This window comes from Callospermophilus lateralis, unplaced genomic scaffold (genome assembly GCF_048772815.1).
Source record: "Callospermophilus lateralis isolate mCalLat2 unplaced genomic scaffold, mCalLat2.hap1 Scaffold_91, whole genome shotgun sequence".
NCBI lineage: Eukaryota > Metazoa > Chordata > Mammalia > Rodentia > Sciuridae > Callospermophilus > Callospermophilus lateralis.
The window spans coordinates 4,192,516-4,264,604 of NW_027517238.1; the positions used below are offsets into that span (position 1 = coordinate 4,192,516).

A 72,089-nucleotide genomic window follows, 5' to 3' on the forward strand; every position below is an offset into this window, starting at 1 on the left:
TATGTATAGAGTCTTCTGTGTGGGAGACTCATTTAACTGCCACATAATAAAATCAGTTTACTAGATTTTTTATGTATTTACCAAAGCAACATTTATCTGTTACTTAAGTAGCACATTGGGCATTAGAGATATGAAATACTAAAATGAAATATATTTATCAAAGCTAAAATAACTTCAAATGCTTGCCTCTTAGACAGTTGTCCATTACTAAAAATAAAATCTAAAATATAAGTTTTCATTCTTTAAACATCAATATAGATTCCCAGCATTATTTAATTCATGTTTCTGATGCATAATATCCTAACCATGTACTCTGTCAAACAGTTGACAAAAAGGCTTTCACAAATGAAAGTCACTACTTTTACAGCTGTCTTTCTAATAAGATTCTGCTTATTAAGCATTTGAGGGTCATCTGTGTCAACAGCGGCACTCAGAAAACTCACCATGCCATTATCTCCTGATAATAATACAGTGCAACACTATTTTTAGTTAATGATTTTTTCATTCCGATCTAATAGACATCATCATCAAGAGAACTGATGAAGGTAAATAGGAAGAGGGACTGTGCAGATTGAGGCATATTCAAATGTGTGATGGTATCTTATATAATTATTAGCAAAATAACCTATTCTTTAATATTTGGTGCATGTTCTAATATGAATAACCACTATTTTTGAAAAGCCTATTCACTTCTTAATTAAAAAGCACTCTTAGAGATGAAAACTATAATTTCTTAATAAATCTCTGATAGTACTGGAATTCTAGTGCTTTCTATTAATAAACTTTATCCATGAGTGTTTTCCAGAAACTTGTCAGAAGTATGGATTTTGGACATATTCACAATTCAGTTTTATAGCATAATAAGATAATCAATATACTCTATTATGGGTAGGGTAAAAAATGAACATGAGAGAGATTATCATTCAATAAAAAGATGTTACCATTACAGAATTTCATAATATGAACACAATTGAGATTTCTGTAAAATGTTTCCTTACCTTATACATTATATTCTGCCCTCAATTCAGAAGGTAAGCCCATTTTGCCATTGTACTTAAAAATCTCTTATTTTATTCATGACATAAGAAGATACAGTTAATGTTTGGGTGCTGAAGTCCTGCATTAAAAAATCTGAGGATTTGGTTCTATTCATTTATGGAGAAATTTCATCATGGATGGTACATAATTTTCTCCTACAATCGTAGCTTTAAATAAAAAATAATATGAAAATATTGTAGATATTATTACATAAAATTACCTTCAACAAGTAGAAATGCTATTAAGAGTCAAAAACATTTAATATGTTTTTTTTATTAATGTGATTTTTTTGAGACTGATAAAAATTAAAGAAGCAGACAAAAAGTTTCAAAGAATATTGTTTTTTGTTTGAAAGCAAGGAAAGGTATTTTTTTTCTCTTCATTTCGTATTAATCTTTGGCAGTTTTCTAAATGATTTCATTAATATCAAGGGAAATTATGGAAGCCAGTGTTATCAAATTCTGTTTTTGTGGATTTTTTAACATCCTTTGTAAGTTAGGTTTTCATCATTGTGACCAAAATACCTGGCAAAAACAACTTAGAGAAGGAAAAGTTATTTTGACTTATCAAAATTCCATTTACCTCATTGTTTCAGGGGTTCACTTCAGGGTGGGCTGACTACAATGCTCTGGGTCCAAGGGGTGACAGACCATGAGAGCAGAAGGATATGGAGGAGGAAAGGTGCTCTCTTCATGAATTCCAGGAAGCAGAAAGAGGGTGGGGAAGAGTCTGAAAGGAAGATATACCCTTCCAGGGCATATCTCCCAGGCCCCACCTCTAGCCACATCCCATCTGCTTACAGTTACTACTCAATCATTCATATTATTAATCCAATAAATGAATTAATTAGATGATTAGGTTAAGTCTCTTTGAACATTCCTGCATTAGTGTAGGAGCTTTCAGGGAACACCTCATATCCAAACCATAATACTATTCTTCTCCTACAGTATGAACATTAACTTTAGTAACAATAGGAACTCCTCACCTCAAAACTCTTCATGTCATCTTTCTAGTTTTACTCAGTCTCACTTTTGTCAGTTTCTGTCATGCAAATGTCAAAGTACTTTTTCAAAAATACTATTTCTGTCCTGTATTTCCATTTTCATAGGAAATACATGCTTCTCATGTACATTTCATTAAGGATGGCAGATGAACATCATCTATAAGGAAAACTATTATGAGTCCTTTGTACAGGGAAAAAAGAATTGAGACTCAGAAAGATCAACTTGGTCTTCCAAATTCTGGCCCACTAAATCCTAGTACATATCTTCATTCCAGTGAGAGAGAGAATAAATGAGAGGAGAGAGAGAAAGAGAGAGAGAGAGAGAGAGAGAGAGAGAGAGAGAGAGAGAAAGAGAGAGAGAGAGAGAATGTGTATATGTGTATATGAAAGACACAGATGCAGAGAGAATTTAGATAATTGAGACTCGTTGTCATTATTTCTGGCATTATTGTTTTCCTAACACCAAAGTTACTCTTGTGTTTTCCATTCATATTTACATCAGAAAGTCACCCAGGTTGTCTTTGAGAAATTTGCTCAAAGTGAATCTTTCTCTATTTTGGTTTACAAAATTTTGAGGGCAGGGATCAGGGATGCCAAGTACTCTGCATGGTTCAGGGAAACTCCAAACATTGAAGCATTTTCTTGTGTCCCATATTCATGCAGGTGAAATGTCTGTAGATATCTTTTACTTTTTGATTCTAGGACCTAACTCGGTATTCATTATTTCACTTAAATTTTTAACACTCTATTAGATCTATTTTGTAACAATTTTAGAATAGAATACGTAAATTTCCAACTACATTGTAAGTCAAAGAAAGATTGACATTCATTTTGCTTAGAAATTCATTAATAGCAAAGCATTTTAGAAAGACACATTTAAAAGGCAAAACCAGTGAGGGGTAATTAAACCCCAATCCAGCACTCCTGATAATATCTGCACTGATGTCTGTCTGATTCATATACAGGAGCTTTAATGTATGTTCTATTGTAGTTGTGCATGTGTTTTGTATTCTTTCTCTTTTCATTGATATTACAATTTGGGAAGCACATTGGTAATTTTTATGAAATTTATGTATGTGAAGGTAATCTTACCTTTCAGAATAGTAAAAATAGGCATTGTTACTGATAAGACTGAAAGATACAAATAATATTATTTATTATTTTCTATAAGCAACTTGTTTCTCACATATTATGTATAGAATATTCCTCAGATATATACACATATGTGTGTGTATATATACATACATACATATGTGTGTGTGTGTATATATATATATATATATATATATATATATATATATACTCACATGTATGTTTAGTCCTGATTTAACAACAAAATATTTATAAATTAAACATACTTATAATTAATAATAAATATTAACAATAATAGTATTTGTTTTAATAGCTAAACTGCTCATGTTACATTTTATAATAGAGAAATCCAAATGTTCATGTATCATACCAAGATATAAAGAATTCTGTTAAACAGTGTATTTTTTTTAATGCTGGCATCTCTGGACTAATAGAATTACAGTGTATTATTTTATGTTTAAAAATCATTTTCTACAATCTGAGGATTAAGGCTTCTGGACTTTCAAATTAAAATTCCTGCCACATAATACTTGTTCGGAGAGATATAGCCCAGCTACTTGCAGCCAAGTCCGGAATCCATGCCAGAAATTATAATTGAGATTTAGCAATGATGTTTTGGATTTTAGTATTCTCTTTCCTGGGAACCTGTGTCCTCTACATAATCTTTATCTGTCACCCCACCTTTAAATTGTAATACTTAAGTATGTATATACATATACACTTAAATATGTTCATATATATGTATATAAATTTACTAGTAGATCTTAGTAATACTGAGGGAAAGAATAAGGGCTAATTGGGTTTGAGTATCAAAATCAACTATGAAGGTTTGTCAGTAATCCTAACTGGAAACAGGTGAAATATAGAGTTTTAGAAGCACTCTTATTTTAAGGACATAAATTCTGGGATTGACTCACTTTTCTAGGTGGAATTAGGATTAGGTATTTGGTTAAGAAAGAAAAAGACAATTATAGGAGATTGGAAAGCTTAGGTATATACATTCTGTTACATGTGGCAAAAAAGACTGGAAGATGCAGATATTGGTAATAATGGAGCATCAGACATCTGTGATACAAATGCTTTTAGTCTGACCCTAAGTAATTAAATGTTTGATTTTTAAAATTTTGGATTTTTCCAAAATATTGGACTCATCTTCTAATTTTTATATGACATAGAAATATATGATTTTTTTTGTGGTCCTGGAGATTGAATCTAGGACCTCACATATTAAGCCTTATTACTAGATACCCAAATAATATTTAACACATTTTTATAACCTAAAATTAATCCCAGTATTCTATTATATTTTATTTTGCCATTTTTCTTTCATGAGACAACATTAGCAAATGCCATAATTATATATTTTTATGATATGATGTTATTTTGTGAAGTTTATTGCAATGTAATAGCCATATTATCATTTGCATATGGTAAAATGAAGCTTATGGTAAAACTTTTGTATATCTGTACATTCATTTCTTCTTCCACAGAACACATAAGGCAGAAAAATTGGTATGAAGAGGGAGAAAACAACTTAGATTCAATTGAGAAAAAAATAACCAATTAATAATGGGTAAATAGTGTGTAAATAAAAACAATTGAGATCAATTTTATAAATCCTTTGAAATAATATTATATTTAAAAGAGAGAGAAGATAAAACCAAATAAGATAATTATTTCCTGTATGAAAATATTACTAGTATTAATCTACTGCTTATAGAATGGAAATTTATTTTATATTTTCAAATTCTTAAAACATGTTTAAAATCTAAATTATTGTAAAATTTAAAACTCAAGGAGAGGTATTATAATATTGGAAGGCTGGGTTTATGATGTGAACATCTGGGGAATGTATAAAATAAAATTGTATTTCATTTGGTTATTGGGTGATTGATAGTTTCATTATAATTATTTTATATACTTGATAATAACATGTGCACTTCAAAATATAAGTGTAAAATATTTTGAGAAATGGAAAGACAATTGTCTGAATTTCATGTGGAAATTTAATTGTCTTAATTGTTTACTTACATTACTTTAAATATACTAATGACAATCACAACTTAAACATCATTTAGTAATTTTAAGTTGTTGTTTTTTCCAAAATAATGACTAAGCAAAGAAATTTCAATTGGAAGTAAATAAAAATAAACATACACCATGCATTTATACAGTTAGATAATTAAAATAACAGCTTAGGGCTGGGGCTGTAGCTCAGTACTTGCCTTGTATGTGTGAGGCACTGGATTTGATCCTCAGCACCACTTCAAAATAAACAAAAATAAAATAAAGGCATTCTATCCATTTGCAACAACAATAAATAAATAAATATGTAAATAAATAAAATAACAGTCTTTCTCTTTTCTGGAATGCAACTATTCCATCAATTACTGTATTTTAAAGTGCAAATTATGTTTGTTGTTATTAAATTTTAAAAAGAAAGTAATATATATAGTTCACTCAAAAAATTAAAAGCTTAAAACCAAATGTGATATTTGATTTTTATCAATTTGTATTGCTTTACTTTCAGCACTAAATTATGTCATGATGCTATAATAGAAAAAGAAATATATTTAGGACTTTGTTATATGTGTGTGTACATATGTATATATATTGCATGAAGTTCCTGTTTTACACATATTGATATATTGTTTTGTGTGCCATTATTGAAATGATTGAGGAAAATAGTAAAAATATTTAAAATAATAATTTGTGAAATATGTAACATCTGGGAACATCTCAAAGTCTTTCTTGGTGTTTGAATTGTTTTATGGAAAATTGCTACTTAATTTATGGGTTATCTGAGCTCAAATATATTATTTGGAGTAACATTTTTTCTAAGTCCTTACAAAACTGAGTATCTATTAATTCATTTCAAATAGCATTTTTTAAAACACTTCCATCAAAAATTTATTATTTAAAATAGCATTAAAATAAAATGCTCAATGAGCATTCAACTTGTAAAATTACTTAAAGATATAAATTTGGCTATGTGAATACTGATGAAAATGATGACAGAGTTTAATAATGAAGTAAATATTGCATCATATATTATTCCATGTCTGTGGAAATGTGCTAGGGCATTTTCACCTATTTGCATATTGTAATCTGGGCCATCCAAAAGAGGGAGCTAAAGCATTGTGCTAAGTAGCATAGTTTTATGAATGTAAGATTTTCAAGCTGTTTCAAATATGAATTGAACAATGTTTTAGATGCAAATTTAACTGGGTCAGATGCCCACTTATTTTATTGACATATTAATGGACAGTAATTAACTTATGTTCTAAAATTTTGTATTCTACCAAAAGAAAACATTTTCAGTCATAAAAAATAAAAGCAAATTATGAAAGTTTGATGGAATATTAAGTAAAAATTTCTTTATAAAATTAAGTCTTACAAAGGAAGGAGTGGAATCATACAGGCCTCCGGGAACTTGAAATACATGATTTTCTCTAAACTTATATATAAGAACAACAATACTGAAGCTGCATCCATGTATATAAACACCCTTTATAGTAGAATAAAATATGATGCATATATAAAATACAACCCAGGAATATATATATGATTTTATATGACTTCAGCAAAATCATTGGCAAAGAGATTATATGAACTGATATTATGTGTGAATATCCAATGTAGGTACAAACATTTTCCCTATAGACCTTAGCAAGATATCATTATTGAATAAGCTTTCTTTGCCAAAGTAAAATAAAATTGAAAGTACTTTCCTGCAAAAATGATATTATATAATGCAATTAATTTAATAAATGAATAGATTTTTTTCCCTTTGGAACATCAAACAGAAATCTTTCACTCCAGTAGGAAATCACAAGAGATAATTTACCTATAAATAATTTATTTTCATGTAAATAGGCTGTGAAAGTGAAATGCTTAGTTGACTATCAGATACTCCTATTGTTATGTTTCCCAAGAAACCACATTAAAGCAGAGGACATTGCTCTTTTATGATTTAGGGGAGCTTCTCTTCCACAGTTAAGTTGTTGCTATTTCCAGAATGCCACTGATGAACTGGTTAAGAATAGCAATTTCTTCTAGGTTTGCTTGGTGGTTCTATTATCTGACCACTCTAAAAGAGGCTTTTTGTCAAGACATAAACTGATGAAATAATAACCAAGAATACAGATTTATGTAAAGATGACAATAAATGACCTCTCAAATAATTAAATGATCTTTTAGTTCTTTTTTTAAAAAAATCTAGTATTCCCAAATTGAGTACAGATTTATTAGAAATTAGAATTATTTACTTTTCAAATGATCTCAATATTTATCATTAAAATAGTCAAACTGACTTACCTATTTTTATTAGAAATGATTGGTCAGTTGTATTAACTAAATTATCTATATTATGTAATTTCTCAATACAGTGAAATATTAGTTTGTATAAGCAGCGTAAAAAATATAGCATGATTTTATAGTAGCAGAAACACATATATTGAGTTTAAACAAATGGGTTTATTATACAATGTGAAGTAACTGGTGCACACACACAAAATGATTTAAAGACTACTATCTATTATAAGTACTTTGATGAATGTTTTAACACAATTATTGACAAACCTGAGAATTAGAATTATCTACATTTCTACGTGAGAAAACTGAGATTTAGGAAGATAAAATGCTTTGAAACCACAGAAAAAGAAAGAAATAAAGCAAACATTTCTGACTCAGAACCTGAGCTCTTACCCACTATAGTTAATACTTAAGTAAACTTGAGATGTTGCCTACTGTGTAGCTCAAAACAAGGGTGAAAGTGTGTGGGGTATAAAAAGAGAAATAGAAAGTTAGAGGTGTAGTTTGCCTCAGACCAAAGTCATAAATACCCTATCATTTCCAAAAGGGCATATGAATCATTTTGACAACTTAGCAATGATGAACTTTCCTAAGGATTAACTTAGAACTACACAATTCACACCCCCAACACAACATTGTATTCCCTCTTGGAAAATAGCTATTGAACTTTTATTAAAAATTTAAATTGGGCCTTATTTTCATTTCATAACATTTTAGTCAAAATGTGTAGCTTATCAGCTATGAGAAAAAACATGTTTATCTCCACGTCAGTTTCAGAAAGAACAGTGTCATTATAATTGCTTCTTTTGCACAAGTGGTATAAACCTTTCAATATGTGCCCTGGACTATCATTAAAGAATTTCTAGCTAGTTCCTTCAAGAGCTTAAAAAGTTGGACTGAGACCTTTAAAACTGTGAGTTCAAATACACGTTTCCTCCTAGAAGTTGTTCTTATTGGGTGATTTGGTCACAGCAAGGAAAAAGCTCACCAAAACATAAATTCATAATAAGTAATACATAACATTGTGGTTAAATTAATTAAAACTATTTATAAAATAAGCAAATTCTGTTAACATACTTCTACACTTACACCCAATATTTCTGCCACCTAAAATGTTGTTCTCCATTCTTTGCTCCTCTCCATTTAATGTTACTTTGTCAAAGAAAACTCCTCCAGCACCTCCAGGAAGTTCCACCAAATCCAACAGTACCTTTCCATCACTCCATCTATTTCCACAAGTCATTAATACCTATAATTGTCTTATTTAATTTTGCACAGAAAAGTTTGAGCTTGTGGATATTAAATATTTATATAATTGTCTGGAAAGTACCTCAGAATACCTTAAAAACTCCTTATATAACATTCATTTCTATAACTTCAGTACCCAGAAAAATATTTATCTATAGTGAAGGTTGAGTAAAATTATTTGTAACTAATATATGATTATAGGGCAAATATATTCAATAATATAATTTAAGATTTTATATATTTTATAAATAGCAATAGCTGATTTATAGAGCATAAAGGCAACTATCAAATTATTACTATTAACCACAAATATAACAGTTAAGCTACTTTTAGTAAACATTGCTCACACATATGCAATTATTACCTGTTTTGTTTAAACCACAGTAAAATTCTTCCACACATAAACCATCTTTATATGCACTGTTCATTTTAAGGTAAAAATGTCATTTACTTTGCAGTCATTATTAATATAATTCAAAAGAATAAAAATGATAGAAAAGGAAAGTTAAATATCTGGCATTAAAATATGTGATGATATGAAATAGTATAAAATTTTATTACCATTGGTCTAAAAGACTGCAATAATTCATTCACATTTCTAAGATCTGTGAATAATATGATCATTTAAACTTTAAGCAGTAAAGTTGGTAATATTCTGTGATAGTAAATATTCTATATTAATTTCAATATGGTATAAACTTGAAGGACAAAATTATTCAAAATTTGAATACTTCCACTGTATGATACATACATTTAAGGAACCATATTTTGTCAGAATATTTGTATTCATAATATAAAACTTACTTCTAAATTCTCCTAATTTCAATTTTCTCCTACTATCAAAACAATCAATTTTATTCATTAAATAAAACAAAGTGTCATTCCAACTTATACAAATAGAGGATTCCAATAACCTTTCCATGGTCAGGTTCAGATATCATGAACCCAAGGAACACATTCTAAGATAATAATAACAGTAGAATCCATTTTGTATCTCTTCATCTTGTCCTGAATTATAAATACCACCAGTACCTGAATTTTGCACAGAAAAGTTTGAGCTTGTGGATATTAAATTTATTTTCTTGAATTTACATTTGAGGCCTGTAGGAGAATGGAGTTTTACAAGTAAGATATTTTACCACAGGAAGCTGTCTTTTCTAACCACAAAACATTGTTTATCTAAAGTTTGTGCTTATTATAATTTGCACCCAGAAGTGAAGATAACCTACAAATAAAACAGAATAAGTAACTGTGGAAATCTGAAAGAGATCATGGGTCTATTCACTTCATAAACCTTGTGTACTTTCTTTTATATTCCAATAAAATTGTGTCTTAAGTGAAAATGAAGTTTGATATGTTAATTGTAAGTAATTCATACCTTTTTTGAGTATGAAAGCTATGGACTTTCTCCCAAGTAACTTGTATTTAATCATAGACATTATATTTTTAAAAGTTCTACAACCAGTTCTGACCATTTGAGACCTACATTTTAAGGCAATGACTCTCAGATAAATTGTGAACAAGCTTTCTAGTATTCTTTGGTAAAAATAAGATTTCAGAGTCTACTTCCTAAATTTAGAATATATTGATAGGGACTAATATACTATATAATAACTGGTAGCCACTGTTACAATGGAATGGTAGAGGAAATGATATTTGAATAACAGAATAATGTGAAAAAAAGAATCTGAGACAGGGTGGGTAAGTTGCCCCCCACCCATAAAGTATAATGTGTATAATATTTATACCAATGAAGCATAATATCTGGTTTGACTGAAGTGATTTTTACTAGATTTTGATTAGAGCAATTTTGAAGTCATGCATGGACATTATTCAATTCTTCAAATATTTCTTGACAAAATTTGGTGTTTCAAGTATATATCTGTGTGCCAACATATAGATATAATTTGAGACATTATGTTTTTAAGACTTAGAAATGGCAGGAAAAACCACAAATATAAGATAAAGTAAATTGCAGGAATCTTGAATTCAAAGTTGATGTATCAGTGGAAGGGATGTGGGGGTGGTAAGTGTAAGGAGAGAAAAAATTGCTTGGACTGATCCCTAATTTACAAAATTACACAATAAAAAATGTCTCAGTAGTTAAAAGAATTGTACATAATTAAAAGTCTGTTCAAATAATATAACAAGGTGTTAGGCAATTTAGCCAAAGCCTGTAATGCCAGGGACATAGGAGGCTGAGGCAAGAGGACTATGTTTGAGATCAGCCTCAGCAACTTTGCAAGACCCTGTCACAAAATAAGCAAACAAACAAACAAACAAACAAACAAATAAAAGGACTGGGGATGTGTTTCAATGGAAGCGTGCCCCAGAATTGAATCCCCAGTACTGCATACACACACATATGCACACGTGCATACACACACACACACACACACACACACACACACACACAAACACACATTCCCAAGATGCTGAAGTTCTGAACAAGAACTAGGACCAAGGGATAGACAGTGAAAGACCAAAGTATAATTTGACAAAGGTTATATCTCTCAGAATTTATATCATATAACCTGTAAGACATGATTACAAATCATGAAGAAGTTTTTTTCTCTATGCAGGTCATTTGTAAACAAGGAAGAAAATTTTAAAAAATTGTATTGAACTAATTTGAAAAGTAGCTTTTATAATTCTGCTTATTGTAGAACTCTTTTAAATAGTTCTACTTACTGTGTGCTCTGTGTTTCATATGAGATTTACTAATTTAAATTTTAGGAACAATATAAAAATGAGACTTACCTTCATTCAGGATTAATTTATAATAATACAGTAATCTACAAAATGCTGCTATTTATAAATTGCAGTAACTAGAATGTATAATAATCAGAAAAAATAACTGGGGAAATTTTTATTTGAAAAAAAATTAATGGTTATTGGAAAGGCATTTAATGCTATTAGATGAATTCCAAGCTATATAAGGGGAAAAAATGAAAAAGAAAAGCTGAGAGGGAGAGGGGGAGGAAGAGGGAGAGGAAGAGGGAGAGGGGGAGGCAAAGTGGGAGGGGGAGGGGGAGGAGGAGAGGGAGGGGAGGGAAGTTTCAAGCACATTTTGACATGATGGCCAAAAGAAATGTCTAAAGGTTGAAGTTATTTGGAAACAACTGCTGTCTCCATCTGAATGTGACCTTCCCAGTAGAGCACCCAGTAGAGCAAATGCAATTTATATTATAGTTACATACTTTGGATACAGCAGTTTCACTGAGGAGTAAACTCAAATGTAAGAAAATTAAATGATCAGTCAACAGATGGACTAATCAATTATTATGAATAATATAAAAGGCTTTTTTCTTATTATCAGTTTGTAATAAAGGAAAATGAAGGGCCCATGACATATCTGAATAGGCTTCTCCACAAGCATCTACAGGTTGAGGATGACTCTTGTGCTTGTAGTGATAGGGAAACACTGTTTCCTATTGCACCTGCAAATTTCAAGATAGACTGATGTTTTTACCACATTGAAGTAGAATATGAGAATTTTTTTTTTAGTTTCAAAAATTGAATGTATCAGGTATGGGGCTCCTGCAGCCATACTGTCTATGTAAAGAATATGTTGACAAACTTTCTCCTCTCAACCACTTGCAGTAAGATTAACTTTTAAATATTCATTTTTTAAAAATGAAGAGTTCTCCAAAGTCCTCAAGTAGCTGTGTACATGGTGGGATATAATGCTGGACTCATCAGTCTTCTTATTAGTGAGATGTTTCTGCTTGATTTACTATGTCTCTTAAAATAATGTGATTTTCTCTCACATGTGGAAACTAGAGAGAAAAAGGGAAAAGAAAGGTGAGGGAGGGGGATCTCATTTAAATTTAAATATTAGTATAATAGAAGAAAAGAACTGGAGAGAGAGGAGGGGAGGAAAGGGGGAAATACTGGAGATTATGAGCCAAATTATATCTTATATTGTGTACATATATGAATGTGTAACAATATATTCCACCATTATGTACAACTACAATGCAACAATAAAAATATGGAAAAGGAAACAAAAGAGAATATGATTTTGGTTATTCTCAGCTCCCTAAATGACCCATTTCCAGTGAATTAGACAGTGAAAATATAGAGAGATACAGCAGAGGAGAGGAGTTTCTGAAATTGGTCATGAACTATATTGAAAAATTTTTATTCAATCCTGGCATCTAAGGAGTTTTTCATGTTGCAAAAGTCACTTTCTGTTACACACTGAATCATCGCCCAGAGTGAAAGCCAAGTTACGAAGGATAGACACTTGTAGTTAAAAATATTCTGTCTTTAGAGTGGAGAAGTGGAGAGGGGGAAATGATGAGCTAATGAAGAAAAGCTGAAGGGTGAAGAAAGAAGGGTCAGCGAAGCTAGAGCTATGGTGAGGTAGGAAAGCTCAAGGTGACCAAGCAACAGGAAAAATGCACCACCTCAGTTTACTGCAGGAGATGGTCCGTGTCTGCTTTCTGCTAACCACCATAAAACCATGGTCAGGGTTTTGGAAAAAATAGGCAATGTTCAATTAAAGTAGACAAATAAAGTCTATGATAGCCACAAAATGATTTAGAATTCAAGCTAAAGAGAAAGGATGAGAGAAGGGTGTGGAGATCTTTCTTCATAGATTACTTAAAAAAAAAGAGAGAGAGAAAATAAATGTAACACTTTCAATACATAATCCCTTACTGTGATTCATCTTGGTGGCAGAGCATGTGTTTAGCATGGGTGAGTTCCTGCCTTCAACTCCCAGCCCCCTTGCATATTTGTAAATAGTAGCTCATTAATTCATTATATATACATATGCACTGGATATGTATATATAAAAATTATTAGTATATTAGTTGATATACTGTATTATGGTAATGTCACTTAGAACATTTTCATATAAATGCTAAATAAGAGAGACCTGTGATCTTATGAATATGTATGTATGTTTTATAATTATAAAATAATTAGTTATTTTTCAAAATCAGCTTAAAAATACAAATTTTCCAAAACATTTTTTTTTTTTTTATAAATAGTTATGTTTCTCCAAACCTAAAATCTGGAGAGGGATTTCATTCTAATGTAGGATTTTCTCAGACATTTCTCATATCAATTTTTTGTCTATATTTTCTTTCAAATTTGGAAAAGTGTAATTTATGTTTATGGTCATTAAAACATAACGTTAAACATATGTAAGTGATGTTTTCACTCTGACATAACATTTTGTTACTCCCTGCATATGTCTAAAGATCAATTTCAATGTAAGACTACCAAAACATAGTTTAGTCTCAAGCATAAAATAGAAAAATCTCTGGACCCATGTTTAAATAAAGCGTTGTAAGATCCCAGAGCCAGAACTTCATCTATGAAACAGCAAACCCGAGTTCAGTTCAGGTCAGGGGAGAAAAAAATGTCTGCGAAGATATCTTTATTAAAGGTGAACTGTTGCATGACTATGCTACTGAGTGTGCTATGGAATCTCAAAACTTATGTCCCCCAGTTCTATCATTTGGTTCCTGGGGGTTTTAATATACACATCTCAGTTGAAAAATAATCTCAGAGCATCATACTGAAATAAACTCATTTACAAAAATTATTATTACAATTCTTTTAACTATCTAAAATAATAACCATTTCCAAAGTTCAAACTCACTTTTGATTTAAATATCTGTCTCTTACTTAGCTTTTGAAAATTGAATTTAACACAGCCCACAGATCCAAACGAGTGAACTCATCAGATGATGTATGATAATGTTAGATTTAGAGAGATAAGATGTAGTCTAGTGCTTAGATTTAGAGAGATAAGATATAGATATAAACAACAGAAAATTTGTCATTTTAATGTATGAAAATAACAGTAAGTTTTCAAATTATAACTTAATTACTAGAATTCACAATTTATATTTTATAGAACTTCCTAATTTAATCTAACCAAAGTTACTCTTCATGACAAAGAAAAACATGTTTATGTGAAGGTATAATAACATTTTTCATTGCAAATAATTAAATCAGAGAGCCAAATTCTAAATAAAAATATAAAAGTCAGATGAATATCATTTGCATACATAAGCATACATACTGTTAAAATAGTAGACTAATTATTTAGTTTTTAAAGTAGTATTTATTTTCAGAAATACCAACCTGATTCTTCTTAAATACTCCTTTGTTTAAAAAGATAGACTAAAATGAAGGCATAGTAAAAATATCAAAATTTCTATTTTTGTTTAAATAGTTAATCTTATTCCAAACGATGCTCAGTATATCATGTATAATTGTTTTATAATGTACAAATAAGTTGTGAAATTAATCTAGAAGAAATAGCATTAACAAAAGTATTTATTCTTCACAATGTTATTAATTCTTCAGTACATCATATTAATTACAAGGCGATGAGATTCAATCTTAGTATGAAGGCTTTAATACAAAAGAAAATTTTAGTAGAGCAAATTATTAATTTACTAATAAAAAATATATCAAATGCCTATTGAGCTGATCCTCAAGAAAAGTGGTCAAAAAAATTAAGATTCCTGACAAATGAAAAATTATAAGAATTTTATTTTCTGATAAGAATCTAATCTACATTTAAATCTGGGTTGGGAGAACTTTATCATTTTTACTTTCCATAATATTTTCCCCACTCACCAAATTTGATGGACAGATACATATATATTTTTTTATGGGAACTTCAAGAACTGTGAACATATTTGTTTTCTGGATAATGTTTAAAAATCAGTCTATCTGATTCAAATAATTATCTGAGTCAATTATAATACATGGATTATAATTGTGTATAACTTACAAAAAAAGTTCTGGTACTACTTTTTTCACTTATTTGTGGTTTATCTATAGTTGACCAGAAAAACAGTGGCATTTTAGTGCCTCTTGTTACAGGATCATAATCATTAAAGGCTTCAAATAATTTATATGTTAAAATAATTGAATTTGCTATCCCTTTTTATTTTCTGGAAATATTTATAGGTAATAAAGATGATATTCTGTCATTTGAACTACAAGTTTTCGTGAATGTTTTATTTGTATCCTTATTAGCATTACAGGTGAAATTATTTAAATGTCTTCTAAATTCTTGTATGATGAAGTGTACACATATATGTGAAAATTTTGAAAAAAGAAACAAGCAAACAAAAACTTCAGGCACTTATAGAAAATTATTACTTTAACCTGTTTTGGTAGAAAAAAAATCTAGGAGAAATCTCCCTTTGAGAACTTTTGGGACTAATGTCCCAGTTTTATCACAGCAGTATGTATTTTTTTTGTCATGTCTTTTGACCCAGGAAGTGAATTATGGCCTTATCTACCCATTATCTTATGTTTTTGATGTCTCCCTTGTTACACTACTTGTAGGAATTATTTGATATTCTGTATGACTTCCACAAGATCCTGTTTCACTAAATATGATGGAAAGTTACATTATCCATTGTATATTCTATTAATAATATATGAAGTGTGGAAAATGCAGCATAATCCAATAACAATTCCATCAGATATATCTGCTTCAACCAATGCACCTTGGTATAGTAAGTCTTTAAACTCAAATTTAAATAAATAATTATTAGTTACTAGTATTTTCATTACAACTTGGAATAAGTTTTTGGAATTAAAAAATAAAATAAAATAAAATAAACCATGTTCTTCAGAATTGTAGAGCAATCCTCTAAAACTGGATGTGAGGAGCAAACATTTTGAACCATACTTGAGAAAAATCATATGTTTTGATGTTTTATAACTAGAATGACCAAGAGTCATTTTGTTCTGAAGAGGAATTAAAGACATGAGTACACTCATTCCTCCTGTAATTGATTTATAATTCACCAAAATAAATAAATAGCAAAAAAAAATACAAACAAGTGAAACATTCAACATCATTTTAAACAAACATTTGGCATCTCTTATCCTAAAAATCCTAGCTCTCATCCTAAAAATAAAATAAATAAAACACACAGCAACTGATAACAACACCTCATGATGTTTCCATTTTCCCTTCACAGTTAGTAAAAGGCATTACCATGCCTTTTATGTTTGGGAGGTGTTTCCTGGTAGTGCTAATATAAAATCTCCTGGTTAGACTCCAGGGACTGCTTTTATCCAACACTTTTCATTTCTAATGTGGCTATAAGACCATCACTTACTAGTGCTAAATTTAGGGATAAGCTCATCAACGTGTTAGGACAGCAATGAAAAAGTATAAAAGTGCTGTAAGGACACTCTCCTCACTGTGCTCTCCTTACCATATTTTTAATATTGAAGATAATGGTGGTTCTAGGCAGAGAAATGAAGCATCTAATGAGATAGAAGTTTTAGAGGGTCTTTCTAACTACACAGAAGTTATTACTATCTACCAATCTAGCTACCTACCTATGTATTTGTCAGTCTTAATCTATTTTTTAAGACTTAAATGTGAGCTGTTATTACATAAGTTTGCCCATTATACATCTATGATTGAAGAACTTAGTATATTCAAACCAATCTTTCTAATCCTCAGTTTTTTCATGTGCAAAATCAGAGTTGAAGGTATTTAAAATCCCTTTTCTAATATTCTAGAATTTTATTTCACCCTTTAAATAAGATAACAACATGGGGATTAACAGAATTAACTTAAGATATATTTAAAGATAAAATTCAATTTTAAAAACAAATGTAAGATACACAGAAAGAAATTGCGGTATCATGGGAAACAAGTCTTAAGTGTTGCAATAAAAATGATCATGTTTACAAATACAGCATCATGTGAAATCAAACAAAGCTAACTTTAAACTATGTCTTCTGGTGATATTTAGTATTTTTCCTTCTTCCTTAAAAAAACTTAACTTTAAGTAGATTATTTCGGAAGTAAAAACCCAATAATCTAACTATAGTTTTAGTCACTAATAACTTACCAAAACCCAAATCTACTCTGCATTTAATACTATTACTGGTTAACTATACATACATAAATAGATATATCCTGATATTCAGAAGTATACATGTTTAAAATGTTATATCAAACATTTTTAAAAGTTTCACAATTTACAAATATCAGATTAATTACATTATAGTCAAATATACAAATCAGTGTTCCAAATCAATCTTAGCAAAACAAATGATCAGTTACATTGAAGCATCTGTGTTTGTATTAATGTTAAATAATGATGCATCTAGTTTGTTTCCTTCCATTGAAAATAAGTTACAGTCAATGTTTATTTACAACACATTCTCATGTATTCTTCAAATTCTCTGTCATCATAATTCATCGTTTCTCAAATAAACATATTGCCACATTACTCACACAATTTATATTATATAATTTAAAGTTACACCAAAGCATTCTGGTTAACTACAGTCATATAGTGTTGAAATATGGTGTGGGAGGACTCATCAGTAACTATTGATGCCTAAAGAGACATTAACAAGAAGAGGGAAAAAAATCTCCATTTTTAAAAACAATCTCAGGTGGTGAATACAGCCCAGAATAGACACAGCAATGACTAAAGCTTTGTGTGTAGAGGGGATAGAGAAAAGAGCAAGACCATAACCTCTCCATGCAAGGCAACATTCAGAGGAGCTTCTGATCCATACACAGTTCATCAAGTCTGTTAACACAACATTTAAGACATACTTTCAAGATTGGCTTTGAATTGGGATATGGCTACACATAGGTAGTATATAAGACACTTTTTATTTCAATAATGAAATAAATATAAAACTGCTGATATGACTATGAAAACCATTTCAGATATTTCCTTAATTACCATGTAGTGTAATGATGGAAGAAATGTTTTTATTCTTATACAATAGCATAAGCTTATGTAATATTGCTTTATTAGTACTAATTTAACTGGAAGTTAGTGCACTGCTTTTAAATTGATAATACTATTTGCTTTCTCACACCTTTTCCTGTTTATTACATCTGGAATTAGATTTACTTGTAGCATGCACTTTACCTTATATTTACTCATTTTTAAAAACACATTAATATAGATATGATGACATTTCAACAATATATCTATTAAGTGCTTACAGTTATTTTTGGACGCTCAATTTGATAAAACTTCAGCTGAACCCATAATATGTTAGGTGAAAGGACTGCAAATACATGCTGCTCATGTTATATCCAAGTTCTTTGGTGCTATGTGCTGGAAGAGCATGCTATTTCATTTTCTTTTTCAAAGGGTCTATTTATACCTGTATTAACCAGTTTCATAAACAAACATGTTCTGCACTTGACATAACATTGCCTAGGGTATGAGTCAGTGTTGGAATCTGAAAATATGATTCATCTTTTATTGAGTGCAGAATTTTTTTTACCAAATAAGAATATTTAAAACGGGTAACTTCTAATTTCATAGATAATACCAAAGGCAAACAATTAAATATTTCTTTCTATATTACAAAGTTACCACTGTTTTTGATGTCACAAAATCACTAATACTTCTTACTGCATAATATTCTGGAGACTGGTGAAAGAAAATTATAAGTCTCATATATCTACAGCATAAGGTAATAAATAACAACAGATCTCCAGAAAACAACACTGATTTCTCCTCACATTTTATTAATCCTTACCCAAAAGGTAACCATACAAATAAATGTGAACTTATCTGCTAGTTAGATAATTTTAACTTTCCTTTTATTTCATCTTTGCTACTTAAACATTTTCTGATACCTGTCTCTGTTAACAGTATCTAACTTTAAATATTATTGAATTTTGATAATCTAAGAGGTAAAATATGATTAATCAAGCTTTTTTTTAAAAAATTAGTGAACTTGCAAAGAAATATAATTAACGTGAGTTGTATATATTAGAGTGCAGTGGGGAAAAAGGAACAATACTCCATCAAATCAGTGCATATTCAATGAGCTCAAATATAAAAATGACTATTTTACTTTTGACACTTTCCCTTTCCTGTGATATTTTTGTCAAGTCTTCATGAAATTTAGATGTATTTGCAAGGTATAGCCAGTAAGCATAATTTAGAATGTTGACACAGGTCAGAACCACAAATATTTGAAGAAACCCCCTTTACCATGTAAAATGCTCACCTTAATCCTGACATCTGATACCCATCTAAATGTGATCCATTTTTACTATTTATGTATCATTTCATTTTTAATATTGAGAATAAGAAAGTCACTTATTAAATTACTAATAAAGATACCTTTATGTTTGACAGTACTGAATCAAACTATTTAAACAAAAGTTATGAACATGCTTAAAGTCCATTTCCAATTAATATAATAAGAATATACATAAATACACTAAATAAGAGGAATTCAAGGCCTCTAATGTAATTTGAAGTTTACTTTTATTTTTAGGATAATATTCTATAAGCACATTTTTTACTATAAGGAGCTTGAGTAGATATCAGATTTTCTAAAAGTACAATTAGAAAATAATACATGTTTTATCACTATGCATTTGCACGTCTTATTTAAGCACTACAAAATGTATTCTTACATGCTTCCGAGTGTTGAGAGAAAGAGAGAGAGAGAGAGAGAGAGAGAGAGAGAGAGAGAGAGAGAAGCAAAATATAGCAACTGGGAGAAAAGCAATATTTGTACTATTTGATTCTAAGAAAGCAAAAACTGAATAGCTTATATTATCAAGAAAAGAGTAAAAACCGCATACCTTGTTTAGTAACAGAACTGAGTTTAGCCGTGCTCAGCACCGATAATTCTGTTTCTGCTTCTGTCTCATTCCTTCTCTTCTCTTTTTATAGTATCTTCACAGCTGAATCTTTATGCATCTCAGTGTGTCTCTCTTCAGCCTCACTTTTAACTCAGACAGGCAGAAAGCTGAAGCCAAAGGAACTCTCTATCTGATTGGTTTCCATTCCGCGTTTTTGATTTATAAGAGATGTCCCTCAAATAGGAAGATATTAGAGCTGATGGCGCTGCAGGGCTCCAGGTTGGGGCTGGGGAAGTGAAGACCTCTTTGGGAACAGTGATTTGCAAGCGAATAAACTGGGAGGGCTCAGAGAGCAGGTTTTTAAAAAGACCCCCATAAGATAAAATAGCCCAGTGTTTTTAGTCCCTGTTATTCAGCTCTGCCTAATCTGTCTGCAATTGGGACAGAGGTCACAGCATGACTGTAACCTGTAAATCATCTGTAGAAATACATATAATCACCTGGAGAGTGCTATTATTAAAAAGGAATTTTGTGTATAATCCTTGGAGAATTTACTGCTCCCTATTTGATTCCTGCCAAATTTCCAAGTTTAGTGAAAGAAAGAGAAGGAATTCAGAGTATATTCATCATTGTAATTATATGTTTTTTTATTTATACCTCTATGAGTTTATAATATAAAATACTTTTTCAGAAAAAGTCATTTAAAAACATCTCATTAGTGGCGTCTGGACATGTTGTTTTTCAGTAAAGAGAACAGTTTAAAGTATAGTTCCAGATTTCTGGAACACTTTGTTTTTTACTTATTGATGCAGTTGGGGGATTTTCACTTTCCCTGGAAATGCCTAAAAATAATGATGACCTTGGCACATCACAAAACTTCACAGTCCACTGCCCCAGTCTCTGGCTGGGCACAAATCAGAAGTCTCCACACAGCTTGTAGATTCAAACAGCAATTCTTAATTCCCGAACTCACACCGGCCGTCTACAAACACATTCTGGGGAAATCCACGTTCTCTGCCCAAAATCCATACTCTGCCCAAATCCACTACTCCTGGGCTTCTGTCTCCCAAAAATACTGTCTGACCCTAAGAACTCAAGAGGAACTCAGCAGCAGGATACGCCCTATTCTAAAGGGGGAACACCCTCATCTCCTATTATGCTAAACCGCCCTATTCTAAAGGGGGAACACCCTAAACATGGATCTGCCCTGGTCCTTGAGCAAGGTCACCTTACATGCAATGTCCTGCAAAATGTCCTATTTCTATGAGTCCTTCCACTAAAGAAACATGGGAGTACGCTGGCAAGGAAACTGTCATACCTACTTGGCTGATGGCTCCCAGCAGTCCACCTGTAGAGTCCCTGCTGCAAACTGATTATGTTAAGGCTCTCATAAACTAGTTGAGTCATCTCTAAACTTTCTTGCATTGCTCACACATGAGCTTTGGGAAGCATATGAAACCATACAGTTTTCTAGAAAGTGTGATAGGCAGGTAGTATTGGGGGTCAAGTCCTTGCTGTTAATTTTTGCTAATTAGTAGGAGAAATATGTTTACCTAGGTTAATGTGATAAGCAGATGACTATGAGAGCACAGAGAAGGTAAGAATAAATTCTTTAAATAAGAAGTAGAGAAGACTTTCTATAAATGACATTTCTCTTAGGCTTTGAAGAAAGATGTTAAACGTTTCCAAGTAAAACAAAAGCTGTTGTAATGATTTGTTCCTGTACACAGAGTTCTGTGTCACTGTTGTTTTTTTTCTTGCATTAATTTATGAATATATATTCATTCCACATTTATTTATTAGCATTTATTCTGTGTCAAACCATCTTCTTCTCTTTCACTCAACCATGAATTCTAGGGCAGGCGACTTACCACTCTAGTTATTATATCATCATTCTACAGTTTACTGTCTTAAATAGTAGGTATACCATCAATATTGTTGGATGTTAAGGAAGTCATTCCTTTTGTGTTTCTCAGAAAGTTAAGTTGTTTCTTGCATGGAATCAAGATTATTAAGGAAAATATGGTCAAAGAGGGATTTTGTCCTCAATTTCCTTGAGGTATAATTTATACCTAATAAAATTTACCTATTTGTGAAGAACAATTCAATGAGCTTTTGGTAATTATAGTCATGCAGTTGGGTAGCAGGTTTTTTAGACCTACGTTTTAACACTGTATTTTTACTGTATTGAATAAAAGTCTTAGCCTTTTCTGTTTTCTTAGGTGTGTTTTTGTATTTCTATCAACTTTGTGGAAATAGGGAAGAAAGGTAGCTTTTTCCTCCTTTTTATTTGTGAGTTGTGATTCATTTTTCCATTCTTACATTACAAGAAATTGCAATTGTAGAAGTTATGTAGTAAATACAGATGAGTCAAAGAGGCAGTATAAATGCTTTTTTTCCCAAAGATAGGGAACTCTAAATCATAACTGGATTCAGACAACTAAAAATTTAATTAGGAACATTTGTAGATATTTGGTTCAAGTTATAGATAGATGTGGAAGCCATCAAAAAGACCCTAAAATATAATTTTTCTCTCTCCTTATCAAAGAATAAATAAAAACAGTATACTTATTTGAAGAGAAAGAACTTTAAAATGTCATTAAAAAAATAACTTATTTTGAACTGAACCTGGTGGTACATACTTGTAATCCCAGTGACTTAGGAGGTTGAGGCTAGAGGATTCCAAGTTGGAGGCCAGCTCATCAATTTATGAGAGACCTAGTCTAAAAATAAAAAGGGCTGGAGGTATATTTCACTGGTAGAGCACGCTGGGGTTCAATCCCCAGTAAACCTGCCTCCCAGTCTTGGACTCATTCCTCTAAGGAAACAATGATTTATATAATTTTTTGCACACAATTTCAGGGCTTCCCAACCCCCTGATCTCTCTAAAAACTGTATTTTTGTGATAATATCTTAAATTTATAAATCTCCAAATAATAGTTAACCTAGCTTGAAGAAATGATATTTGAAATCTTCTGAGGCTGTTTTCTAGGGATTATATTTAGCCAGAACATCCCTGTTCCTTTACATACAGGCATCACTGATGTGAGTAGCCATTTATCTAGTTTGTTGGCTACTGCTTTTCAAACTTTAACTTATGTAAGAACCACTGAAAAACTTGTTAAGGCAGTTTCCTGGATCCCACTGCCAGAGATTAATTCAGTAGGTTTGTGAAGAGCCTAAGATTTTGCATTTCTAAATAAACTCTCAGGTGATGGTGATACGGTTTTCTGTGACTTTCAGATATAGTGTGCTAAACTACTTCTGGTTTTCTAGTACAGAAAGCTTTCCTTATTGGCTACAATGTTTGGTTAATGGTTTTTTGTTCTGTGATTAGAGGAAGCATTAAGTTATGAGTTCTGCTTTTTTTCTTAAACCTCTACTAACAATTACAAAGAACTGTCTAGATGTTTGAATTTACAGATGGTAAACAGTAATATTTAGCTGAAATAGTGTGTACTTTCTAGATCAATTGAATTCTGTTCCCCTGCCTCTATACCAGCATGCTAAGATTATTAAAAAGTTATTTTCAAAAAGTTGATTTCTAATAATAATTCAGATTGTAGCAAAATTAATTTGTTAATAAAAATTTAGAATTATTTTAAATGTATAATAAATGAAAAATTTAGTTTGTTTTTTAACTCTTTGAGCATTTCCTTTTTACATAATGGTGAGGTATTGATCATCTAAGTATATGCTTAGGGAGAAAAGTGTGTGTCATTAGGAATTAAAAGCAAAATGGAATATCAGATCAAATGTTAAATTAAACAGAGTTAATGGTTCAGTATTTATTCTGTAGTCTTTTAAAAACTAGAAACTTAAGTACAGAGTTGAAATATGTTTATAAATTAATATAATTATTATTATGAAATAATAGAATTCTATACTAAAATTATTAAAATGTCTTCTGTCTCTCCAGCTTTCACGGTAGTCGTCCAAGTAAAAGGTTTTGTATATTTAAGGAGCATTCTGAAGACCTCAGGTAACTAGTTGATTTTTTTTAATTCTTTCTACTAAACAATGGTTATAATTTACATTCTTTCTTGCATAACAAATTTATTGAAATATAATTCACATGCTGTACAATATGCATTTAACAATAAAATTAATAGGTTATGGTATTGTGCTATATTATACTATACAGTATAGTATAGCATCCAAACCTATAATAGTTATAGTATTATACTGTACTGCTGCTGTACAGCAATGACCACAGTTAATTTTAGTACATATTGGTCATTCCAAACAGAAACCCTTTCCCCATTCATTAGTGGTTATCCCCATTTCTTTTCAACTCTCCCCATTACTAAGCAATCATGAATCTACTTTGTGCCTATGTAGATTAGTTCATTCTAGATATTTTCTACAAATGGAATGATAGACTGTGTATATAGTCTTTTCCAACTGCATATAAAGGTTTATGTATATTGTAGCATGCATGTATGAATGCTTCATTTTTCAAAGTGCTGAATGATATTCCATATTATGAATATGTCATAGTTTAGCCATTCATTAAGTTCATTTTCACTTTAGGTTGTTATAATGCTACATTGTGAACATTTACATATTAGTTTTTATAAGGACATGTCTTTTTATTTTTCTTTAGTATATGCTTAACATTAAATTTGCTGGATTTTATAGTACATTGATCCTTTTGAGGAACTGCTAAATTGCTTTTCAAAGTAGCCTCATTATTTACATTCCCACCAGCAGTGTATGAGGGTTCTAGTTTCTTCACAATCTTTTGTAACATTCGGTATTATATCTTTTTTGCTATAGCCATCCTAGTTGCTAGGAAGTGCTGTATCATTGTGGTTTGCACTTTTAAATTAAACTGTCTGGGAGTGCCAGTTTGGAAATCTGAGTGATTCCTAATGGATATTATATTGTTCCTTATAAGACCTGAGATATGCCATTAATCTCTTGGTAAATTTATTTCATTGGTGACAAATGGTGTTAAGATGAAATTCTCATGCATTTGCATTGTAAAATGAAAGGAAAAATCAGACCCACCAACAATATTTGAATATCAAAAAGTTACTTAAGATACCTATTAAAGTGACGCTGTTAATTTTTGAAGCACATATATGAAACCACTGAAATTCTTGAAATCAGTAGTCTTCATAATTCTTTTTTGTTTGTTTCTTTTTCAAATAGAAGTATACATCTTAGCTTCTGTAAAGAAACTATGGATGAATGTTGATAATTAGCATTGGTTATACCACACACTGAATTCAAAATCCATTGAGCACCATTTTTTAAAATTCTGATTTCCTTTGTTTCTTTTTCTTTGTTTATTTTCTGCTTATGTTGCTATTCTCCTTGAAATAACAATATCTTTGTTCCACCAAACTAATTTATTGATAAGTATAGCCAAAGACTTGTTTGATGCTTTGGGTTCATGGAAAAGGAGGAAGAGGGAATGGCATTATGTCTTAGGATCTTTGTGTTTATTATCTCCTATGCATAGTTTACTCTTTCCCAGATATTATATGGTTATTTCTTTATCTCCACTCTGTCAGTGATCCTTTCCTTAATTACTGCATTTGAAATTGTATCCACTCCCCCCATGCTTCACTCTAGCACTTTTACCTCCTTTTAATATTTTTTTTTCATAGTGCATTTGCAATACTGTATATTTTACTTTTTGTTTGTCTGTGGTCTGTGTTCTCTTACTACATTCTATGTGGCTTGTGTTTTTTTTTTTGTTGTTGTTGTTCATTTGTTTTTGTTTTTTAAGCCTAGCATATAGTAGGCATTCAGTAAATATTTGTTAAATAAATTAATGTATATGGAAAAAATATGTATTTGGACAAAAGGTCCCATTTATGATGCTGAGCCAGTAGCTCACAGGAAGATAAAAAATAATGATTCAATATTAAAACTTTTAGTCTCATTAGAGTGTTTATTGTATTCAGAGAAATTGATTGTTACTTGAGGTACTGCCTTAATAAAGACTTTTATAAGAATGAATAGGATTTATTGCATTTTAAAAATCAGATTTTAATTTGATTTTTACCTCATTGTTGTCTAGCTCAGTTGTGTGTTAGTTTTTTAAACAAATTATCTGATTTTTTTAAAGGTCTGGAGTGTTTTTCTCTCAACTACCATTATGTCTCACATTGGAATTGGTCAATTTCTGTGAGTGGAACTTAGCATATTTATAAAATTCCATATCCCCCAATCTTTGTAATTACTTATTGAAATGGAATACTTTTTATTGTGTATATTATGTGTATTATGCATTTATCATGTATGTATTGTAGCAGGTTCTGTGTAGATGATAGGGATAAAGCAATCTTGGAACTAGCCTTCAGGGAATGTTGTTCATTAGGTGGGAAATAAAGTATGAACAGAAGTAACTATGGATTTTAATAAGTGCAATAAGTTATTTCAGAGAAGTGAGAGATTACTTGGAATGATCTGGATAGGAATTAGGTTTACCTTGTTTTTAAGGATGAGTGTTTTTTTTTTTAACTGGCAGAAGAAGCAGAGAGATCTTCTAGTTGGAGAAAATAGCACAAAAGTGCAGAAATGAAAAAGAGAAGGCATACAGAAAGTATGGCTAGTAGTAAATGGATGGAACATGATGTTTGTGTGATAGTAATGGATTAAAGTCTGTAGCAACAATTTTGAGCTTACAATCATATTGGAATGCATTGAAAATTAAACTTAGAAAATTTGGACTTAATTCAGAGGGCACTGGAGAACCATTAGTGTTTTGTGTAGATTCAAGTGATACTGAAAGAAAGTTGAATTCAGAGACATACAAGGTGAGTTGTAGGTGCATAAATCATTTAGATTAGGGATCTGAATTAAGGTGGTGAGGTGGTATTACATTGTGTTTATGATGTAATATGGGCTCTGGAATCAAAGTGCATAATTTTACACCTGATTTTGACCTTTACCAGCTCTATGTCCTTGGTAGGCTACTAAGCTAACTCTGTACTGTATAAAAGGGTAATAATTATAACACTTAACTCTTCAGGTTGTTGTAAGATTTAGATGAGATGATATGTTTAAAAGCAGCCTGGCACAGATAAGTACTCAATAAGTTGTTAATATTATAAAATGCTTGACATATTAAATGTTTTAAGAACGGAGAAAGTCATAGGTGACTATGGTTTGAGCTTTAGTGTCAAGTGAAATGGGACCATAAGAAAGTCAGGAGGAGATGATTTGGGGAGAAAGCAGATGATTTTAGATTTGATGTGCCAGTGAATTCTCTCAGTGCACATATATATCATGCTATTAGAATAGAACTTAAGGAGGAGAAATCAGTCTGAAGTATCCTGTTTGTTTGTATTCATATACTGGTGTAACATATATATTATGTAATGAACATCAAATATATGAACATTGAATGCATATACTTTGTATTAAACTGATAATAACAGTGATCAGTTAAATGATCAATTTTTTCACCTAAACAAAATTTAGGTGAAACTTTGATTTATTAGAGAGATTCCAAAGACTCTTATAGACCCTTAAGTAGAGGAGCAACAGGCAGAGCAAATAAGGAAAACAAAAAGTCATCAAGAACTTACTTTAGTTCTCTCTGCTTTGATCTGCTAAGGCAGCACAATGCTGTCTTATTTTCTCTGGACTTGGGTTTCTTTCTGCTTTCTCTGTACAGACCATCTTTTCTCTACTAATGACCCAACTATAATATTCCCAGACTCACATATTTTCCCAAATCAAGAAATTTGATTAAAAATTCCAATTACAAATCCCTGTTTAAAAACAGATTGAGTTAGTCATGCCATCCCTTTTTAAATTATCTATATCCAGTGGAATAGGCAGTAGCCTGTTCTTTACCAGTGAAACTCTTTTTAGTATCTATGAGGGCAGTTTGTTCATAGAAAAAATTGTAGTTAGTTATTTAAGCTAAGTATTTTACATTTTAACTTTCTTTAAGCTTTTAAGTCTCCATACTCCATTTAGAATTTTAGAAATACTCCATTTAGAATTTGAGTACTTTTTAGTAATCACTTCCTAGAGGAACTTTAATTTAATGTAAGATAAAGTTCATTTAAATTGAACAGACTGAATTTTTTTTCAACAGTGACATTTAAGTTCAAATTACTTTAAACAATTTAGTGTCATTTATCCATTAAATATACTTGATTTTCTTTTAAACGGCACTTCAAATGCTTGACCCAACTAGCTCCCAATTGCTTAACATTTTAATAAATCTAATAAGTTCAATTATATAGTGGCTTTCTAAGTTCTCTGAACCATCTCAATATTTTTACAGTCTTAATAATATTTAAGATACTTTTCAACTAAAAGTCACGAGATCAAACACATTTTAAATATGAATCTTAAGGCCATTGACACATAACTTTAACATGCCAATTATGTTTAAATACTTCAGATAGCAAATGTTATTCAGTTTAATTCAGTGAGTATAAGAACTATTCTAGACTCAGAAAAAGTTTTTCATGATTTTGGGACTTGTTTCCTAACTTCCTTTGAAAGTCCTTAATCATTTCATGTGTTATTTAAGAATCAAGAACATATTGGAGTTCTCCCTGCTTTGACCTGCTAAGGCAGCATGATGCTGTCTTTATTTTCTCTGGACTTGAATTTCTTTCTCCTTTCTCTGTACAGCACTCACAAGTTTTGTTAAAGAGAATGAGTAGTATAGGCCCCATCAGGTAGGCAATAGCATTCACAGTGCTGGGATGATGAGGATTCCAAATTTGTGGACTCCAACATTTTTATTAACTATGTCAGTTAATTCCATGTTAAATAATAACCACCCTTGGAAGATCATGCTAAAACCTTGGCATGTAGTGGCAGGTATCATACTATACTTCTAAATACTTTATAATTTTCTTCTAATTTTGTCCTCAACTAAATAAAACACTAGATTATAAATTTCATTCAAGTACTGACTGACTTTTTTGTTGTTGTTGTTCATAATAACAGTGATACAGTTGTATAGACAACCTCAGTAAATATATATTGAGTGAATGAATGCTATTCTCACTTTGCAGATGGGCAGAGGAACAAATAGAATGTGACTTGCCTATATTATTGCAGATTGTTAATGGAACCTAGACTGGTTGTAGGTCTTTTGACTGGTACAAAAGATAAATATTTATAAAACATAAATACTCTATGTAAATAAGTAGTAGCAAAATTTGGACATAGCTGTACCATTTTATAGAGAATCATTTCAGTTTCATCAAATTTATATAACAAATAAGTTACATTTATTACACAAAAAGATAATTTGTGGAAAAATAATCATTGAACTTGTATATAGATTTAACAACAGATAAAAACTTTTCTTTTATGCTATTTTTTAATAGGGGCATTACTCTAGTGTGCCTTAATTGTGATTTCCTAACTGATGTTTCTGGCTTAGATAATATGGCTGCACACTTAAGTCAACATGAAACCCATACTTGCCAAGTTGTAGTAGAGAAAGGTACGTATATATAACTGTGCACTTGTGGATTTTGTTATTTATTCTATTATTTTTGGTCAACCACAATATGAACTCTTTACTAAATTGTTACTCTCATCATAGTTCATATGCTGTTGTAAATATAAAACTTTTCTTCTAATTTCAGTTTCTGTCTGTATCCCAAATTCTGAACATCTTTCTGAGTAAGTTTAATTTTTTCAGTGCATTTTACTTTGATGGATTTTAGCACTTACTGCATTTTTAAGTGTATCATTAATAGCAATGAAAAATATTTTTTAAATGTTTTTTAAACCTGCTTGTTGAAATAGGTTCCTGCTCTGTGAAGCTCGTTACCTGGTGCAAGACAAGTTGGAATTTTCTAAGTTCAAAGTTCTGAGATATTTTCTTACACAAAGCCAGTCAAGCAGCCAAGTTTATGACACTAGCTTTCATTATTCAGCTCTGTTCAGCTTGTAAATGGGTTCAGATTCCTGTTCTACTTTATCTTTGTGTCAAGTTGACATATCTTAACATACATTTTTTTTTCTCCAGTTGGTTTTCTCTAAAAATAACTTATTGCTATGGTCTTTTCTTACTTTGCTTAAAATAATTTGTGTTTCTCTCTACTGCACTTGCCTTCAGAGTAATACATTCCAAGTGATATGGTTGTTTGTCTTCTGTTTTGTCTGCTTCTTAATTTCATGTCTTAAGTTTTTGGACCAGATGATTGTCCTTTTTCTCATTTGTTGTCTATCATTGCGCTATCTTTTTTATCAGGTGCAGAATCAGCCCAGATATTTCAAAAAATATCCAGGGAACACCTGGACAGTGCCCCCCTTCGATGGACACAACTGATGACTGTGTATAAACTATATTATCACCTGTAACTTTATTTTTTAAAAATTGGTTTGACTAAAGCAGGACAAAGCTTGCTAATTATTGTAGGTAATTAGTTGAATTTGTGTGACACTAATAGGTTTTAGCTTAAGCCTGATCTTTCTTTACCATCAAGTTATTCTAAATAGTTGATTTGCCTCATCAGCTATTGCCATGTCACATGTTTATGCTTTTTGGTTACTGTTGAATAGGTCTAATTTTTAGATTGAGTCTATTGTCATTCTTAGAAAATGACTCTTAAGCTATAGAAACTTGGATTCTTGCCTTATTGTCACATTTTGGCAAAACATCTTGCTTATATTTTAGATGATGGTCAATACTTTGAAGAAGAATGAAGTAGGGAAGAGAAATACAGGAATATGGGGTAGAAATTAGGAGACCACCATTTTAAATCTGGTATCAGGGAAAACTTCTCGGACACATGACATTTTGAGTAGAGGCTTTTACCTATTTTTAAATTGAATTATCTCTTACCTATTGAGTTGTAGGTGTTCTTTGTGTACTACAGATAAAAGTTCTTTATTTTTACAATATTTTCTCCCAATCTGTTGCCTAATTTTTGAAAACAGGATTATTTTAATTTAGTCTCCTTTATTCTGATTATTAGTATTTATTTATTTATTTTAAAATATTTATTCTTAAGTTTTAGATGAACACAATATCTTTATTTTACATTTATGTGGTGCTGAGGATCGAACCCAGTGCCTTGTGCATGCTAGGCAAGAACTCTACCACTGAGCCACAACCCCAGCCCTGATTATTAGTATTTAACCAGGAGTTGAAAGCTATACTTTTTTTTCCTGACAAGAATCCTGCTTAGGGGCTGGGGCTGGAGCTTGGGCTTATTGGTAGAGTGCTTGCCTAGCACGTGCAAGGCACTGGGTTCCATCCTCAGTATCACATAAAATAAAAACATAAAATAAAAGGTATTGATTCCAACTAAAACTAAAAAAATAACAAAACAAAAACTATTTAAAGAAAAAAAAAAGAATCCTGCTTAGGTTGATAGCCACTCCTAGCAAATTATATGTAGAAATATTTAAATAAAGAAACTATTACACTATAACTTCCCTGAACTCAGGGATGTATAGTTGACATTGCTAAGGGTGTATAGACCGTGAATTCCTGTAAGAGTCCACATAGGTCAGCAAGAGTTAAAAAAAAGAAAGCAAATACAGAAAAAGGACAATGGGCCATATTTATTTGTACCTTCTCCTGCATAAAAATTCATAAAAATGTGAGACTATGAGTCAGTGAATGACATTTTAGGAAAATATATTGTGTGGTTTCCAGCTTTGGAAGCAAGTAAGTAAATGGATGAAAATTTGACTGAGTAACATGGTGGAGCTATCTTAGCAAATGTTAAGATTTTTTGTAAGAATTTCTTGCTTAATGATAAAGGATGCAGACTTTTCATAAAGAGGATAGAGGCCATTGAGAATACTACTTGATCTTTAAGGATATGATTGCATAGAATAGAACTCCTATCTAGTTCTTGTTTTTTTGGAACTGTGATGAACTTCTTCTTTAATTGCCTTTTCTACCTAGCACTTGCTGTCATTCCTACTCCCAGACCTCAACCAGAATAGCAATCTTATTTTCAAAATATTTTGCTAGCTTTTTTTTACATATACCATAAAACTCACTATTTTAACGTGTACAGTGAAGTGGTCTTTAATGTATTCACAATGTGTTATAACCATCACTATTGTAATTCCTAAAAATTTCTCCCACTCCAAGAAGTAACTTCATACCTGGTATCAGTCATTCTAAATTTTTCCATATCCTGGAAACCACTCATCTGCTTTCTTTCTCTATGAATTTACCTTTCCTGGACATTTCATGTAAATGGAATCATATAACATGACCATTTACATCTGACTTCTTTTTATATAGCATAATCTTTTTGAAGTTCATTCATAACTGTAGCTAGCATATTATGTGAGTTTCATTCCTCTTTATGACTGAATAATAGTCTACTGAATATATGTACCACGTTTTGTTGATGGACATTTTGGTTTTATGACTTTTTGATTATTACAAATAATGCTGCTGTAAACATTTGTGTACATGTGCTTTGTGTGAACATTTATTTTTAGTTCTTTTGGATATATCCATTAAGGAGTTTGATGGAGCATACAGTTCCTCTGTATTTAACTATATTAAACTTTTCCATAATGGCTGGCACCAATTTACATTCCCATCAGCAATGTATGGGGGTTCCAGTTTTTTCCGTACTCTCCCTACGCCTATTATTTTCTTCATCTCTTTAAATTATATCCATCTGCATGGGTGCTAAGTAATTATTTTATGATTCTGATATGCATTTCCCTGATGTCTAATGATACATAATATCTTTTCATGTGTATATTGGCCATTTTTATAACTTGTTTAGAAATATGTCTAATCAAATACTGTGTCTAAAATTGGTCTCTTTTTTTTTCCTCTCTTTCTTCATAAGAGTAAGTCTTTGCCTTTTGCTGTCTCAGAAATAGCTTTGGATCTTCACCATTGAGCTTGGACTAGCATCATAAATTCATCCTGGAAAACTCACTCAAGGCCTACCTGCCATTTTTAGATATGATGATAAAACTGGGCAAGCAGTATTTTCTGTTTTTGATTGGTGGATGGCTTTTCTTTATTTTCCATTTAAAAATGTTTCAAAAGCATATTTTGATGGAGTTATTGTCATGGCTGTAATTTGGATTTGGGCAAATCTCATTGGGAAATGAATTATGATAGAATGATAACGTATCTATGGTTGATATATTATTGGTGCTCACTGGAAGTGTTAAAGTAGAATCTGGACAACTATTTATTGGTTGTTTATAGAAGAAATTAGTGCATAGTAAAGAAAGTTGAATTTTGTGCTTTTTGAGATTCTTTGCAGCTCTAAGATTCTGAAATTCGTCCCAGTGAAATGGTATAAAAAGTATCTTATTTCATCATTATTTTGTACAAACTTTTTTTTTGTAAAAAAGTTTGATTCTCAGGGTAATGTAGATTTGCCTTGAAAATGTGGAATTACTTCAATAACATAACAAAGTATTATGCACTTTATTGTTTTTAAGAGATTTAATTTGTTTTACTTTGTTGCAGTTGAGATAGTTTGCTTTCAGTTCTAAAAAAAAGTTTTCTTCTTACAGATTAGCAAGACATCTACAAAAAGAGGCCCAAGCTCAACACAACAATTCTGAATCCACAGAAGAGCAAAAGGTACCATCAAATAATATCTAGATATATTCAATTCCAAATGAAATTGCTCTTGAGTCCATTAAGCAGAAAAATAAACAAAAAACTGTTATATTTAAGTAAAAAAAATCAGATTGATTATGCTTTGCCTAACATTAAGTGAACATTTATACAGATATATAACTTATCACTTAATGAATTACTTTAGTTAACTATTTAGGCCTTATTTAACTCTAATGGAAGTCATCCGCACTTTTAGTTGAAAAGCGTGGGTAACCCAAAGACTGGAGTTTGTTCCAAGTCACTTGGAAAAACAGAAGGATTGGGAATAAGTGCATTCCACCTCAATGCTTAACTCTGAATTTTCATAACTCTTTATGTATCACCTCTCAAAGCAAAACAGAAAACACACACAAAACCCCCCAAACTAAAAAACAAATGGAAAAAAAATTAGCTCAAGTCAAGAAGTTGGCGTACAGATCTGTCAGCTAAATAAATATATAAGATTGCAAAATGTTTCAGTATTGTTCTTTCTTCCTTGAATTAAAATTTTTGTATATCAAGTTGATTCCCTGATAGAGATTATGTAAAAGGGGATACTTTAAAGTAACTTCATTCTAAAAGAAGAGAAGAAATGGGAGGAAACAACTCCCATTTTCTCCTGGCTCAAAGTAACTAGTTTTAAGTCAATTTTTAATCCTGTAGATAGTGAAAAATATGTGTTAGTCTTTTCCTCATCTCTTAAGAAAAGGCAGTGTGAAAATCCTGGTGACCTAATTCACTCTTATTAATACTTTTCTTTTTTTGCACAAGGGGAAATGGGAGTAATTTTTTGCATAACTTTTTAATTAAACCTAAGCAAGTTTTTAGTCCATATGCCTGTGTTTATTAATTCTTAGTTACAGGAGTTTGGGGAGAAAAAGCCCCCAGAGGGTTAGCTGTATTTCTTGCCCAAATATATTTGTATTTTTAAAATATTTAAAATCTACTTCAAAAAAATTATGTTACTGCAATTTAAAAGGGTGTTTTTCTTTTTTCCTTAATAAGTGCTAATATCCACAATAGATTTAAGAGACTTAGGATCTTAGTCCTGGAAAATAATTATCACAAAGGAAATAGCTGATATGCTTAAGGAAAGGAACAAAGACTGTACACTATACCACTTCTATAAAATTTGTGAAGTCTGTCTAGGAGTTGTTTATGAAATGATCAGCCGGCATCATTGAATTAAGACTTAAAATATCTAAATCTTGATGAATAGAATCTTAGATATCCAGGTACATAAATTAATAGTTAATGAAGTATGTTATAAATATGAAGACAAAATAAAAAAATGTAAAAAAAGTTTTAATGATCCCATATTTTAGTCACCTGTTTGCCTTCAGTTAGTTAGATTTCTCCAGCATTTGTTGCTCAGGAGTAGAACCACATGGCCTGAGATTAAAGTCTTTTGACCTCCTAAAACATTCTAAAATTACAAAACAAACAGGTTAATATCAAAAAATGAACCTTGTTAAGTGATGAGGAAAAAATTAACTTTTTCTTGATTTTTTTTAGTATTCTGAGACTAGAGTTGGTGTTGATAATGCTATTGATTCTTTAATTTATAGCTGTTCAGCTTGTCTTTGGTTATAAAGACCCCCAGATCTTGTACTCCAAAAGATCCAGGAGGCTGCAGGTCCTAGAGGAGAGAGCTGAGACCTAGAGTTAGAAGACTGAAGTCTTGCATCCTGGCTTTGGCTCTGGGCCTGATTTTCCTTATATAAGAAATGAGAGATTAGAGAACCCTTAAGTGACTTTAAAAGGTCTTTCCTTCCTAAAACTCCAGTGACCTCTACATGTGAAGTGGTCTGTACCTCCTCCTCTCCTGGAAGCCTGATTTCTGAGGAACATATTATTTATAATACCTGCCCAGGAGGCATTTCTGGCTGCCAGGTGTAACTGCAGACAGAGCTTCTGTCTGCCTGTCTATTCCTTGGTCTTGAAGAAGGACCCCAAGTCATTCTGTTCTACTATATAAGGCAAGTTATATGCATTTAAAGGTTTAAATTTCTGTGAAAATGCAAGTGAAATATTCACAACAGACAGAAACACTCATATTGATGTGTAGGCCTTATATGATTGTTCCATAAGAAAAAAATTATCAAAGTCTTCAGTTAATAATGATTAGAAAAGAGAGGTCTTCAAGACATGTTCTGGGAAACACTGCTCTTAAAAATTAATAGATTGTGTCTGTGTGTATGTGTGTGTGTCTGTGTGTTGTGCTAAGAATAGAACCCAGGTCCTCATGCTAGGCAAGCAAGCACTCTATATATCAGTAAGCTACATCCCCAGCCCAATAGGCATTACTTGCACACAGTTTGTGACTTCTCTGGACTTTTAATATTCTAATGTGTATGTTGGATATTTTAAAGAGTTTGGTTGTGCAGTATTTTAAAAATTATTTGCTTTTGAAAAGCTCCCCTCCTTTCTTTACAGAATATTTCATTGGATCTAGGGTTCTGAAGAACATAATACAGGAAATTTTGACACATACTGTTAGATCTGCATTAAATATTATGCCTGTACATAAGCTGGAGAGAAAACTGAATTTATTTTTCTCCAAAAAGGAAAATAGAAAATGCTTTTAACCTTATTCTTTGCAAAAACATTGTTTTATTTTGAGTTATATTTCTTATGCTTATACTATTTCATGTATTGATAGCAGTGACGAGTTATATAATTATGCCAACCATTCAGTAGTTAGTGGAACTTTGAAAAATGTTTTTGGTATTTAAAAACCAATCTTATTACTAAAGTGCTTTCTTTATGAAACTTTTTGCTGTCTAGTTCACAGTGAGCTCTCAAATATATTTGATGAATAAATGTTTTATTAAAATAAATCCTAATTTTTAAGAGAATAACATATTTTTCCAATGTTTATTTTACATCTAAAGAATTCTAAAGTAGAACTACTAATCTGTCTAAAAGAAATTAATTGGTGATAGAATAAAAACTTCACATTTATTTCCTATTTTTAATATTCTCAAAGATTTCTAGTTAAAACAAGAGTTTATGATTCTTATTTGATCCTCCCTCACAATTAGTTCCCTTAGCTTTCATTTCAGTTTTCAATAGTTTTGTCATTATAACAACTGGGTTTAGTGGCCAACAAAAAGCTGCCAAAAGCTTTCATTCCATGAAATTCCCTACTTTGGTGTAGTAGATTTTCTCATGTAAGATTCTGGACAAAATAGAACATCCTGTCTCATGACACTTAGAAAGTTTTTCCCTGTTTTGAGTCAAACTTGGTGGTAATGAGAATCACAGCACTATATACTGGTTTTATGTTTTATCGATTCCACCTTTCTACTTCCACTTTCTCTCTACCCCAGTGTTATCTCTCCTCCAACAGCTAGATGGAAGATGAGTGGCTGCTTAAATATTTAAAAGTTAAGTCTGGATTAAGAAAGACTGTACTGAATTATGTTTATTTTCAAACTGATTTTATTCATTATATAAATTGAATACATTTTAGCAAAATTAATTTAGCTCATTAATTGTCCATTTTTATTCCATGTTTTCCTTTAACTGATCTTTAGGGCTCTCAATTTTCTTAGCAATGACAAACTAAAGTAGATAATACTCTAAAAATGATACTGTTTTCTGTTTCTTATCATATTAGGTATGAGCAATTAATTTGAATAAAATGCTAGTGATTTAAGTCTTTCTAAAAATCAAACATCACTTCAGTGCTTGGTTTAATGTACATTAATTAAAGTAATCAATACTTATACTCTGGAATATGTGAACTTGTGCTTCTTTATCATTTTTCTGAACTGTTCATTTTAAGGAAGGTGACACTGTTTCAGTAGCAAGCACTTGATTTTGACATCAATAAAATCTACATGTTTTAAAAGTTATTGCCACAGCTGAAATAATAGTGTTTCACTTCTTTTTTAATACTGAAGCTGGGTGTGGTCCCTTAAAATAGTTATGAATAAGGCCTGTTGGTATTTTACCATAGTTCAGTACATTTCTGTATAAAAAGCTATTGCCTTTGCTTAACTTGAAGAAATGTTTAAGTGAGAATAGTTTGTTAGTGGTTTCTTATTGTTCAGGTACAACATTTTTATCTTAACTGTTTGAAGTGTGAAATAAAATGGATTTTAAAGTCAAGAAGGAAAAAAAGCTAACCACTATTTTGAAGATTATCTCATTGATACATCTCAATACAAGCAAAATTCTTTTATAAAATCAGTTTTGAAAGAATATAGTAAAGAATATAGCTAAATGGAATTGATTGAAGTGTGTGGTTTTATTGAATATCTTGTGTGTTATATAGAAGGCATTGATGACTGGGACAAATTACTTAACCTGTTCATACTTCAGTTTTCACACCTGTAAAATGATCATAGCTAACTCTGAGTTGTGGGGAGGGTTAATTAAATTAATGTTTATAAATTACTTAGGAGAGCCTGTCGGAAGGTGCTCATTAGTTATTAATAAGTGGTTAATAATTAACAGTATTTGTTATTAATAAATTATTTGATTATTATATTTATACTTAATTATTTACTAGTTTTGCTGGAGTTGAGTGGTATATTTGAACAACAATGATTGGGGATATTAGACTTTATGTAGAAAAGATTGCTTACTGCTGGTTTCTATACATAGCTATTTAAGAGGATGAATAAACCTGAGTATTTTGCAAACTATGTATAAATATAATTTTCAAATGTAATCTCTTTTCAGATTAAAATTGCATATTTTCTAGGCTTTTATATTGAAATTTTTAAAAGATTATGGAGATAATTAAATATTATTACTTGTGTGTCTGAGAGGCATATCTTGCTCAATAATAGTTTTTTTTGTGAGTTCCTATCCTAGCTGTTTGTTGAAGATACAGTAATTGAAGAGTGTCCACTAGCCTAAGCACCAGGGGCCAGGACAATACTGTTACTTCCCTTTACTCCTCTTTTACCTTTCAAAGAACATTAACCAAACACAAAATCACCAAATCCCCAATTTACTAAACATTTTGTAAGTCATACATAAAATGCGTTCAGAAAAATGTGTCAGTTTTTTTCCAAAATATGTCATTTTGTAAGCATTGTAAATGATGTACACAGTTCTTTGCTTTTATGATCTAGACTTATTCCTAAAGACATTTCAGAAATATCTTTTTTGGAAGGACCTAGAAGTCTCAGTGTCATTGTTCAGCTGCCTGCCCTGATAATTTCTTTTATGAATCTCATGAATCTCCCCTTTTCATTTCCACCTTAGCTATTCATATTCTTATTCTGAATATTGTTTAGACAGTTTGAAATAACTTAAATGATTTTTCCTTCAGTTTTTCCCCTTTCCTTTAAATTATGTATACATTGCATACCTGTATCACAATAGCCAAGGGGTTTTTTGTTTGTTTTTTAGAAAGAATCTCACCGTGTTGCCCACACAGGCCTTAAACTTTTAGGCTCCTGCCTTAGCCTTCCCAGTAGATGGTACACATAACTATGCCCAGCTCACAACAGTGTTCTTAAGGGCATGTCTGTTAAAAAAAAGAACAATAAAAACACACTTCTGTGTAACTTATTGTTAAAGAAATCCTAGATTCCTCAGCAAGGAGTTTGTGGAAGGTCCATTTTCAGAATGACTATGCCCTACTTCACTTTACTTTTCAAACCTATCCCTCTGCTTTCAGTTGGGGATTTTAAGTAATTGAACCATGACAATTTTCCAAACTCTTTGATTTGGAAATCCTCCCTAGTCTTTGGGACTGGATTCCTAATATAGATCTTGTTCTTTTCCTTTAGGACATAAAAGGAACTTATTTTGCTGAAGCTTATAGATTGAGTGTCTCTCTTTTTAATATAGTGATTTTGTATATGTTTTATCACACATAATAGAACATGAGCATATTAAAAGCAAGGACTGTGCCCTATCACATCTGTTTTATAGCTTATTTTATAAAACAGGTAGACTGTAAAATCTGCACCATTCATCACAAATGCTGATTTTGTTAATATTGCCTACGTTTTTAAACAAGTCAGAATTGAGCTTTAATCAGAATTAAATTAGACCATTGTGCTATCTTTAAGATATCTTTTAGTAAATTTCAGGCTTTATGAGAAGATGATTGGAAGGGAAGATGTCAAAAATCCCTTTTCATTGCCCTCCCCCTTTTTAATTTTCTGTTTTCTTTTTTAAAGTTAGTATTGGGGGGCTGGAGTTGTAGCTCAATGGTAGAGTGCTTGCTTGCCCAGCATGTGTGAGGCACTGGGTTCAATCCTCAGCACCACATAAAAACAAATTAATAAAATAAAGGTATTATGTTCATCTACAACTAAAAAAAGCTATTTTTAAAACAAATAAAGTCAATATTTTAACTTACAGATAACAAAGATAGTACATATAAATGGGGTAACATGTTTTGATACATGTATATATTGTGTGATATTTAAATCCAGTTAACATTTTCTACTCACTTATCATTTCTTCTGTTTAAAAACTTTCAAATTTTTCTTTTTTCTTTTGAAATGTAGGATGCATTTATTTATCCCTCCACCCACCCCTACTGGCTCCAACCCCTGGTAACTACTATTCTACTTTCAACTTCTATGAAATCAACTTTTTTGTATTCCACATGAATAAGATTTTTTGGGTCTTGTCTCTGTGCCTGGCTTACTTCATTAATATAATGATCTTGTTCCATCATGTTGTTGCAAAGGATAGGATTTCTTTATTTTTATGACTGAATAGTATTCCATTGTGTATATATAACATTTTTTTATCCACTTATCAGTTGATGGACTCTTAGGTTTCCATTTCTTGGCTAATAGGAATAGTGCTGCTATGAGTATGGGAGTGCAGGTGTCTCTGCAGCTTACTGATTTCCTTTCCTTTGGCCATATATCCTGGAGTGGAATTGTTGGATCATATCGTAGTTCAATATTTAATCTTTTGAGGAACCTCCACACTGCTTTCCATAATGGCAATTTTTGTTGCCCTTTAAATCATATCTAGACCTATCACCAAACCAAACTTGATTTAGAATTGGTTATGGCATATTAGTTTAGAGGAGAATATATACTCATCTCTCTCCCACTTCTCAGCCCTTTGTCTTCAGATTCTCTTCTCTAAAGTCTGCAAGGTACTAGAAAAGGAATAATAATTTCTTTAAAGAAGTATAGATCTCTTTTGTAAATTTTTTAAATTGTAGATGGACACTATATCTTTGTTTTATTTTTTTTTTAATGTAGTACTGAGGATCAAGCCCAGTGCCTCACACATGTGAGGCAAGTTTTCAACCACTGAGCTAAAATCCCAGTCCCTATAGATCTCTTATAAATAAAAATTCTTGATTTTAGTAACTGACAGTTAAAATTATCTTGGGATGTATAGCATTTTTTTCCCTACAGAAAACCATAGGCAAAATTGCAACATGCTTGGAATTGCGAAGTGCAGCTTTACAGGTAAATGGATTTTTTTAATGAATTATTCTAAATTGTTCTGATAAGATATTAGACATTCATGCCCAAAGCAATATTATCTCAGAAGGGTTTTGTAACAATTGGAATTGATCAGTTGATCTCACACTTAAATGATTTAGTTCATACTTTGTACACTGTAGAAATAAAAGATATGATTTTAATTTTTTCTGTTTCTATTAGCTTGAATATTCCAAAAATCAGTTTGGAACTTTTCATTTTCTACCTTTAAAGCAAGAAATATATTTATTTTAATATTTGATTCTTGCCACTTAAAAGACATAGGGTGTAGTGAAATCTTTGTAATGAAAAGATATAATATGCATATTTTAAATTTAGTCCACACAGTCCCAGGAAAAATTTAAACTGGAGGACCTGAAGAAGCTAGAACCAAGTAAGTTTTGTTTTATATTTTTTAGTGATATTCCTTTAGAAAGAGTTTTATCTGTTGTGAATATTAAGATTGTTTAGCACAGAAAGTGATTGGATTTATTTCTCTTACTTTTTGGTGCTTTTAAACTCCTACAATATTTGCATTTTTAATTACCATTTGGATTTCATCTTGCAGTATGGGCAAAGGCACAGTGTGAATAACTAAATGAATGTAAGTTAATGTATCCTTTTTTAAAAAAATTTTTTAGTTGTAGACAGATACAATACCTTTGTTTTATTTATTTGTTTTATGTGGTGTTGAGGATCGAATCCAGTGCCTCACACATGCAAGGCAAATGCTCTACAAACAGAACTATAACCCAGCTCCTGTACTCTTTTTTCATTGAGATAAGATTGCACATCTCAGTGCATTTATGTGACTAGGGAATAGTAGATTTTATTTATCCAACTAAGTAAGATTTTTAAGTAGGGAATCATAAAATCAAAGCATTTTCAAACAGAAAGGAGTCTCAGACTTGTGGTCACATTCTCTATTGAGGAAAGAAATGAAATGATTTGTTTGCCCTGTTTCATTTAAATCCCCAGTAACTGAGCAGGGTCTAGATCTCAGAACATTTGTCAGTCTATCTCAGTTCACACTAGTGCAATCCTTTTAATGTAAACATGCTTTGAGTAAGAGGTAAAAAATTATTTTAAGAACTAAAGAGGGCCTTGCACAGTGGCGCATGCCTGTAATCCTAGCCGCTCGGGAGGCTGAGGCAGAAGGATATCAAATTCAAAGCCAGCCCTAGCAAAGCAAGGCACTAAGCAACTTAGTGAGACCCTGTCTCTAAATAAAATATAAAATAGGACTGGGGATGTGGCTCAGTGGTCAAGTGTCCCTGAGTTCAGTCCCAGTATCCCCTGCCAAAAAAGAACTAAATAGAATGTTCCTATAAATTCCACAAACTGCCAATATCTAATTCATTCATAGCAATTCTAACAAAGACATATATTATTGAGATAGCTGAAATGTGATTGTATTGCAAATCCAGGGTAGAAAAAGGATTCTCAGAGTATACTGAAGGGGATCTGATTTTCTGTTGTTTGGGTTGGAAAAGAGAAGTTAACAAAAATAGACAACAACAAAGGAATGCGTAACAGATTTGTTGTGATTCTGGTGGCTTTTCCACAGTTTTAGATGATCGTATTTCATTTCTTCAGAACACCATCCTTCTGAATATGGCAAGAATTCTGATAAACTCTGTCATTTTAATAGTTTTGGTTACTTTATGTAATCCAGATCATAAAGTTTTTTTTTCTTTGTGGTTCTGGGGATCAAACCCATGACCTCACACATGCTAGGCAAGCGTTTTACCACTGAGCTACATCTCCAGCCATAGATCATAAGAGTTGGAGATGTTATAAGAGACACACTTATATTCAGAAATAGTTCTTATGCCTATATCCAATGTATATAAGGATACTAATCAATGTAATATTTCTCACAATTTTTTGGGTTTTTTTGTACCTAAAACTTTATTTTTCAAAAGCATTAATAAATACTTTGTATATGATTGAGATATAATTTATATAAAGCACAGTTCACCAATTTAACATATCATATTCAATTTTTTAGTAAATTGGAAGAGTTATGCAGACATCACCACAATCAATTTTAGGACATTTTCATCACCACAAGAAGAAACCCTATTCCCATGAGCAGTCATTCACTTCTTGCCATCCCCCTAAAATCCCTTCCAATTCCCAGCCCTAGGAAACCATTAGTTTGATTTTTGTCTATAAATTGTCCTATTGAAGACATTTTATTTAAATGGACTCATATGATATATGATCTTTTATGACTGGCTACATATAAGATTATTTTGAGAAAAACACATTGATGGCTTTAAATAAAATGTTGCAACAGTTGTTTATACAGTGGTTCTACTGAAAATTATGTTTGTGTGTGAGTGTGTGTGTATGTGTGTGTGTGTGTGTGTGAGAGAGAGAGAGAGAGAGAGAGAGAGAGAGAGAGAGAGAGAGAGAGAGAGAGAGAGAGAGAGAGAGAGAGAGAGAGAGAGAGAGAGATGATGCTGGGGATTGAACCAAGGGCTTTGGGCATGTTAGACAAGTGCTTTACCAGTAAACTACGTCACCAGCCCTCAGTTTTTTATGATAAAAATAATTAGGATTTTGGCTTCTTATTCAGTCACTATTTCCTATTAGTTGTTTGTTTCCAAACAAAATTTAAGAATCTTATAGATACACAGAGTGGCTGTAAAGACTGTGGATGTTTATTTCATATATTTATTATCTCTTCCTCTGAGCATGCTCAAGTACTTCTATTGCCTCACAAGATCTTTCATTAATTGCCTTTTTTTTTTTTAGAATAGCATCTATATGCTAAGCACTCGAATCCTCTCAATTTTATTTTGCTAAGGACAACACCAACATTAGCTTGTAAATCCCAGGAATGAGTTTTAGGGTCACCTGGACCGGTTCTTTCACTATGCTGTTATGAATACCTGTAGTGGTGCTGTACTACATCATTCCTAAGTACAGCTCTCCAGTTCAAATTCCTAAGAAATTATTGATCCATGTATTAGTCGAAGATCAGATTAAAATCTATTACTTTTTCGGCTTTTTAAAAAAGATTTGGAGTAGAAATGGAAAGAGTATTTTGGAGATTCACTTTATTATATTTTTTATAATGTTTTTCATTTGTACTTTTCCCTTCTTGATAGTTATCCTTTTAGATGATTTTAATTTGCTGTTGCTTCTGAAAGAAACATAAACGAGTATTTCAGTACGGTAGACTCTGTAATTTGGAATTTATCCAAGCAGGGCACTTGTTGTGAGTTAATTATTGAGTTGGAATTAAATATTTTCTACAAATTGGTATTTAGTAATATTTCAGATTAAGTATACTTATTCAAGCTTGCTTTTTAAAAAATTAAGCCTCTTCTAAGGAAAAATAGTGAATTCTAACTTTTAATATGTCGAACTTAGCTGGTTTCCTTTCTTTTAAAAAAAAGTTTTTTTAAAATTTAATTTTGTGCGTGTGTGTGGTGCTGGGTATCAAACCCAGGGCATTGCCCATATAAGGCAAATGCTCTGCCACTGAGCTACATCACTAGCTCTCGGCTGGTTTATTAGGCTGATGTATTCTTTACTTCAACATTTTGAAATCTTTTAAATTCTGTCTGAAAATACTAAAACTATGATTGTGAAAGTCTGAGCCATTTTTTCTTATGTTAATTGCAGTAATGTACTGCTGCTTACGCAAGCATATCTCCCCACCACCACCCTGCAAAATTCCCTTCTATTAAGCCACCCTTCAAGGCTTCACAGAATCCCACCTCTCCCTGAAAGCTTTCTCTGCTGTCTCTACAGAGGCATAATTAAACTCTGCCTCCTCTCCTGTATAGGATCATTTTAACTATCCATTGTCAGACTCTCACATGTGTTATTTTTCACTTGTATTTGTTTCAGTCCTCAAAGGGATTATGAATGGACTCTTCCCCTACCCCAGAGCCTATTGAATGCTTTAAGTGTAGTATGAACTTGGCAAGATTGTGTTGAATTAAATAGATTTGAATGTTTTGAAGGAATCTTTTCCTATAATTTAAAAAATACCCTTTCAAAATTGAGGCAGCTGCCCATTTTTCCTACCACAAAAATGAAACACATCAGTCACAAAAGCAGAATGCATTTTGATATTTGCCTGTGTGTCATCTTTTGAGGGTTAGCTTCAGGAGGTTGGTAGGTCCGTGCTCCAAGAGAAAGGCTGGGAGTGCTGAATTTTCCATGGTGGAGTAGCAACAGATGTCTGCCATGTAGTGATCCAAAGTGTGTAAGTCCTACCAAATCAGCCCATGAATCTCCAACCCATGACATGCTTCATACTTATGATAATATCTTTTGTAAAATTCAAGCTCCTCTTCAGATCCTCCTAAGACACCATTGCTAGTATTGGTAGAAAGAAAACTCTATGTAAAGTTTAAGCTATTTTAAAAGAACAATAGAAGCTGTTATTCCATAGTTGTTGAAAATGTAAACCTATACTACACTTATAGAAAGTAAAACATAATTTGTTTTTTTAGTTCTAAAGCTATTCACATAAATTAAATGTTTGATAATACTTTAACTTGTAAAAATAATATAACAAAGCTATTATTCTAAAGCAAATACTTCCTCTTCAGAGCTTTGATACTAAAGAAAAGAAAATATTATTTAATTATTCTGTTAAAATACAAATGCGAGATAACCACTGAGCCACATCCCCAGCCCTATTTTGTATTTTATTTAGAGACAGGGTCTCACTGAGTTGCTTATGCCTCACTTTTGCTGAGGCTGGCTTTGAATTCTTAATCCTCCTAAGCCTCTGGGATTACAGGTGTGCACTACCACACTCAGCCGAGATATTCTTAATAACCAAGATATTTTTCAACTTTTTTGTTTGTTTTTGATGTACTGGGGATTGAACCTAGGGGTGCTCTACCACTGAGCTATATTTCCAGTCCTTTTTATTTTTTAAAACTTTTTTAGTTGTAGATGGACACAATACCTTTATTTTATTTATTCATTTCATGTAGTGCTAAGGATCGAACCCAGTGCCACATGTGCAAGGCAAGCACTCTACCACTGAACTACAACCCCAGCTCTTTTATTGTTTTATTTTTATTTTGAGACAGGGTCTCCCTACGTTGCTTAGGCAGATGAACTTCTAGTCCTCCTGACTCAGGCTTTTGGTACCTAGGATTAAAGACACATGCCACCATAACAGGATCAACTTTTAAAAATTATTGTTATATACATTTTTAATGGTTGATTTTTTTGCCCATTTTATTAAACTCTTATTACAATATGATCTTTTCTGTGTTTTTGTTTCTGATATAAGTGAGACATGATCTTTTTGTTACCTGCTCCCCATTCTTGGGTATGTATTCCATTGTTGTGTAAGTGATCAATATTTCTTAATATTACTTATTAATATTGAGTTGATTTAATAGTTTAGTAACAATGATCATGCAGAAGTATAGAAAAGATGTTCTTGTATTAAAAAATAAACAGTACTTCTTAGTAAGATAAGAAATATTAGGATTCTAGTCAACTAGATCAAAAAGGTCATGGAGAGAGTGAATGTCCATTTTAGATTTTCCCTTGCCATTTTGTATACATTTATTTAGGCTGTAATTCTCTCAATAGCCTGTAAAGGAAGTAGCATTCTCATTTTAGAACTGGGGAGATTAGAGTAAGAGTATTTATGTAAATGTTCAAGTTATTATTGCAATTGTAGGGCTAGGTTTTGATTTAAACCTTCTACTTTGATCTCCTGCTGCTTCCCCTTTGCTTGTCAGACTTAAGTTCTCACAGTCCTTTCAATGCCTTGAATAAGGCAAACTGTTTCCTACTTGGAACCTTTGTTGTTGCTCCAGCCTGTTCTCTAATACCTGGGAAGCCCTTATGCTAGAGCCACTTGTGGATGATTCCTCTCATCTCAGGTCTTGGCTCAAATGTCTTCTTACAGTTTAGTTTCGAAAGGCACCCTGTCTACCTTAGCTACTCTACCAAGTTCTCTCTGCTTTTACACAGCATCCTGTTTGTATCCTTCATACCACTAATCACATCTTACATTATCTAGTTTATTTATTGGCATATTTATTGTCTACTTTTCCTTAGTAAAGTCTAAGGTCCAAATATGAGTTCTTGATTACTGTGTATCTTTAACACCTAAAGCAGTGATTGGAACATTGTGAGTACTCGGTATGCATTTGTTGAGAAGAAGAAAGAGATAAAGGATGAGGAAGAGCTAAAGGGAGAGAGAATTAAGAGTGAGTAATGAGAATCTAGGTACAAGTTTCCAACTTCTTTCTCACTGGATGATTGACTCCTATTGGAATAAGTTATGTAATTACAAGCTGTTCTTTTTGAATTTCCTTATTTAGGAATCCAATATGCCATACTCCTTTTAACTCAAATCTGCAAGACTCCAAAATTAAAGTCTGAGTAATTAGAGTAAAAATCATGGGTTGCCCAATTAATAATGCTAAATATTCACCTTGAAATAATTGCAGGTAGTCACTAGGAACCCATAAATTGGGAAATGAAACAATAAATTTCATAAAATACTTTTCCAGATACAGATAGAATTGTATAACATCTGTCTGTAGGCTTACATGCCAGAAAGTAATCAACCAGGAAACAAGAGGTGATAGCATTATGTTGTTTGATGACTTCCCTGAGGAGAGAGTCTGCTGTGTGTGTGTGTGTGTGTGTGTGTACACATGTGTATATATATATATATATATATATATATATATATATATATATACACACACACACACACATATATATGCATGTATATATGTGTGTACACATATATAATAAATTTCATCATAAAAGGAATATTAGAATTATAACCTTGTTGCTACAAACCTTACCAGTGTGATAAGTATTGAGGGAAATCTACTTAGGATAAAGAATAAGATGTGATTATCTATTTCTCTTTAATTAGTCATCTTCAGTATCAATCTTTTAATTAAAATACTTCAGAAGAAGAGGTATTCTCTTTCACCCCATATCACCTAGGACCTTGTACATTGAAGAACTATTTTATGCTTTATTTTCTATCAGGGCTCTGAGACTTTCCTTGGAGATCTTACAGTACTCTGAAAATACTGGTACCTGCAGTCCACTATGGACATTTTTATTTTGCTAATACACTCAGTAGTCAATTGCATAGTCTTGAAATGATAGTGAAGCTCGGAATTTAAAATACATATATTAATGTGTGGTTAATACACTATAAAATACGATTAAAAGTATCAATTTAAGATATAACATATAAGACTAACTAATATATAAGACTTACATAACATGTAGGACTAAGATATAAGATATAAGACTAATGTTTGTCTATGTCTTTATTCTAGTCCTAAAGAATATTCTCACATATAATAAAGAATTTCCATTTGATGTTCAGCCTGTCCCATTAAGGTAAATAAATAAGCATCCATATTTTGTCTTCTGATTTTATTATCTATTTTATGCCTGTTTTTTAAATATTTCTGGATTTTTTTCCCTATCAAATTTGGTATTGGTGATATGACTGATACCATTGGTAGCAATGAAATGATTGACATTGACATTTATATCAACATTAACCTAATAATCAGCATCTTATCTGGGAAGTTAGTGGCTTTGAGGGTTAGCTGGTGTATTAAGTGGAGTAGCTCACTAATTTTTCTGTCCTTTTTTATATAGGAGAATTTTAGCCCCTGGTGAGGAAGAGCATTTAGAATTTGAAGAAGATGAAGAATAAGGTGGTGCTGGAGCAGGGTCTCCTGATTCTTTTCCTGCTAGAGTGCCTGGTGGGTACAAAAAATGTACATTATATAATTCAAGGTCAGGTGTTTGGAACTTACTTTTGTACTTGTTAGTGGCAGGTAAAACATCTCCAAGTTTGCCAATCTTAAGCAAATTATCACGGCCATTCTGTTAGCGGTAGCTATCGGTTTATTGTGAAAGTATCTTACTATTTGTGTCAGGGATCCTCAAAACATCCCATGTTTAGTGATTGTCTAGGAAGACCCACAGGACTCAGCATATAGCTGTACTCACAGTTGTATTCTGAGTCATTACAACAAGAAAACACAAGAACAAAATCAGCAAAGGGTAAAGGCACACAGACAAATTCCAGAGGAAACCAAACTTCTAAGAGTCCTCTCCCAGAAGAGTCAAATATGTACTTGATTCTCTCAACATTCTTTCACACCTGTGAAATGAAAAATATTGTCTATTGGGGAAGCACTGTAGAGATTCAGTGCACAAGACACTGATTGGGGTTAGCATGAACCAAAACTACAGACTCCAGGAAGAAAGCAAGTGTTCAGCACAAACCATATTGTTTGCATGGACCGTTTAGACACAGTGATCTTCTTAACAGGGCACGATGGGAATCCTGCTGAAATCCAGGTTCCCAGATGCTAGCCATGGACCAACATTGTAAGTAGGCTTTCTAGAGTAACTGTTTGCTATGTTAATTATTTTCTTTATATATCTAGCTGTTCTTTAAATAATCATATATGATTGTGAAACCTGGACCTGGAGGAACAGATACTAAAGAGTTGCCCTTAACAGGGAAATAAAGAATACATAGCAAGTCCTTTTTATTTGTGGAAGATCTTGACAAGGTTGTAAAATACCCTAGTCAAGCACCCTGAGTAAATTTTTTGACTCTTCCACTTCTATACTTTCTTCTATTCTTATACAGTGCACAGTTTTTACTTCTGATGAACTAGTTCATTTTTGGAAGTGTAGAAATAACACTGTACTATTGTGATGCATTTTTTTAAAGACTCTATGCTTTATTGTATAATTAAATATAAAATACTTATCATCCAGAAAACTTCATAATTAAAGTCAGATTCCAGTAATTTAAATACTCTTTGGTAGAAGACGTTTGAAATATAAACAGTATAGGCTTAGACAAACAAGATACCTGCGCTTTTGAGTCTAACATCTGCCAATCAGTAGTTAAGTGACTGTACTTAATTCTTAATAAAAGGAGATGTTGACAATGCCTAATTTGTAGGGTTACAGTGAAAATTAAGGCACCGCATACAAAGCATTTGGCATGATACTTTTCATTTGCTGGTGTAGTGGTGTCTACTGTATTTTCATTATCACCTCTAAATGGTGCTAATGTCCTACACCATAGGATTATTGGAAAAATTACAGTCACTATAAAATGTTATTGTTAGTGTTTCTTTGGTACAAGGTAAGTATTTCCAATCTGCTTATCCTTATGAAGAAAGAGCTATATTTTACTTGTCATATTTGTAGGAAATTTCAAGATTGCTGAGATGATGAGGTAAATAAATTTGCTAAAATTTTTCTGTATTTTTTATTTCCTTTTCAAACCACATGCTATAATTGAAATAGATTCCAGTTCTATAAATTTCTGGTTTGGTTATTTGTTCACTAGCTATACTTCTGTAGCAAACAAGATCCTTGAAGCAGATGATATAAGTCATGAAATGGACAGATTAAGGTCTTTATGGGGTTCAAGTTGCTGAGTTGAAAAGAAACTCTGTAAATTAAGTCTATTGGCTATGAAAGATTAAGCCCAAAGTAATCAGATTTTTGTATTCTGATATAGCATTTTGGTATTTTATTTCAGAGATACAGAAAGCTCACTAAACCCTTCTATTCCCTGAATTATTTTCCTCAAAGTAAGAAAGAGTACATATAGTTCAATTGGCTATATTTGATTTGCGATGATATTTTCAAGGGCCTGTGTCATTTTAAAATTGAAAATGTTATTGAAGGACAATTTAACCTTTAACTTAATTGTAGAATGGGAAAAAATTGTTATACTGTGGACATCCAAGATTTCAGTCGTGATAAGGCTGTTGTGTCTACATTATCATGGCAGGGTGCTTCTAAGAATTATAACATTTTTATTATGTTTATTTTATGTAATTTATATAATTGTAAGTTTGTTGTACTTTTTTTTTGGTACTGAGGATTTAACACAGGGTTACTTTACCAATGAACCACATCCTCAGCCCTTTTTATTTTTTATTTTGAGACAGGATTTCACTTAGTTGCTGAGGGCCTTACTGAGTTGCTGAGATTAGTCTTAAACTTGGGATCCTCCTGCCTCAGCCTCCCAAGTCACCTGGATTCCAGACTTGTGCCATAGCATCTAGCTTATTGTGATCTTTTTAAAAAAGATTTATTAAGGTGTCCCTTACATATATAATAAGCATCTTTTTTAGTGTCCAGCTTTATGAGTTTTGACAAACACACATGCTAAACACTACTACTGTTAAGCTAATGAGATGAAGTATAATATATAAATATGGTATGACCAAAAGTAGTTTATTCCCTTTTAAAATTAAAAATGGATTTTTATCCAACGTTTCTTGAAAAGAATAAAAATTGTTAAACCTTTCTTTGACATTAATATCATTTTCAAAGCCTTCAATTCTCATAAGACAAACAGTAACTTTTGTGTACTGCTTTAAACACTAACTGGCTTAAGTCCAAATAGTAGTTTAATTTTCTTAAGGTAATCTCAGTAGATTTCATTTAAATAGAGGATATAAATTTATAACTTATCATTTATTACCTGAAAATTTATTTATCCTGTTGAATATTAAAGCTTCTAAATGATAAACCAAAGTAATAGAAATTTAAAAAAAAAAATAGCTGGCCAGGATTGCATGCTTATAATCCTAGCTACATGAGAAATTGAGGCAGGAGGATTGCAAGTTTGAGACCAGTTGGGACAACTTAGAGAGAATTTGTCTCAAAATAGAAAGAACTATGGATGTAGCTCAGTGGTAGGGTGCTTGCCTTACCTGTGTGAAGCCCTACATTCGTTTCCTAGTACCACATGCACAAATAGCCATGACACAATTTTAGACAAAATTTTAAAAAACATTTCTGAGTGACCTAAACATAACCCTAGCAATCTCAACATTATTTTAGATTTGTATTTGTTATTCATCTTTTATATAGTCTTAGATATGTACAAAAAATGTTTTTTTAAACTCAAAATGAAGAGTGAATCTTACTTCTTTAATATCAAACCTGTACTTGTTTATTTCCTGCATAAATATTCAATTCTGAGTTGAACTTTCGAGTTAAGCAAATATGGATTTCATTTTCAGCTAAAGTGCAGTTTTTTTCTTACCCATGCATATAGGAAGTTGAACACTGCAACAAAATATTCATTGCTGTTCCATGAATATTAAGGCATCCTTATTTCACAGAATTTCAGAATATATCTAGGGTTAATCAGTAAATACCACCAAAGTGTGCAGTTAGACTCTGGCTCTCCGAGCACTTCCTTCCTCTCAAAGTCTCAAATTCTCAGACTGAGCCAAACAGTCAGAGCCAGAGTCCCTCATCCAGTCATGTACTTATGTTGAAAGGAAAGGAAAATACCATTCAATGTTATCTGGTAGTTCTCCTAGCTGTTTTTCAATAGTTTTAAGGCTTGTTAATATTCTATTACTCTCAAGCAGTTTTGGAAACATTTTAAGATTTCTTTTTTATAATTTGTTTCTTGTTTGTTTGTAGTACTGGGGATTGAAGTTGGGGGTACTCTACCACCTAGCTACATCCCCAGCTCTTTGATGTATTTTTTTAGTTTGAAACCAGGATTTTGCTAAGTTGCCCAGCTGGCATCTCCTGCCTTAACTTGCCAAGTTGCTGGGATTACAGTCATGCACCACTATGTCTGGCTCAGTTTTTTTTTAATCCATGAATCTTGTCACTTGAATTCAAAAAAGGTTTTCTCCAGAGATTTGCAGAAATTGGTTCATAGGAAATGTCTATTGAGTAGGCTCTTCATCAAGGCTCTAAGCAACATCTGGCCTGCTTTTTCTTGAAAGTGCTCGGGCCACTCAAATTTTTAACCCAGCACCTGTAGTAACTCTTCCTTGCATGCTAAATAGCATCTGTGTATGAAACATATACCCACTGATTAATCGTAGGTTTTGTGAGAGTATTTATTATTTTTTTCCAGATATGATGGTGACACTTAAGAATTCAGCCATTATCCAAATCACACATTTCTGAACACAGAAAAATACATATTTCTAGTACCAGTCAATAAAGAAAATAAAAACAAGAACATACTCATATAACCTATATACAAACAACTTTAATCAGGTATAATTTTTGACAGACTTAGAAATATTATTATTTGAAGCTAATGACCCCTAAGATTTTTATCAAACTTTTAATGTAATTTCAAAGTGAACAAACTTCTTATGATGTTACTCTTTATTTTGAAAGGTTGGAGCAGTTCCTCAACTACTAATCAGTTACCACCCAAAAGAAATTGTGCATGTGTTTTTATATTTTCACACAATTTTTATGTGTGTACAAATTGCAGATGTGCAGTACAAATTGCAAAATTTTTTTCTTGCTAGATTTTTAAGACCCATTTCTTGTTTTGTGCCATCTACAAAATGTTATGACCAAATAATGATTTGACAATACCATTTTTTTAAATTATGTTAAAATTATCCCAAAATATTAGAAAATATTATTTTATATATATCCTTTTTATTGCATTTTAAAATTACAAAGAAATGTGCACTTAAAAAAAGTGTGTGACAGACTTTGAATTGGTAATATCAGACATCTGAATTTAATTACAAGTATGATAAATCTAAAAAAAAGAAGACATATATAATCACATACATATGATAATGCTTAGTTTACATTTTAGATATCAGGTACATCTCTGTCCTAAAAGTATGGATAAAAATTTTGTACTTCTTATTCATGACATTTTATTCACCAAGCACCAAGGCAAAATGAACACTGACTCACCTCTTATTGAAGTAAATGCCTGTGACAAACATTTGTACAATATTATGTAAAAAGCCAAGCAAATGAAATTACTCAATAAGCAAACTAAAATCAGTGTTTTAAAAAAATATAATCTTTGGTAATTTTCCTCTTTTAATGTTCTGACCTAGACAATAATGTACTATTTTGGACAAAGACTGTCATGTCATTTTCAATTTTGGACTAGAAATTGTCCTTATGGTATGATATGAGATATAAACAATAGCAATTTTTAAAAAGCAAAAATAAAAAGTTGAAAGAAAAAAATGACTTCCCCTTCTGCATGTGAGGACAGGGTCTTAAGAATCCCACTGACCTTCATATCCTTGTCACTCCAGATTCATCTTCAGGCTGGTGGTCCTTTCATTGTCTGATTCTCCATGATCTCTATGGCTACAGAGAGACTATTGAATGTGATGCCATCCTACTTGATACTCAGACCTTCATTTTTCTCAGCATTCTCTTGGAACAAAGAAGTTGCGGTCGGGGGGTGGGGGGCTTCAGATGCTCTCCCATTGTTTTTCTGTACCTGTTGCAGGTAGAGTGGTGCTTCATTGCTTGGTCTGTGTCAGTGCTGTGGGGTGCCCAGCAGAGGCAGAGGCCTTACTTGCACAATTCCCTTTCCTCTCCACAGTGGAAGTGGCTGTAACATTCTTGGCTAGGTCAGACGCTTTTACACAGTTTTTAAAACATTCTTGAGCGAACTCGTCTGTGTTTAACAAACAGCCATTTGGGGGATCCATAGCTACCTTCATAAATTGTTTTCCACAGATGAAGCACAATGGAATAGAGCAACTTGAGTTTTTACCCATGTACTACCTGTTAATAAATAGTTTCCATCAACAAAATGGACTTTTTGGTGTCCCCTATTACAGTAATGTGGTGAAATGGTTCCAAACCTTCTAATTCATTGTCATTACTTTATCAGACTTGTCTTTAGGTTTAGGCTTAGAATCTTCCTCTCGCAGAAAATCACACTGAATTGAGTAATTCCTTCCAACTCTTTTTGACACCAGTGAGAGCATGCTTGCTCTGGTTAGTGCATAAGAGGTGGTTGGGGCAGATAAGTCAGAAAAAGACGTGCTTTCTGTGTTCAGTACAACTTGAGGCTCACCAGCTACCAATGGCTTCCTTTGTCTTGCAGTAAAAACTGAAAGTGGAATTAACCAAATGAACACAGTCCTGCTGCTCACTGCTATTTGAGTGTTAAAGACCTATCATATTGCTATCTGGGCTACTCAGTCTCTGTCCATTCCTGTGAATGTGCATTGCCCAGTGTACAAAGTTCAAATGTTACTCTTTTTTAATCACTCCCTTACTTGGAGTTCTTAGTGACAGCTCAATAACATTCCTGGGATGTTATTGAAAACTTGGTTTGGACAGCTGTAGCCATTTAGAGTTTTCCATATTTAAAAGTATAAGGCACAAATAGTGGCCTCACAAAAATGTCTATATTCTAATCCTGGGAACCTGTGACTGTTATGTTACATGGCAAAAGGAACTTTGCAGAAGCTTGAGATGGGGAGGTTCTCCTGCAGTTCCTTTTAAGGCTTTAGGGACAATTAAAATAAAGATGTTAAAATGGGACATGATGGTTAAAAGCATGGACTCTGTAGCCAAACTACTGTGTGATTATGGATAATTTGTTTTTCTATGCCTCACTTTTCACCTCTGAAAAATAGAACTAAACTATTGTTGTGAGGATTAGATGAGAGGATTAGGACAGTACGTGGCACATCACAAATACTCACAAGTGTTAGCTATTTCTTATTTACATAGCAATTCCATGTGGAAGAATATTTCTTCTGATCTCTGTTCTAGATCTGAGAGCAGATGATTTAGCTGGAATAGCACAGTTTACACTGGATTGTGTGTAGTGATTTCTTTCTTATCCTTGTTAGTCTTCAGATTTTATGAATGTACTTGACTTGTTCTCATATTACACTATGAAATTGGATATGTTAATTCTTCACTTATAAATCTTCCTTTTAATGCATTGGCTCAATTTACAACTATCATGGTTTTATCTTTGATGCAAAAACATGCACCCTTTTTCATCTAACCTGGGAGCTATAGATGGTATGGTATTATTTTAGTATTTGATCTTCTTTTATGTTTATTATTTCTTCACTCATTGATATAGATTCTCTAGCCATTTGTTTATTAGAGCATGATAACCTCTAGAACTGGAAATTCAGTCATTCATTCAATAAAATATTTCTTCAACAAAGATCTGTTTATTCCTTGTGCATACTACAAAAGGAACAGCTCCCACACCTTTCAGGATGCTTATTGTGTAGTCAGCAAGACAGAGCCAAAAGCACATGATTATAATTAGAGATGTGCACCAATGTCATAGGTTGGCAAAAAGAAGGACTGAGGGAGTTCAATAAATCTAGCCAGATTTAGGACTCACTGAATATGTAGGAGTTGACCATGCAGAAAGAGAGCACATCATAGACCATTCTGAAACATCTTAAATAGGCACCTTTCTATGTAATCTATGATCTTAATTACAGTCAGCTTCCTTCATCATGGAGCACAATGTTTGACATTCTACCTTGAATTAAACAAGAAATTCAGACTTGCAATCACTGCCTCCATATTAAATTATTCGAAGCATAATGATTACATTAAACTTACTGTGTAATCTCAGGCAAAAAGATTGTTGGTAAGGAATGTAGCATCAGCCCTACCATTTCAACTGAAAGATCTAGATGATGACAGGTTATAAAATTGACTCACCCCAAAGTAACAACAAGTTTAATATCAACTTGGAAAAAAAATAATCTTAACATCAAAAAGACTTTGAAAGTTGTAAAGCAATCGTCTTTTGACTGTCAAAAAAAGGGTAGTAAAGAGGTAAGACATAAAAGAGGTAACATTCTTGGGGGTTTTGGGGGGTGGGGTAGGGTGGGTTCTTTTTTTTTGTCTTTTCTGGAACTAGGTGTCGAATCCAGGATTTTGCAAATGCAAGGCAGACACTTTGCCACTCAGCTACATCCCAACCCAACATTCTTAATATATAAAGAAAAATTTTAATTGTAATAACCAAAGCAGAATACATGAGAGGAACAGACAACATGAGCGAGTGTGCGCACGTGTGAACACACACACACACACACACACACACATTTAAAAATACCCGTTAAACATATAAAAAGATACTCAACTTTATTTTTAATAAAAAACCTAAATTAAAGCTACTGTTGGTGAGTCTTAGGGGAAATAGGTACTTATTAATCACTGGTGGAAATAGAAAAATGGTACAGTTCCTTTGGAGGGAAATTGAGCATTCTCTAACAACATATAAGTACATATTTTTGCCTTAGCAATCCCATTCCTGAGAATTTACTCTGAAGGTGCACCCGCAAAATGCAGGAAAAAGAGGGGGAAACACTTGCATATATACCAGATTCTCTGTTGAGGTGTTTTTTATAATGATAAAAAGTTAGAAATAATGTAACTGCCATATGAAGATTGACAGAATAAACTATGATACATAGGATGGTGTAGAAAATAATTTAGAAAATCTCCATGAACTAATGAGTGATTTTTCAAAATATATTATTAGCAGAATTTATCAAGGTAGTTCACATTAGCAGATTAAGGGGAAAGATTTCATAATGTTGTCAACAATGCAGAAAAAGTTCTCAGTTAAGTTTGAAATACAGCCTTGATTTTAAACAATTCTTGGCAAAGAACAGAAAAACATCCTTAACTTGATAAAACATGGCTACATGACATTTACAGCCCAAAATCATTTAATGATGAATTTGAACAAAACAAGAGTGTCTATTACTTCTTTTCATCAGAATTGTTTTGGAAGCCCTAGCTACTGCACTAGGATAAGAAAAATGAAATATAAAAGGGGGGATGTTCTTTATTTGCATATTTATGAATATATAGAGAATATGCAAAAAAACTATTCATAACTCATTAATAAGATAATGCGGTTTCTGGATATAAAATCTGTACAGACAAATCAATTCTATCTCAAACAAGTAATAGTTGCTTAGAAAATGAACTATTATAATATTTATAGTAGTATTAAATAATATCAAGGACCTTATTATAAATTCAACAAAAGAAATATAAGAATTTTATGTAGAAAATAAACCTTTGTTGAAAGAAAGAAAAGAATATCAAAAGGAAAAGAAAACTGGAGTAATCTTGAAATTGGGGAAAAAGATGGAAGAGTGACTTAATAATTGTTATGGTTGGTGAGATGTTGAATTGTACGTTCTCTTTTACTTTTTTCATTTCTCTTGATTGAATTGTTTATGAGAATGCATTTTATAAAAACAGTGAAGTCATTATTCTTTTTTTCATTTGTTCATAATAGTTATTCTTGACATTAGATTCATTTGGACTAATTATAAATGCATGGAATATAATTTGCTCCAATTCAGTCCCTTCACCCTCCCCATCCTCCCTCTCACTGTTCCCTTTGATCCACTTTACTGATCAATTTATTTACATTTTTTAAAATTACTATCTTATAGATATTCAAAGTGATGAGTTTCATTATAGTATATTCACATATGTGCATTGGAAAGTTAGTTTGGGTTCATTCCACAGTTTTTCCCTACCCACTCCCCATTCCCTTCTTTTTCTTTTATTGATTTTATTTTTTTTAAATACAGGACAATGGAGTGTATTACAATTCTTATTATACATATAGAGCACAATTTTTTATATCTTTGTATAAAGCATATTCACGCCAATTCATGTTATACATGTACTTGGTTTTTTTTTTGCATTACAATTCTTATTACACATATATACCACAATTTTTCATATCTCTGTATATAAAGTAGGTTGACAGCCAATTTGTGTCTTCAGACATGTACTTTGGATAATGATGTCCATCACATTCATTCCACATTCATTAGGAGGCTAGTCCCCTGCCTCCTCCCTTTCCCTCACTCCCCTCTTCCCTATCTAGAATCCATCTATTCATCCCATGTTCCTCCTCCCTACCCTATTATGAGTCAGCCTCCTTATATCAGAGAAAACATTTGGCATTTGTTTTTTGGGGATTGGCTAACTTCACTTAGCATTATCTTCTCCAATGCCATCCATTTACCTGCAAATGCCATGATTTTATTCTCTTTTTAAAAAGTTCATTGTGTATATATGCCACATTTTTAAAAATCCATTCATCCACTGAAGGGCATGTAGGTTGGCTCCACAGTTTAGCTATTGTGAATAGTGCTGCTATAAACATTGATGTGGCTGTGTCCCTGTAGTATGTTGATTTTAAGTCCTTTGAGTATAGTCCAAGGAGAGCAATAGCTTGGTCAAACGGTGGTTCCATTCCCAGATTTCCAAAGAATCTCCATACTGCTTTCCAGATTGGCTACACCAATTTGCAGTCCCACCAGCAATGTATGAGTGTACATTTTTCCCCACATTCTTGCCAACACTTAATGTTGTTTGTCTTCATAATAGCTGCAATTCAGATTAGAGTTGTATCTTAGTTTTGATTTGCATTTCTCTGATTGCTAGAGATGTTGAAAATTTTTTCATATATTTGTTGATTGATTGTATATCCTCTTCTGAGAAGTGTTTGTTCAAGTCCTTGGCCCATTTTTTGATTGGGTTACTTGTTTTTTCAGTGCTTAGCTTTTTGAGTTCTTTATATACCCTAGAGATTAGTGCTCTATCTGATGTGTGAGGGGTAAAGATTTTGTCCCAGGATGTAGGCTCTCTGTTCACCTCATGGATTGTTTCTTTTGCTGAGAAAAAACTTTTTAGTTTGAATCCATCCCATTTATTTATTCCTGGTTTTAATTCTTGTGCCATAGGAGTCTTATTAAGGAAGTTGGGGCCTAACCCATATGATGAAGATTAGGGCCTACCTTTTTCTTCTGTTAGACACAGAGTCTCTGGCTTAATTCCTAGGTCCTTGATCCATTTTAAGTTAAGTTTTGTGCATGGTGAGAGTTATGAGTTTAATTTCATTTTGTTGCATATGGATTTCCAGTTTTCCCAGCACCATTTGTTGAAAAACGCTACCTTTTCTCCAGTGCATGTTTTTGGCACCTTTTTCTAAAATAAGCTGATTGTAATTTTGTGGGTTAGTCTCTGTGTCCTCTATTCTGTACCATTGGTCTACCAGTCTGTTTTAGTGCCAATACCATGCTGTTTTTGTTACTATTGCTCTGTAGTATAGTTTAAGGTCTCATATAGCGATACTCCCTGCTTCACTCTTCTTGCTAAGGATTTCTTTAGCTATTCTTGATCTCTTATTTTTCCAGATGAATTTCATGATTGCTTTTTCTATTTTAATGAGGAATGCCATTGAGATTTTGTTTGGAATTGCATTAAATCTATATAGTGCTTTTGGTAGTATGGTCATTTTGATAATATTAATTCTGCCTATCCCAAGAGTGAGGTAGATCTTTCCAGAAATAGTAAATGAATTCAGCAAAGGAGCAGAATATAAATCAACACCCATAAATCAAAGGCATTTCTGTATATCAGTGACAAAGCCTCTGAGAAGGAAATGAGGAAAACTGCTCCATTTATAGTAACCTCAAAAAAAAAATAAGATACTTGAGAATCAACGAAAGAAGTCAAAGATCTATACAATGAAAACTACAGAACCCTAAACAGAGAAATCAAAGAAGATCTTAGAAGATTGAAAGATCTACACATTCCTTTCTTAAAAGGAGAAAGGGAGGAGGAGGGAGGGAGAGGGGGAAGGTGGGCAGGGTCAGATCAGAATATGATAGCCCAAAGGGTGGGGTTTTGGCCTGCTGAGAACTTCTAACTGAAGGAGATTGGAATCCTGAAAGCAACCTCAGCAGCAAAGCCTCTGCCCTCCTCCTGCCCTCCTGTCCTTCACCCTTCTCTCCCAAAGCCTTCTCTCATAAAACCTAGAAAGCTCTCTCTCTCTCTCTCTCTCTCTCTCTCTCTCTCTCTCTCTCTCTCTCTCTCCTCTACCCTCCCTGCTATTCCCTTCCTGTCCCCTTACCCTCCCTTACCCCCTCCCTTAAAAACCCTCATTTCAGACAGGACCTGCCTTAGGTCCAGAAGGGAAGAAGGCTATACAGAGAGGCCAAGAACAATCTGACCAGACAGGGCTTGCTAGGATCCTGGCAGCCTTTTACCATTAGCTCACACCCCCTTTCCAGTCATTTCTACATGGCCATCCATTCTTCATGGAACATAAACATAAAAACAGGAGTTTTCCCTGGATCTGTAGGTCTTTATTTCTGAAGGCTTTTAGGTCAAATAAAGTTCTATTAAATAAATGTTATGATTTTTAAAATGTAAAGATATATACTAGTTCATAAATTTGAAGAAGCAATTTATATAGATAGACTCTTTCTGAAACTCATCTGAATTTTTATTGCAGTTCCTGGACCTTTTATACAGCTATAGAATTAAGATACTGTATTAGTGATAAGAGGATAAACAGTTCGGTAAGACAGAAAACTCAGAAAGTGATTGCCACATGATTTATGATTGAGGTGGGACTGCAGATCAGTGGTGGAAAATGTCAGTCTTTTTAATAAGTAGTGCTGAGACAATTGAGTATTTATGTGAAATTGAATGAAATTAAAGCTCCTACAATACACCATAGACAATAATTCTGTGTGACATATAGAATTAAGTGTGTGGGGCTGGGAATGTGGCTCAAGCAGTAGCATGCTCGCCTGGCATGCGTGTGGCCCGGGTTCGATCCTCAGCGCCACATACAGACAAAGATGTTGTGTCCGCCAAATACTAAAAAATAAATATTAAAACTCTCTCTCTCTCTCCCAATCTCTCACTCTCTCTCACTCTTTCTTAAAAAAAAAAAGAATTAAGTGTGAATGGCAAAACAATAAAATGCTTTCAAGATAATACCTTCATGATTTTGGAGTGGGATAAGTTTTCTTAAATATAACATAAAAGCACTGATTGTAAAGGAAGATATTAAGAAATTTGATATTTCTAGCAATAAGTATTTATCATAATCAGAAGACACCATGGCAGACAAAAGTCATTCTTAACATTCAAAACTAATACTTGGTGTGGTTGCTATCTTTTGGAAGAGTGCATTGGATAGGGTGTGGGGAAGGACACTCCCAGGAGACTGATCATATCTTTCCTAGATCTGATGCTAGTTATACAGGTGTATTCACTTTGTGAAAGTTCAGCAAACTGTGCTAACAATTTGTACATTTTAAAATGTATGTGCTCTACTTCAACAAAAAGTCTTCATAAAAGAAAACTACTAAGAAGCTATTTGTAAAACATTTGTCCAGCAAAATAATAGAGACCTCCTACAGCTCAACAAGATAGACATCTCAATTAAAAATTGAGCAAAATATTTGAACACACTTCAGAAAAGAGGAAATCATTTATTTGATTTATTTGAAAAGGTGCTCAACCTTATTAATCTTCAGAGGAATGCAAATTAAAATGATTGATCTCTTTATACCAAAATTGGCTAACATGAAGAATCTGAGAAAACAGTACCTAATGAGGAAGTGGAGCAATGGGAACACTACTGCACTTGGGCTAGGAATAAAAATTGGCACAACCACCTTGGGAAATGGATTGTCATTACATAGTAGGTATGGAGGTTGCTGCAGTCTCTGGCTGGGCACAAAATCACGAGCCACCACACACTTGTAGATTCAAACAGCAATTCTTTTTTCCTGATCTCACACCGGCCGTCTACAAACACGTTCTGGGGGAATCCAGGTTCTCTGCCCAAATCCACCACTCCACTGGGCTTCTGTCTCCCAAATATACTGTCTGACCCTAAGAACTCAAGAGGAACTCAGGCAGCAGGATATGCCCTATTCTAAAGGGGGAACACCCTAATCTCCTATTATGCTTAACCGGGGACACCTTAAACACGGATCTGCCCTGGTCCTTGAGCAAGGTCATCTTTCAGGAGTCCTTCCACTAGACAGCATGGGAGTAGCTGGCAAGGAAATTGTCATACCTCCTTGGCTGATGGCTCCCAGCATCTCCCCCCTTCTGATTAATTAAACAACAAGTAATGTGGCTTAAGGACCATGCCTGGTAGGTTGTCCAGTTCAACATATGGTTCTTACCCGTCATTGGAAAACTGACCTTTAGCCGTCAGCCTCCTGTCTTAGGTTGATACCACTGCAACTGGATCATACCTGTCACTGACTACCGGTCCAGCATACAGCCATACTTGTGGATAGGTCTATGCACCAGTGGGGGGGGTGAGGTTCTTTGCCTCACCTCTGTTGGCCCCCAAATTTGGCCTTGGTGCCAGTGGGGGAGTGAGGTTAATGTGGCTTAAGGAGGTTAATGTGCCTGGTAGGTTGTCCAATTCAACATATGGTTTTTACCCGTCATCGGAAAACTGACCTTTAGGCAACTGACCTTTAGGCGTCAGCCTCCTGTCTTAGGTTGATACCACTGTAATTGGATCATACCCGTCACTGACTACCGGTCCAGCATATAGCCATTGGCCCCCAAATTTAGACCATCACTAGCAGAAGGGAGGAGGATACAGAAATACCACGACACCAAGCCAATTGACAGTTCCTTTGGAAAAATTGCATCACTGGTGACACCATCAGCAAAGATATGCCAGCATTACCACAATTAACATGTGGTGCGCTGGCAAGGAAATAAAAATTGCACCACTGGTGACACCATCAGCAAAGATATGCCAGCATTACCACAATTCTTGTACCAAACAATAGTTACATAGTCTAGGCAAGTTCTGTAAGCAGTTCAAAGTGGAGGAATCTATCAATCTGTCCATCTCTTCCCAAAGTCCGTTTTCTCCCAAAGTAAGTTGACTCCTTGATTGAGCATACTTGTTGAGTTATATTCATTGGGATGAAGATAGGAATTCTGGCAATGATGCTAAAGAGACATTATCCTGAAAAAAATTATTAAATATAATGAAAAGGAAAGGTGAAAGTAAACAAACAGATCTGTTAACCTCCTTAAAAAACAATCCTTAACAGCTGTTTACCTGATTTAAATTAGTAAACAAGCAGATCTGTTAACCACCTTTAAAAACAATCCTTAACAGTTGTTTACCTAATTTAAATTAAGCCATTTAAATCACGTGAATAAAAAAAATAATTTGGATCCATATTCTCATGAGCACTCCTCATATATGAAATATGGACATATGCACACACAGACATACAAAACATAACACAAATGTGCAAACAAATGTACAACACATAAGATAATAACAAAAGCCTTGTAGCTTTACCTAGGTGAAATCTCCATTGCAATGTTTAAAAACTCCACAGTCAAAAAAAGTAAAACTGATCAAAAAAACATTAACCTAGGTTTGTATGAGCTCAAAAAATAAAAATAGAGCCTTACAATGTGGAAAAATGCAATAATAAAATAGATATTGAAAAAAGCATCCTGGTTAATCACAGTCGCAGATGTAAGAATGGCCAAGCTGGAGTTCTGGATATCAGCTGTTATGGATTTGAGTCAAATCATCTTCTTTTCGATCTGTAGAAATAGTTTTAGTTAGTCTTTCTGGAATCCAAATCGGTTGCTGTTCTCCCTGTGGAAACACACAGACAGAGCCCCGACTCCAGACAATCACTGGGTCAGGACCTTTCCATTGTCCTGTTAGAATATCTTTCCAAAGAACTTTAGGCTTATGTACATTTTTTGGATACATATGCCTTTCTGCAGCACTAAGTCCTGATGAATCCAAATTTAAAAAGTTTAGAGTAAAAAGCGTTATTTTAAGTTTATCTTTGGGGGACATATACCCCTTTCCAATTCCCTCTTTTTGCTTTAATTAGTACATTTTAATAGTTTGATGAGCTCTTTCAACTATGCCTTGTCCCTGTGGATTGTATGGAATTCCTGTTATATGAGTAATACCAAATGATGTTTAAAAGAGGTAGAGGTATAGCCAGGACCGTTATCAGTTTTTAACTGTTTAGGAACGCACACAGTGGCAAAATTTTGTAAGCAATGAGCTATAACATCTTTAGTTTTTTCTCCGGCATGAAGGGAGCCTATCAAAAATCCAGAAGAGGTATCAACTGAAACATGTAAATATTTTAATTTTCCAAATTCTGGCAAGTGTGTGACATCCATCTGCCAAATATGGTTAGGTATCAGTCCTCTAGGATTGACTCCAAGATTAACTTGTGGTAAAAAGGTCACACAATTTTGACATTGTTTTATTATATGTCTGGCTTGTTCCTTAGTTTTTTTAAAATGCTTTTGTAAAGTATTAGCATTAACATGGATTTTTTTATGAAAATTCGTAGCTTCTTCTAGTGTAGAGAAAATATGTATGTCATGTGTAGTTTTATCTGCTAAATCATTGCCCAAACTAAGGGCTCCAGGCAATCCTGTATGTGCCCTAATATGTCCTATAAAGAATGGATCTTTTCTGTCCCAGATTAGACTTTGTATAGTGGAAAACAAAGAGAAAACAGTAGAAGAAGGGGAAATCCTACCAGCATCTTTAAGAGATACTATAGCATTAACTACATACTGACTATCAGAAAATAAATTAAATACAGAATCTTTAAACATTAAAAAGGCTTGCAATACTGCATTAAGCTCTACCTTTTGAGCTGATTGTTTGGGTACTAAAAATGTAAAAGTTTGATCAGGGGTAACTATTGCTGCTGTACCATTATTTGACCCATCAGTGAATATATTTGGAGCATTCATGATAGGGGTTTTTCTTGTCATTTTTGGAAAAACTACAGGATGCTTAGACCAAAAAGACAACAAAAGATTAGATGGTAAGTGATTATCAAATGAAACATTAGATTTACACATGATTATTGCCCAAGTATTTAACTCATTAGCTAACTCATCAATTTGATCCATAGTATATGGAGTAATAATTTTATTGGAAGAAATTCCAAACACTCCCTTAGCTGCTTTTATTCCTTTGAGTATTAATTGTCCTACAGCCTCAGGATACCTATTAAGAATAGTGTTAGGAGAATAAGATAAATGTATCCACAATAATTAACCTTCTTGCCAAAATACTCCTGTAGGAATATTTTTTGTTGGTAATTCAATAAATAATAAAGGCAAACTTTATTTAAATCAATTCTATCCAAATGTATATTTTCCATATATGTTTCAAAAATTTTCAATGTCTTTCTTGCTTTAGGAGGTAACATGCGAGGTGAGTTTGGATCTGATGGACCTTTTAGAATATCAAATAAAGGTCCCAACTCTCCTGTTGGTATGCCTAGATAAGGCCTTATCCAATTTATGTCTCCCAATAACTTTTGAAAGTCGTTAAGTGACTTGAGTTGATCTACTCCTATTTGATTTTTTGGTGGACGGACCATGGTTGAGGATAATAAAACTCCTAAATAATTAATTGGAAAATTTAATTGTACTTTATCTATTGCTATCTCTAGATTATAATTTTTTAATAAGTTTGTAAGTGTGGCATAACATTCCAGCAATATGTTTTTATCTTTATGTGCCACTAATACATCATCCATATAGTGAAATATTTGTAGTTCAGGATTTTGATTTCTAAGTGGCTGGATTGCTTTATTAACATATATTTGACACATAGTTGGACTGTTAGCAATCCCTTGAGGGAGTATTTTCCATTCATATCTCTGATCAGGACCTTCATGATTTAATGCAGGGATAGTAAATGCAAAACGTGGACTATCCTCCGGATGAATTGGAATTGAAAAAAAACAATCTTTAATATCTATGGCTAAAACATGCCAGGTTTTTGGCAAAGTAAACAATTGAGGAATCCCTGATTGAGCAGGTCACATAATAACCATCTCATTATTAATATCTCTTAAATCTTGCAATAATCTCCATTCACCAGATTTCTTTTTAATGATAAAAATGGGAGTATTATGGGGAGATATGGAAGGTTGTATATGTCCTTCCGCTAATTGTTGTTTTACCAGATCATGGGCTACTTGTATCTTTTCTTTAGTCAGGGGCCACTGAGGAACCCACACTGGTCTTTCTGATTTCCAAGTAATTTTTATTGTCTCAGTGGCCCTTTCTGAAAATCCAACCCATGTCTGTCTGTTCCTTGATCTATTTGAATTGATGCTGCTATACCTTGTCCTTGTTTTCCTAATCTTTTTTCTTTCCTAAAACCTTGTCTAGCCCTAGTAGTGGGCACATTAGGATTGATGTTATTTGTTAACGTCAAACCTAATTGATCTAGGACATCTCGTCCCCATAAATTTATAGGAAGATGATCCAATACATAGGGCTGTATAGTTCCCTCACATCCTTCAGGATCCTTCCAATCTAATACCATTGCACTTCTATGGGGATTAGTAGCCACTCCTAGGCCTTGAAGCGTTTGAGTGACTTGTTGTAATGGCCAATGTTTTGGCCATTCCTGACTAGATATGATGCTAAGGTCTGCACCTGTGTCCAGTAGCCCATTAAAGTCGTGTCCTTGAATATTTAGTTTTAACATTGGGTGAGAATCTAAATTTAAAGACAACATAGCCCAATCTACACCTGTGGAGCCTAATTCCCTGGAACCTCTTTTTACACTATGACTAGGAAATTTATTATGTAGGCTGGGTATTATTAACAACTGTGCTATTCTATCTACAGGTGAAATTACTGATATACCTCTTGGAGAACTAGCTATAATTTGTATTTCACCTACATAATCGGGATCAATTACCCCAGGACTTATCATAAGTCCTTTTAATGTAGATGAACTACGTCCCAATAATAAGCCTACTGTCCCTTGGGGAAGAGGTCCTTTTATTCCTGAAGGAATGATTTGAACTCCCATCTCTGGAGTTAGTACTGCTCTGGCAGAGGCGCAGATGTCCAACCCTGCGCTCCCTCGGGTTTGTCTGATGAGGGATTTAATGGACAATGTGTCCTGGGCACTACTCTGATGGTGTTGCTGCGTTCCTCCACTGCCCCGTATATTTGTGGTTGTGGGCCCCGGAGCATTGGGCCCCCTTGTCCGTTTTTTTGGCAATGGAGCCTGATGCCTTTCTCCATGATATCTTGGGTAAATACCTGGTCCTTGTCCGTTTTTTGATAAGGGAGTACCCTCTATGGTGGTTTGAGAACGGCATTCATTAGCCCAATGTCTCCCTCTACGGCATCGTGGGCAAATACCCGGTATTCTATTTCTTTGATACATAGTTTTGTTAAACCCTCCTCCTATGGGGCAACTCCTTTTAAAATGTCCTGTTTGTTCACAATCATAGCATGTTTTTGGCCTGGCATCTAAAGCCTATTGTACTGCAGCTGCCAAGACTTGCCCTTGTTCATTAATATCTCTACATAATTTAATATATGTGTTTAAATCTTCATGTCTCCATGGTCTAATAACCTCTCTGCAGCAACGATTTGCTTTGTCATAAGCCAGTTGTTTTATTAATGGCATTGCTTGTTCCGTATTCCCAAATATTTTGGCAGCCGTTTGAATTAGCCTATCTAAAAAGTCAGCGTAAGGTTCATTAGCTCTCTGTATTACCTTAGATAGCTGACCTTGTAAATCTCCATGTCCTTGTAAAGTCTTCCATGCCCTAACTGTGTCTGCAGCAATTTGTGCATATATAGCAGGATCATATTCAATTTGTTGCCGCTGACCCTCATAAGGTCCTTTCCCTAGCAACATTTTTAGATTTCTTTGAGGGTAACCGGCTGCTGCATCTCGCCTAGCTGTCTCTGCACAAAATTCCTCATTGACAACCTTCCATAACAAATATTGTCCTCCATTTAGCACAGATTTACACATGCTAGCCCAATCTGCTGGCATCATGTCCAAGTTAGTAATGGACTCGACCATGCTTACCGTGAAGGGAGCTTGGGGACCATAGGTTGTTACAGCCTCTTTTAACTGCTTCACTGTTTTAAAATCTAAAGCACGGTGAATTCGCTGCCCTCCTGCCTGCTCAAGTACAGGGCATGCTAATCTTCGAGGTCCTGTCTCAGGATCCCAATTATCAACTACGGGGTTTGAGGGCCACTCAGCTGTCTCTATCAGTGGGGCTGTTGGTTGAATTACGCCCTCTTGTGATAAAAACGGAGTTAGTAACAGCCTCCTGTTGTGGCCTTTTTCCTAACAAACCCTTTTCCTTTAAATTTTCTTCCTCTGTCTGACTAGCTCGAGAGACCTTCTCTTTTGCTTGATCTAAAATGTCTTTCTCCATGTTCTGAACCTCTAACAATTTACTTAACATCTTTTCAGTTTGTTTTAATCTACTATAAAGATAACACAACCCAATAAGATAACACAAAACAAAACCGAAACTGAATGAAACAAAAATGGAATAAAAAATCGTATCAATTTTCTCTTCCTCAGGGCTGACAAACTTCAATCCTTTAGTCAACCATTTTTTCCAGTTTGCCTGAGAAATTTCTAGGGATAGGCAGCTTGAAAGAAAAACAACATAAATCAAAAAATGAACACATTGTTTTTTGAAATGGTCACCCATTCTCTCGCCTTCCCTCAGGGGCGAGCAATTTCACTTACCCCCAAGCTTCAGGCGTTCCGCGTACGAGCCACCAAATGCCGCAGTCTCTGGCTGGGCACAAATCACGAGTCTCCACACAGCTTGTAGATTCAAACAGCAATTCTTTATTCCCGAACTCACACCGGCCGTCTACAAACACATTCTGGGGAAATCCACGTTCTCTGCCCAAAATCCACACTCTGCCCAAATCCACTACTCCTGGGCTTCTGTCTCCCGACATATACTGTCTTACCCTAAGAACTCAAGAGGAACTCAGCAGCAGGATACGCCCTATTCTAAAGGGGGAACACCCTAATCTCCTATTATGCTAAACCGCCCTATTCTAAAGGGGGAACACCCTAAACACGGATCCGCCCTGGTCCTTGAGCAAGGTCACCTTACATGCAATGTCCTGCAAAATGTCCTATTTCCATGAGTCCTTCCACTAAAGAAACATGGGGGTACGCTGGCAAGGAAATTGTCATACCTACTTGGCTGATGGCTCCCAGCAGTCCACCTGTAGAGTCCCTGCTGCAAACGGTACAACTGTTAATGCGGGTAAGCAGGAAAGTCCAATCCTGCTTCAGAAGGGAAGTCTCTTCAGTACTTCTGGAAATGGCACAATAAGAAAGATATTGATTAGTAGATAAATCCTTCTGAAGAGAAGTTCTAGTAATAGCTGTATGAAATGCACAGAGGAAATATGGCTCACTTTATAACGGCTCATTAATTATCAGTAAGTAAATAACTTAAGTGCCAAAAAATATCAATATCCTATTTGATGCTTCAAAGAAAAACAGACAACAGGAAAAAGAATAATAAAATTTTCACTTTTTTTTTCAATAGTGAATCTTACCCATGAGTGAATATAATAAAGCTGCCTATTTGAAGTTTGTGCATTATGGAAATTTATTTCTGAGAAGGGAAAATAAATGCTTAGAAAAATGAAACTTTACCTTGCCCAAAATAAATTGTGATATCACTAATGCATGGTGATTAAACCTGGAGTTCATAGTTGTGAAATGATTTTGTGTTTTAAGTATAGAAGTTGAGCAAAAAAGCATGTTTGAATTTGTTCATCTGCAAATGATGGCAAATAAGAAGGAAAAACTTCATTCACATTTCCAAATTTAGAAAATCCAAGTGGTTAAGACAGCTTAGTGAATTCTTCATGGAGGCTGAGTATTTTCTTGAGGCAAAAAAACTTAATTTAAAATTCTCAAGACTTCTCCAGACATATTTCTTTGAGGTTTACTTGTTTTTTTAAATAAAACTACATATTATAGAGACCTTTGTGTTAATTCTGAGATAAAGTAATATATGTAAAGTGGGGGGAAACGGACCAAACAAAATATTTTGTCATAGCCTTAAAGTAAATATTCACAAGTAAAAGCTTTAAATCTTTGATATTGCACACATTTAATTTCCCACTGAAATTCAATTACAGGGAAACGCTGTTTTGCCTGAAATCCCACAGAGCAGTCTATAACTTGATTTTAAGTTATTTTTACTAATCATAGAAAATGGTAGGGACAACTCTTACTAAATGAAAGTCTTCTGCCTTTCTCTGTTTGTGAGAGTACTCTGAAAATGGATGACTTCAACCTTTGAATTATAATTTTTTTTTATATTGTGCACAGTTCCATATACATTTTCAATAATGAGTAGCACTCTATCTTCTAAGTTTGTGCATGTGTATTTGTGTGTGTGTGTGTGTGTGTGTGTGTGTGTGTGTGTGTGTGTGTGGTGCTGGGGATCAAACCCCAGTCCTGGAGCATGCTCAGGAAGCACTCTTTTCACTAAGCTATACACCTAGTCTGAAACCAGTTTTGAATACTTGGAATGATGAATATTAATCATGGTAAACAGGTTTGCACAACTATTAGTCATCATAACTTTTGCAGGAATAGGAATATATTTTCTCTTATACGTTAAACTTAAAAATTCACTAACAGTAAATGTAAAATGCTCTCTGAAATCTTTCAAGATTAGTATGAGTTAACATTTTTATTAATTATCTTGCACATTAAGGGTATTACTTTACTGCAAAAAAAAATTTATGCATTTTTTCTTTTCATTTAATGCATCTTCATACTTAAGTTTTCCATTTATTTAATTATATCCATACTAATGTACCCCTGCAACATGGAAAATTCCATTTTTAAAAAATTTATTACTATAACTATTATTCTATTATATAATAATCCTTTTACAAATTATTTAGAAAGAAATTTTAAAGTAAAATTGACACAGCACTAGCTCATCTTTTTATTGAAATATAAAATAAAAAGAATGAGCACTTGGCCGTATTTTTTTCTACAGTTATGAAATGGATTCATAAAGCTATGTACATTACCTTGAGGCCACCTTTAGACAGAAGCCCCTTGTGTGATTATGTCGCTCAAAAGATCACTCTGGAGTCTAAGACCCTTGCTCATGGTGAGTCATGCTCACCCCTCCCCATATAAAACTAGAATGTTTTGCACAACAGTTTTTGCATGGTATTAGTTTTGTTTGTTTGGTACAAGAGATTGAACTCAGGGGCACTCAACCACTGAGTCACATCCTCACCCCTAGTTTGTATTTTATTTAGAGACAGGGTGTCACTGAGTTGCGTAGTGCCTTTCAATTACTGAAGCTGGCATTGATC

The 72,089-nt window shown here is 33.0% G+C and overlaps 1 long non-coding RNA gene across 1 annotated transcript; it reads left to right on the plus strand.

Annotated features, from left to right (window-relative positions):
* Positions 1-41,617: 41,617 nt before the first annotated feature.
* Positions 41,618-48,957, plus strand: LOC143641223 (uncharacterized). Its single transcript, XR_013155261.1, has 3 exons — positions 41,618-41,652; positions 48,569-48,632; positions 48,900-48,957. It is a non-coding gene; the product is annotated as an uncharacterized LOC143641223 (long non-coding RNA).
* The last annotated feature ends 23,132 nt before the right edge of the window (positions 48,958-72,089 follow it).